The 70,347-nt window shown below is 40.1% G+C and overlaps 7 protein-coding genes across 14 annotated transcripts; 2 read left to right on the top strand and 5 right to left on the bottom strand.

Moving 5' to 3' along the window:
• The first annotated feature begins 3,350 nt into the window (after positions 1–3,350).
• Positions 3,351–4,997, top strand: LOC135594883 (probable WRKY transcription factor 49). Its single transcript, XM_065085392.1, has 3 exons — positions 3,351–3,648; positions 3,738–3,881; positions 4,432–4,997. The coding sequence occupies exons 1-3, from the start codon at positions 3,380–3,382 to the stop codon at positions 4,952–4,954; spliced, it is 936 nt and encodes a 311-aa protein (XP_064941464.1). The 5' UTR covers positions 3,351–3,379; the 3' UTR covers positions 4,955–4,997.
• Positions 4,998–15,659: 10,662 nt separating this feature from the next.
• Positions 15,660–17,646, top strand: LOC135582466 (phosphate metabolism protein 8-like). Of its 2 annotated transcripts, none has more exons than XM_065085867.1 (8): positions 15,660–15,816; positions 16,004–16,070; positions 16,171–16,236; positions 16,357–16,454; positions 16,546–16,671; positions 16,767–17,042; positions 17,128–17,193; positions 17,291–17,646. In XM_065085867.1, exons 2-8 carry the CDS (start codon positions 16,010–16,012, stop codon positions 17,444–17,446), a joined length of 849 nt encoding a protein of 282 aa, XP_064941939.1. In that variant the 5' UTR covers positions 15,660–15,816; positions 16,004–16,009; the 3' UTR covers positions 17,447–17,646. The 2 variants fall into 2 exon arrangements, with proteins under 2 accessions (XP_064941939.1, XP_064941940.1); XM_065085868.1 differs by having other exon boundaries at positions 15,705–15,911.
• A 4,081-nt stretch (positions 17,647–21,727) lies between these two features.
• LOC135586721 (kinetochore protein SPC25 homolog) lies at positions 21,728–27,993 on the bottom strand. Its single transcript, XM_065085869.1, has 8 exons — positions 27,754–27,993; positions 26,853–26,918; positions 25,207–25,353; positions 24,445–24,558; positions 24,287–24,376; positions 24,067–24,189; positions 22,810–23,039; positions 21,728–21,888 (listed from the first exon to the last, which is right to left on the bottom strand). Exons 1-8 carry the CDS (start codon positions 27,920–27,922, stop codon positions 21,871–21,873), a joined length of 957 nt encoding a protein of 318 aa, XP_064941941.1. The 5' UTR covers positions 27,923–27,993; the 3' UTR covers positions 21,728–21,870.
• A 988-nt stretch (positions 27,994–28,981) lies between these two features.
• On the bottom strand, positions 28,982–32,124 carry LOC103999662 (receptor-like cytoplasmic kinase 176). Of its 3 annotated transcripts, none has more exons than XM_009421472.3 (6): positions 31,735–32,124; positions 30,904–31,229; positions 30,679–30,814; positions 30,449–30,576; positions 30,229–30,352; positions 28,982–29,577 (listed from the first exon to the last, which is right to left on the bottom strand). In XM_009421472.3, exons 1-6 carry the CDS (start codon positions 31,796–31,798, stop codon positions 29,129–29,131), a joined length of 1,227 nt encoding a protein of 408 aa, XP_009419747.2. In that variant the 5' UTR covers positions 31,799–32,124; the 3' UTR covers positions 28,982–29,128. The 3 variants fall into 3 exon arrangements, with proteins under 3 accessions (XP_009419747.2, XP_018675145.2, XP_009419746.2); XM_018819600.2 differs by having other exon boundaries at positions 30,434–30,576; XM_009421471.3 differs by having other exon boundaries at positions 30,434–30,576; positions 30,904–31,226; positions 31,735–32,062.
• A 4,595-nt stretch (positions 32,125–36,719) lies between these two features.
• LOC135582529 (glucan endo-1,3-beta-glucosidase-like) lies at positions 36,720–39,228 on the bottom strand. The gene is made up of 3 exons (XM_009421474.3): positions 38,077–39,228; positions 36,980–37,247; positions 36,720–36,896 (listed from the first exon to the last, which is right to left on the bottom strand). The coding sequence occupies exons 1-3, from the start codon at positions 39,169–39,171 to the stop codon at positions 36,871–36,873; spliced, it is 1,389 nt and encodes a 462-aa protein (XP_009419749.2). The 5' UTR covers positions 39,172–39,228; the 3' UTR covers positions 36,720–36,870.
• A 6,640-nt stretch (positions 39,229–45,868) lies between these two features.
• LOC135582545 (heat shock cognate 70 kDa protein 2-like) lies at positions 45,869–49,994 on the bottom strand. 5 transcript variants are annotated; one of them, XR_010480315.1, is made up of 3 exons: positions 49,681–49,994; positions 46,476–48,267; positions 45,869–46,344 (listed from the first exon to the last, which is right to left on the bottom strand). XR_010480315.1 is itself a non-coding variant. In XM_065085872.1 (3 exons), the coding sequence occupies exons 1-2, from the start codon at positions 49,892–49,894 to the stop codon at positions 46,535–46,537; spliced, it is 1,947 nt and encodes a 648-aa protein (XP_064941944.1). In that variant the 5' UTR covers positions 49,895–49,994; the 3' UTR covers positions 45,869–46,344; positions 46,494–46,534. The 5 variants fall into 5 exon arrangements, 3 of the variants coding, with proteins under 3 accessions (XP_064941944.1, XP_064941943.1, XP_064941942.1); XR_010480314.1 differs by having other exon boundaries at positions 45,869–46,349; XM_065085872.1 differs by having other exon boundaries at positions 46,494–48,267.
• Positions 49,995–50,538: 544 nt separating this feature from the next.
• LOC135594884 (cysteine-rich repeat secretory protein 55-like) lies at positions 50,539–51,436 on the bottom strand. Its single transcript, XM_065085393.1, has one exon. It carries the CDS (start codon positions 51,417–51,419, stop codon positions 50,649–50,651), a length of 771 nt encoding a protein of 256 aa, XP_064941465.1. The 5' UTR covers positions 51,420–51,436; the 3' UTR covers positions 50,539–50,648.
• Between the last annotated feature and the right edge of the window lie 18,911 nt (positions 51,437–70,347).

A 70,347-nucleotide genomic window follows, 5' to 3' on the forward strand; every position in this document is an offset into this window, starting at 1 on the left:
CATATTTCAAGAAGCAAGAGTTGCCTTCTTGAACATCTCTAATTTGCGAGCTTGCATGATATAGAAGTTGCTATATCAAAAGAAGCAAAAGTGCTATCTTGTATGTTGTAAACCTTGTATATCTAAAACTTGATAGCTTGAATGTTTTAAGCATGATGTAACACTTGCTAAATTTTCTAGCTTCAAAACTGCATGATGATAAAACCTAATATTATGTTTTTTCTGCAATAAGTTGAATTAATACTACAAACATAAGAATAGTTGTACTTCTCTTTTTTGTTGATAACAAAGGGGGAGAAGTATGTTGATGACATGACATGTTATGCATAAGTTTATGATGACATGTTGCTTGGATTTTTGAATCCAAGAGTTTCTATCAATATGGCATATTGATAGGGGGAGTGTGTTTAAACTCCGGGAGTTAAGGTTAACTCCGTCATCAAGTGGTTGTCATCATCAAAAAGGGGGAGATTGTTGAATCTCGTATTTTGATAATGAAACCACTTGATATATGTTTATGATTTAATCTACGTTTTGAGTAATGCAGAATGCTTCGATCAGGATGAGACAATTAAAGCAGGAAAAATCATGTTGTGCCGGAGGAATATGTCAGAAGATTGGACGTCGGGCCGGTGGATCGGTTGACGTATCGACAGAAGGCTTCCGGCCATGGACTCGGGCATCGGGCCAAGAAAAGCGGGTATTGTGCCAAGGATATCGGAGTTGCGGAGTCAACTGGCCAATTAGGCAATAGGCCGCAAGAGAGGACGATGCGCCGAATAATAGGACGAAGCGTCGAGGGACCAATGACATGTCGGACAACTTGGTTAATTGCATAGGATTAATTATCTCGATCGAAGTTTTGTTTTACATGTACAGGATTAACTAGGATGGAAGTAAGACATACAGCAGGAGTTGCGCCGGAGTCAAGACTATGATCACGATGGGAGTTCGAGAGTTCGACGGAAGTCCGAACGGTCGTCGGAGGTTCTGCAGGAACAAATCCGAGAAGTCTAGGAGCTTGCCAAAAAAGCTCGTCGGAACTCGCCAAGTGGATCATTGCAAGTCCAGGAGTTTGCCGGAAGTCTGCCGGAGCATCGCTGAAGGTTTGTCGGATGTTCGCCGAAAGAAGCGATTGACGCATCGAAGTAAGTTGTAGTAAATGTCTTAAGAAATGTCGTAGTTAGTATATAGATTAAGTTAAGAATGGGAGGTGATCCCATTAACTTAATCTGGGGACAATTGGGCCCTTGATAGACCCAAATTGGGCCGAATGAATCAACCCATTTAGACCAGAATTTCTGCCAAGTGGTGGCATCGCCAAGGAGAAGGTCTCCCAGGAAAGCTGGGCGGTGCAACCGCCCCAGGCAAGCGGTGGCACCGTCTGGGCTCAGTCTCCGAGCGAGACTGGGCGGTGCAACCGCCCTTGTCAGGCGGTGGCACCACCTAGAGGCTCAGTCTCCGAGCTGTCAGGCGGTTGTACCGCCCTAGTCAGGAGGTGGTACCGCTAGGACTCCGGAAATCCGAGAAAATACATTTTTGAGCTCCAAATTCAAACTAGTTTGGGGCTTATATATACCCCACCCTTTCCTGCATGAAAGGGCACCAAAAGCTTGATCTTACTCTGTGATTTTAGAGCTCAAAAGTGTTGAAAAATCTTGGGGGCAACATCACATGCGCAGCGGAAGAACAAGAAAATAAAATCCCCGATTCCCAAAGAGATGTTCGTCGTCATGCGAAGATTGGTGCGCCAAATCTGCGAAACTGAAAACTGCGTATAGAACAGATTGTGTTATCTAGGGAGATCGTATATCCTTATTTTCTTGCAGATCCTTAGGAGAGGGTGAAGGAGGTCAAGCGTTCTCCTCTCTAGCGGTGATCCACACAACATGACTGGTCATTGCATGCATGAAGCGTGCACATGGAGAGGGTGAGAGGAGTGAAGCAAAGTGTAGTCCCACGACAACAGCAACAGTTACACATCGCAATCCATGGTGCCCAAAGAAACCCCAAGGCTTCTCCTCCTTCCTCACGTCGACCACTTGCCAAAGAAGTAGAGAGAGAGAGAGAGAGAGAGAGAGAGAGAGGTGACGATTCCGTTTGGCTTTTCCCAACGATATTCCCAGATCTCCCTTTCTCCTCACAACAGTGGCGACTGCGTTCTTACGTGGCTGCCAACTCGTGTCTATCGTCTCCTCGTCGAATGAAATGATCATATATCGTACCGCAGCAGAGTGCCGTCACTCCAAGTGTGCCCGGAGATTCTTGACTTCATTGCTTCAGCAACCTTGGTGCTCAACTGCAGATGGTGATTTCTTCTGCTCTTTGATTCCATACACATTGTACGCTGTCCCTGAGATGGGCTGTGGACATAACGTGAAGGCCCAGACCATGCAAATTCACACGATCCACTGAGATGTGTTTCTTGGCCTGCCGTTCCCCACGAATGAGGCAACTGACTGAGTCACTGACGCGGAGTGCGGGTCCCACCTTGCCAGGCCAATTCCCGCGGCTCGAAAACCCTGTTCCCTGCCTTGGCAGAGACGGGGGACGGGCTCACCAGGCGAAGTGGGCAAGGAGAGTGTGTCGCAGTTACAGCTCGTGTATGAGATGCCGGGAGACAAATCCAAGCCGCTTCATAGGTGTCGCGTGAAGCAACCGGACAAAACCCTAAGCAGCAACGTGATCCGTCTCCACGCCAAGGGCCCCGCCGCCCGTTGACTTGTTTCCCCTCCTCCGCCTCGAACACTCTTGTGGTCCGATATATCTCTCCTTGGTACGACCACGTTGCCGCTGACTCTGCCTCATCTCCTACCACTCCTTGGTACAACCTGGCTGCCCATGCCTGCAGGTCAACCCCCTTGTCTCCTCTCTCTCCCCCATCTCCCTAATCATTAATTTCGCTTGTTTTCTTCTTGGGACATCTCATTTCTACCTGCCTTTCCCCTCCTTCCAAAGTCAACCCACACGTAAAACAAATCTTACTCCAACTCACATGCATTGCCAGTTCCTGTGACAGGTAACATTCACGTTTCATCCACGTACAGTTTCAAGAACATATACATGGAGAGATGAGAGATTTCACATAGAGATGGCATAGAGTTGAATGATCCATCCTGGTTGACCATTGCATCTGTAAACGTCAGTCGTAGATCAGGTGGACCCTCATCAGAGTCAAATAGTAACAATGGGAAAAAAAAGAAGACAAAGGCTGCGGTAAACGGAGTGCTGGCTGTTGGAGATGGTAAATCTGTGGACTGATGATACCTTTAAAAGCCGGAGCATTGCATGATACAAGATACAAGGCCACAAGTCCTTATCTCCTCCCCCTGTCTCATTCTGTATCTCCCTCCTATCACTCCTCTTCACTTCATTTCTGATGGAGGAAGTTGCAGAAGCAGAGACCAGTTGGTTTGATGATTTCGATTACCCTCAAGTGGAGATCATGACGGAGCTGCAGGAGGATACGAGCTCCCAGTTCATCTCTTCCGAGGTTGCAGAGTCCCAGTCTGTTGCACAACAGGAATCGATCATCAACAAGCTCATCTCTGCAGCCTACTCAGGCCCAACCATCAGTGACATCGAAAGTGCACTGTCGCTCACCTTCCAGAGTGGTGACTCCAGTGGCCGGTGCAGTGCTCGACCCATGTACCTTCCCAAGCCATTTCTTCTTCGTCTTCATTCTGCTCCAGAATTATCTTGTTTCAGTGAGATGATATCTAGTCATTTTCTTGCAGTGTTTGTTCACCGGACAAGGGCCTGGGCAAGATGGAGCACAAGTATGTGTTCAGAATCAAGACCTGCGGCAATGGGCTTGATGATGATGGCTACAAATGGAGGAAATACGGGCAGAAATCTATCAAGAACAGTCCCAATCCGAGGTTTGTTGCTATGCCACCACCAATTCTTCCCTGCCATAACTCGATTCAGCTAACTTCTTCCACCTCCGTTCTAAACTAGACTTCTTCCAACCAAAATCAACGTCAATCTTCCACCAGAAGATGACAACTAAATTTGTGAGAGACAGTGACAGACACGTCCTTACCACCTACCATCGTCAAATCTGCACAAAAAACTCGAGGCATCTTTTCTCAGGTCACATCTGACAGCAGCCAACAAGAAGAAAAGCTTTCCAACCTTTAAGATGCTTCTTTTCCTTCTTCAGCACCTGAGAACTACCTCTGCAATCACCTCACCTTCCATGAATCAGGAGCCGGTGTATGAGTCTTCCTCTGTTGCCCTCCAAAGCACATTAACAACCTGCACCACCCCACCACCTTTCTTGAATTGGAATCCGCAGAATTCAAAGTGCAGCATAAGCTACACATTCACCGCTCTGCCTATCGACTGTTGTTATTACCGTCAACCTGCTCTAAGATTTAAAGATATTACTTCTGATGGTGGCCTGTGATTTGCTTGAATCGGTGGCAGGAGTTACTACAGATGCACCAACCCGAGATGCAATGCCAAGAAGCAAGTGGAAAGGTCCATGGAAGACCCAGAACTGCTCATCGTCACGTACGAGGGCCTTCACCTTCACTACACCTACTCCCATCTCCTCTTCACTCGGCCGCAGGATTACTCCGACACCGGTCTCCATGTAGCAAAGAAACTCAAATGCCAGTCCACTGCGGCGGAGCCTGCAAGACAGAGCCCACCGGCGATTCGGCAGTCGCAACCTGCGGTGGATGGGACAGTAGTAGGCCCACCTTCTGCAGGTCAATTTACTGTGGAGGATGTTCTGCAGCATGGACTACTGGACGATGTGTTGCAGAGCTCAGAAGGACTGCTGGAAGATGTTGTGCCCTTACTGGTGAGAAAGCCATGCAACTCCACCACCTCATCATATGACCCTTGTCCTTCGTCTCCGGCATCTTCTCCGTCCTACTCTTCCCTGTCATGGACCACCGGCTCGGCCTTCCTTGACCTGGATGTTCTTTCTACCATAATGTGAGTGCCAAGTTGGTAGCAGTACATGCGCAGAGGGTTTAGCATCATGTGAGCAGACAAAAAAGACAAATAAAGGAAGTGTAAGATGTGTAGTTAACCGCATCTGTTAAAGATATGTATTTGCATAGACTAATATCAGAATGCCATGCTGATGCAACTTATGCTAATAGCGGAGTTTGTCATCATATGACGAAGAACGACTCTTGCAAGAACAGTTTACAGGATGAACAAAAGGATGACATAAGAAAAGCTTCAAACGTGTGAGATGAATCCGAACTTTTGTCGTCTCTTGTGAAAGATTGTCAACTGTTTGGGTGCTGAGGGCCAAATCTACCTACCATCCGACAATCATAGATCTTGGCAATCTAGTTTAGGTGAGCACATGGAACAGGTGCATGGGTGAGAGAAACCAATGAGGAGAACAAGGGGCACATATCAGATAAATTAATCATTATGAGAACTCACATCTGTCAGATAATTTTCCAAAAAAGTGTGATAGACTTCGACAAACCCTATATTAATGAGATGATAGAGGAGAACAATAGAGATACTCGAAAACCAAATGTTTCTATTCATCATCAGTTACTTCCAATCTCTCTAATTTCTATCTCATCTCTTGTTTCCTCTTGAATATTTAATATAATCCATTATCCTTCATTTATAAAGGGTTGAAACCAGGATTTTGAGATTAACTAAAACAAGATCATGAATTAGTTTGATCTAATTCATGAAAGAGGCAACTTGAGCAACACTTGGAGTGGGCTTTGTGTAAGGTCTCAGTCAGCTTGATCCAACAAAACCTGCTCACACAGATACACACAACAATACAACTCTGTTCCCTTCCTGAATATGCCACCTCTGTTGTTCCTGTTCTGTATCTCTCCCTCGTCATGAAAGTTCAAGTTTGTTTACTGTATGAATAGGAATTGAATGGACTGCCTTTTGGGTTCCTAATGGACTATATGAATGGCTTGCTATGCCATTTGGGCTAAAGAATGCACCAGCAATAACCATCCTAAAAAAGGTCAGCAATAGCAAAGTATATTCGAAATTTGACCTAAAGTCTAGTTTCCATTAGGTTGCTATGCACCCGGATTCAATTGAATGGACTGCCTTTTGGGTTCCTGATGGACTATATGAATGGCTTGTTATGCTATTTGGGCTAAATAATGCACCAGCAATATTCCAGAGAAAGATGGATGAATGCTTCAAAGGCACAGAAGAATATATAGCAGTATACATTGATGATATCCTGGTCTTCTCTGAAAATGAAAGCGACCATGCCTGACACTTGGCCCAAATGCTAAAAATCTGCCAGGAAAATGGCCTAGTATTAAGCCCATCAAAGATGAAGATAGCAGTCAAGGAAATATAATTCCTCGGAGCAATATTAGATAGAGTTCCTTGTATGTCATTTTAAAACAGTTTCCCACTAAACCGTTTTGATATTAATGCTAAAATTGCTAGACAATAACATCTCTTGCGGTCCAAAACCTATGAGGAACCCGAGGAAGGCAACAAGGCCAGGGGTGCCGTAGTAAGACCTTTGACGCAAGCTTCCAAGGTTGAGGGAGTAAGAAGATTTAAAACTATGCAGTTTTAGCATATGTCTAAACTTTAGGAAGAAGCTATTCAAAAGTGGTATACAGATTCTCACACCTCTCATCTTGACTATTTGAATCTAGCCGAAACCACAAAACCCACTAGGAAAGAACTAGCCCACAGTATCTCTGTCATTTATGACAGAACTTGTTTATCAAGCCGAGTAAATCTGAGAAATTTTAAACTCTTGCTTGAAGAAAACCATAACCTTGAATAGAGGATTAAGAAACTTGAATCTTCTATAAAAATATTATCCTCCTTATTTTCTGAGAACAAGCCTCTCACCCAATCTGAGGTTTAAAAATTGGTCCTAGAAATATCCAAACAGCCCAAGCTTATTGAAGAGGAAGCTTTAATACCTAACTTGGGCAGACTGCTTGGCCCACTCTACGCTAAGACCAGCCCAATTGTAGAAAGAATGCTTAATGAGCAAGATTGGAAGCTCATCAGAAACATCAAAAATCTTGTTAAAAACCTCCCAGATCTGGAGGTACCTCCTGAAGGAAGTTTTATCATCCTCGAAACTGACGGATGTATGGAAGGATGGGGCGGGGTATGCAAATGGAAAAAACATGAAAATGACCCCCGAAACACTGAGAAGGTCTGTGCATATGCCAACGGAAAATTCAGTCCCATCAAGTCCACTATTGATGCAGAGATGCATGCGGTCATGAAGACCCTAGAATCCTTAAAAATATATTTTCTGGATAAAAGGGAGATCATTATCAGGACAGACTGTCAAGTAATTATCAGCTTCTTCAACAAGTCTGCCCAAAACAAACCTTCCAGGGTACGGTGGATGGCTTTCGTAGACTATATAACAGGGAGCGGCGTAGAGATAAAATTCGAGCACATCGAAGGAGCAAGTAATATCCTCGCCGATTCTTTATCCAGACTAATAAATATTTTAGTTTCAGGATGGCCAAACGAGCAAGTGTTTTTACTACTGGAAGCCACTCAGGAAGTTCAAATAAACCCGAACCCGAAGGCAACGACATGTCTTAACCGACTATTGAAGACCCTGTCCAACAGTACCAACAGAAACTGGATGAGCTCAGATCAGGGATGCAGAGAGGAACCCCTCTCAGCCAGATCCAGGCCACCGAAGGAGAGCTCAGAGCCATTCAGAAGGAGGCCGCCCGACAAGCCTGTAAAGCACTACGCTGCCTCCACGACATTCACTCAGCAAAAGCAAGAGAGTACCAAAGGAGGAGTGGGGGAAGGGATAATTGGTACAGAGACTGGCTGCCAACTATCCTCCAACAACAACAACAATTGGAAAGGGCGCTAGCACTCACCGAAGATTCCGCCCAAAGGATAAATAGTTTCTGCCTTTGAGAAAAGGCGAGTACCTCTCTTTGCACTGAGCCTCGGGGAGCTGTGCATAGATTGGAACCTAGTGTCGGCGCCTTTTTGTGCCCCTGGTTTTAATAAAAACCACCGGCGCCTGCAGTTTTGCGCCCATGGTTTTAAGTAGAGGCAAAATAGAAAACTAGGAAAAGGATGTCGATGGGGGCCAATGACCACCCGATCCTCTTTCTGTTTCTCTATATAAGCCTTAGACCAGCTCATTGCAGAACAGACGAAAGACATCCGAAGTTCTACTTTGAGTTCTACTTTGAGTCCCAAGTGCAAGATCAGAGTCTGTAAGTTTCTTTCTAGTTCTTATTACCTATCTCTGAAATTGTGTTTGGAAGCACGCTACGCTTCTTGTTATATATAATGCTCATATAATGGTATCAGAGCCTTGATATTTATGTTAAATTGCTAGCATACGAAACCTTGGTTGTCTTGAGTACCTTGGTTGTCTTGAGTACCCTTCATATGCCGGCCTTTGGCTTGTGAATATAGAATCCACAAGCCAAAGGCCGGCATATAAAGTGTACTCAAGACAACCAAGGTTTAAGGCAAAGGATTTTTCAGAAACCTGGAACCTCCCTTGAGCTTTTCAGCAGCAAGGAGCAATATTCATAATCCCATCCCAATTAGGGATGTTTGATGAAGTTTACATGAGGTGGGAATCAATAACAAAGAATTTGGTCTCATTACAAGGATTTACAGATCCCTTAGCAAAGATGGAGTTCATTGAAAATCTGCTTGGGGAAGCAGAAAAATTAGCATGGATCCAGTGGCGAATGGCCTATCCGGAAGAATACCAACTGCTGATGGCCAACGCAGATGGAACCGGAGGAACACAAAATATCCTCTCACAGCTAAGGACAATCTTCATATTAGAAGACCCATTCCAGGGTTCAACAACGGTGCAAGAAGAAGCCTACAGGGACCTTGAAAGGTTATCCTGCACGAACCTCAAGTATATTATTCAATTCTTAAACGATTACATGAGGCTTGCATCCAAGACAGGAAGGCTATTCATAGGCCCAGAACTCTCCGAAAAGCTATGGTCCAAAATGCCTGGAGAGCCAGGAAAATGGCCTGGTATTAAGCCCATCAAAGATGAAGATAGCAGTCAAGGAAATAGAATTCCTCGGAGCAATATTAGGGAATTCAAAAATCAAACTACAACCCCATATCATTAAGAAAATCACTAAGTATCAAGAGGAAGATCTCACTACCAAAAAGGGGCTCAGGTCCTGGTTAGGGATACTCAACTACGCCCGAAACTATATACCTAACTTGGGCAAACTGCTTGGCCCACTCTACGCTAATACTAGCCCAACTGGAGAAAGAAGGCTTAATGAGCAAGATTGGAAGCTCATCAGAAACATCAAAAATCTTGTTAAAAACCTCCCAGATCTGGAGGTACCTCCTTAAGGAAGTTTTATCATCCTCGAAACTGACGGATGTATGGAAGGATGGGGCGGGGTATGCAAATAGAAAAAACATGAAAATGACCCCCGAAACACTAAGAAGGTCTGTGCATATACCAGCGGAAAATTCAGTCCCATCAAGTCCACTATTGATGCAGAGATGCATGCAGTCATGAAGACCCTAGAATCCTTAAAAATATATTTTCTGGATAAAAGGGAGATCATTATCAGGACAGACTGTCAAGCAATTATCAGCTTCTTCAACAAGTCTGCCCAGAACAAACCTTCCAGGGTACGGTGGATGGCTTTCGTAGACTATATAACAGGGAGCGGCGTAGAGATAAAATTCGAGCACATCAAAGGAGCAAGTAATATCCTCGTCGATTCTTTATCCAGACTAATAAATATTTTAGTTTCAGGATGGCCAAACGAGCAAGTGATTTTACTACTAGAAGCCACTCAGGAAGTTCAAATAAACCCGAACCCGAAGGCAACGGCATGTCTCAACCGACTATTGAAGACCCTGTCCAATAGTACCAACAGAAACTGAATGAGCTCAGATCAGGGATGCAGAGAGGAACCCCTCTCAGCCAGATCCAGGCCACCGAAGGAGAGCTCAGAGCCATTCAAAAGGAGGCCGCCCGACAAGCCTGTAAAGCACTACGCTGCCTCCACGACATTCACTCAGCAAAAGCAAGAGAGTACCAAAGGAGGAGTGGGGGAAGGGATAATTGGTACAGAGACTGACTGCCAACTATCCTCCAACAACAACAACAGCTGGAAAGGGCGCTAGCACTCACCGAAGATTCCGCCCAAAGGATAAATAGTTTCTGCCTTTGAGAAAAGGCGAGTACCTCTCTTTGCACTGAGCCTCGGGGAGCCGTGCATAGATTGGAACCTAGTGTCGGTGCCTTTTTGCGCCCCTGGTTTTAATAAAAACCATCGGCGCCTGGTTTTAAGTAGAGGCAAAATAGAAAACTAGGAAAAGGATGTCGATGGGGGCCAATGACCACCCGATCCTCTTTATGTTTCTCTATATAAGCCTTAGACCAGCTCATTGCAGAATGATAAATCCTTTAATGCTCTTCTGAATGCAGCATCCTTGCATTCCACTTCCAGGTATTTGTAGGAGAAGAGTATCCTTGGGATTACTCCTATAGTGTTTCCCCTGTATTTTGCTTCAAACGCCTCCTTGATTCTTTTATAGCTTCTGATCTGATCTTCTATAAGAGGAGTTGATGTGGATACTTCCTGGGTTTGCGTTCTGGAGGTCATCTTTTTGCTTCTTGAAGGATTTTTATAGGATCCTTGAAAACCAGAATTTTGCCTTTTGTTTCCTTAGGCCTTTCAGAGGGGCCTAGGTTAAGATTCGCTAATTTGGTGATCAGATCGTCAGGCACCACCTGAGATTGTATTGATCTTGTTTGTTGTAACTCCCGTATTGTTTGTAGTTCTGTTCGTATTCCCTTTATGTCTTTGGCTATTTGTATCAGGAGTTGTATCTGTACGTTGTGCTGCTTGATTACGGCAACTTGGTGGCTAAGAGTTCCCGGAAAGTCACTTGTTTTGAGGAATCCAAGTGATGGGGGGTCAATGGACTCAGTAGCCTTAAAAGCTTCTTTGTAGGATTCTGTGTTCCTAGAGGATATGTGATTCATCCAAAGATCTATCTTTCTATTTTGGACAAGAGGATTTTGATTCTTTGGAGTTTTTGATTAAGGTCCTGCGACAACCTTAAAGCTTCCTCTTCAATAAGCTTGGGCTGTAAGAATATTATCCTCCTTATTTTCTGAGAACAAGCTTCTCACCCAATCTGAGGTTCAAGACAACTTGGAACTGCTGATACCTGCATGAGCTTGCAAATATGAAGTAGACACCACTAATGCAGCTCTCGACTTAGATGATATGCTTGAAACCTTCATATATGTCAATTTACTTTTGTGTCGGGGAATTTAGTGATAGTGTTCCTTTATGCCATGGCACGAGTCAGTACGGCTTGGTTCAGTCTCGAATACGCAAGATCATCCACGTTGGCACTCGGGCAGTGGGGATCGTCGTCTGTTGAGGCCGGGCTCAGGCTCTGGTTTTAAGGTCCGGGAACTCCCCTTGGCTGGCCACCTCCCACTCTATCACTGGTCCCTGCACTTAGGTCGAGGTCGGAAAGGGGGCTCCCGACTTCGACCCCTCTGAAGATTTTGTTAGCATAAGTGGAAAATGAGCTCAGAACCGATCCCCTTTTGCCAACCCCACGACGGGTTTTTATCCTTCCATCAGGGGACCAATCGTACTTGTCATATTCATGATTGTCGACCTATCTGGCAGTCGGCTTACTCCTGGAGCCTATTGGGGTGTTCTCCATGCCATGGCGTTAGACGATGGTATCGTACTCGGTGCCATCCCGATCTTTACGGGATGGCGCGGTACTCGATCGACGCCGTCCCGATCTTCGCAGGACGACGTTGTACTTGGTCGATACTGTCCCGACTTTCGCAGGACGACGCTGTACTCGGGTGGCTCCATCCGCGAAGATCGAGACGGCATGGTACTTGATCGGTGTCGTCCCGACTTTCACAGGATAACGTTGTACTTGGTCGGCGTCGTCCCGACTTTCGTGGGACAACATAAAAAGTTAATATATATTCTTTTTTTTTTTTTGAAAATTCACATTTGTGAATCTTGCAACAAGTATTTTTTGACTTTTTATATAGCTCGGTAATAACAACAGATTTATATAGTCAATCTCAAATAGTTTGAGATATTACGATTTTTATTGTTGTTGTATGTTATGTGTTGCGAGTTTGATGGAGAGATTAGCTGAGGTGCTATCTCAAGTGGTCTCTTTGATTTGTGGATATTGATTTGGTATAATTGACATTATAATAGTACACTTTGATGTATGAATACATAGAAATCAGAATATATAATCTCAATTGCTTCAATTACTGATTGAGCTTTATACTATCTTGAATATTATGAGATCAACAAATATAATTATCTGTATAACTTATGCTCTCCCAGGTTATGTTGGAGAATACTCAACACTGGAGCCGACAATGACCTTGAGAAAGTGACCAAGATGATTCATACTCAAGTTGTAGTTTGTGGTTTGAGTGACTGAGGTTGGACGCTTCTCCTTATCTTAGAGAGATGAAAGTGATCAAGATGACTCATACTCGAGTTGCAGTTTGTGGTTTGAGTGGCAAAATTGGGCTCTTCTCCTTATCTTAGAGAGATGAAAGTGATCAAGATGACTCATGCTCGAGTTGCAGTTTGTGGTTTGAGTGGCAAGGTTGGGCTCATGTCCTCATCTTAAAGAGATGAAAGTGATCGAGATGACTCATACTCGAGTTGTAGTTTATGATTTGAGTGACAAGGTTGGGCTCTTCTCCTTATCCTAGAGAGAGATGATACGTTTGAATTGACCAGAGCTTATATAAAGACAGGAAGCCATTATTGGTGAGGAGATTGACAAAGAAGCACAAGCATCGGGTTGTCTTCATTCCTGAGCTGCTACTGGACGAGGACTTCCCACACCAGCAGGACTTGGTCCAGATCAAGTCAAGTAAAAATAACAAGCAATGACAGGTTCATTCATGATCTTTAAGAGGAGATTACATGGATCCTCCAAAGGATGTGGTATTGGAAGATGAAGGATCATGTGTGGGCTGGCACCATGTCTCTGATGCATGCTTTTGAAATACTTTTATCAGATTTTTCTTTGTTCATGTAGATTAAGGAAATGCACAGATCAGTGTCTTCATTAGATATAACACATTGTAATTGTACAGATCAGAGTCTCAATAATGAGTTGATGTTTGTGTTTTTTTGCTGAAGACTGGAAATCTCCCCCCACCATATGTTGTTGGGGGAGAAAGTCTTGACCTGATTATTGGAGACTTTCCTTTGTTTGAAGGTCTCTTATCCACTGTGCTCTGCCACCAATGATTGAATGATACATTTTCTTTATTCTTGTCCATATATTCTGCTAAAGAAAAAGGACAAAAGAGGAGAAAAAAGTGCAACTGCTAGAAAAAGCTTTTGATTAGTTCTTTTGTGCATTAAAACCATACTATTTTCTGCCAGTTATTTTGATGCATAATGTGAATTGTGACCGTTGATGTTCCTGTAATTTGATGACCTGCACTGCACCGGCCACTAGATCTGGAGGTGACCTACAAGGTCGGTCTTCCAGGTTTCTGGTGTGACATCTCAAGGTCTTCATGATTGCACAAGCAACAATTATGAGTTCATATCAGGACAGATTGGTCACTTTCAAATAATTGGCCTGTGAAATGCATGTTTAGATGTAAACAAATCCATCCCATGTATTTGGCAAATACTAAGCTATCATGCTTTAATGTGATGTAGTACCAGCAGTTCAAGCATTACATATAGCTTGGAATTGTATCCAAGATGCATTAAATGGCTTTTGTTCCAACTAGGAAGCTTCCAACCTTTTCCCAGACCGAATTCAATTTTTTTCACATGAATTTTGCAGAAACTAGGAAACTTGCAGAGGCAAATTATGACTTGGACAACCAAATGTCAAGGCAAATAATGTAGCCAATCTTAGTCTGTAAAACCATGAGCTTCTGCTTGTTTCATACTCCAAAAGCTTGTGGTCGCTTCTGCCGAAAACAAAAGGCCATGCATGAAGAAATCTACTTGTACACACTTGTTGTTGAATAAAGAAAAAGGCCATCGATGCAAGCAAGTCTTCATTTCATATTACTGATCTGTTCATCCTAACCTACCGGAGACAGACCGCTTTCTGAAATAGTTGCAGAAAGGTGCAGCATTCTTTAGTGTTCTCTGACCTTATCATGTGAAACGCATCACAGGAACTGCATCTTAAAAGAAATCCCTCGTTGATGAGACGCAAACAAATAATTGATGCTGTGTCTTGATCTTATCTCTACCTCTGTACTCATCATGTGACCATTTCACGTGCAACAACAACACCTTTGGATGTGGGAGCCGACTCCACTGCACTTGTTGCAGTGGCTTAAAACCAGTTTCCTCCATGTTAGAACTCCTGTGCAGCAGCAGCAGCAGCATCATTTCTCCCACTAAATCTTCGCTCTGGGACTGAATTATTTGAATGGCCCCATCTCATCGCAGCTCATTGGATAGGCATGAATTTTGAAGGAAAGAGATGCTGTCAGTGAGTACCACCGGACAATAGGCAACGGTAGGGGAGGAAGCTTTATTCCGAAGGAGTTCATCGGCCATCAACTCGGATGGCTTTTCTGTTCCCGTCACCCAATTATTGTGGCACTCGCAAGCATTACATCTTCATCTCAGGAAAACGTGGTTGTCTGTGTATCACACAAAAAAAATATCACGTGAAGAGCAGTGTGGCCACAGATGTGGTCGTCTAATCGATGTCATTATGAGTGCAGCAATTGAAGTCTGCAGGTTTCAGCTGCCTCTTCTCCTCCCCTAAGACGAATACCAAGTGACAGATCACAGAAGGTGACTGTTACCTGCAATCTCATGCATTCTTGTCATGACTGACAGCTACAAAGATGATGAGCTCTTTTACATGTCCAATCTTCCATTGGCTGCAGCAACTTCTCCTCTTTAATTCATCCTCCCACCAATTAACTATGAAATAAAACTATTATTTCATCCCCTTCGGTCTCTTTCAGAGGATCAAAATAAATAAATAAATAAAATAAATAAATGGCACTTAAATTTCCAAACATCTTTTAATTATCTTTTTTTTTTTTAATTATTTTCGGAATTAAAAAAAAAACAGTGAAGATTTTGGCCTTTTTAAAGTGGGATAAAATATCGTACTCAATAAATCAATTCTCTGAGATATTGACATTCTTTTTTATCAATATAAATAAATAGAGAGATTATTTATGGTACTAAAATTAATGCCTAGAAAATAAAATAGAAGAAAAAAAAATAAAAAAAAGCATCGCTTAATGCCTAAAAAATAGCTCACGCCACCCTCTCCCCCTTCCACACGTCTCTCTTGGAGCCACTGCAACAACGTGACCCGCACGCGAAGCTTCCCATCTCCACCGCTCAACCTCCTTCCCACGGTCCAGATTTATCCATGTAAGCAGTAGGGGGTAGTTCCGTCCGTCCGCGCCCCGGTGGGAACGCGACATCCGAGGCGTGGTCGGTATCTAGAAGCTACCACCGACCCAATCAGCGACGGACACCTGGACGGACGGGTGAAGCAGCCACGCTGTTTCCGGGTTCCCTCGGTTTAATTGTGCTTCTTATTCTTAGTAAACTCGCTATTATTGACCCCGTAAACGTCTCGTCGAGCCTCCTAATTGCGGTTTAGAGGGGCGACGCGTCGCCTTATTTAAGCCGACGCACCCCGACCTTTCTTCTTCCCCCTTCGCCCTCTGTTTCCAACGCTCTGTTTCGTAGAGGACACCAAATCTTGCTTTCTTCACCCTTCCTTCCGTTTCTCCGCCCCGTGTTCTGCCCTGCATTGTCTCTCGACGTCGTCGGCCTTCTGATTCCGGTGAGCTCCGCTTCCTTGGCCTCTGGAATACGGTCGGCCGACCCGTTCTACGAAAAAGGAGCTTGCTTTCTTTGATTTCTTCCTTCGATCTGCCGGTTGAGACGAGTCGTCAAAAAAATTTGGCTTCTTTCGGTGATCGTTTCGATCGTCGCTTACTTTGTGCTTGTGTTTTTGCTTGTTTCGATAGACCAAGATGGAATTCGATGACCACTACCGGCAGGCTCAGAGGGCTACATACGATTGCCTTCTCTTCGGTAAGTTCTCGGCTTTGGCCTTTCGCGTTGCATCCGTGGCTTCTTCGTCGGCTGCGGTGATTGCAGAATGTTGATTCCCTGTCGTCGGTTGTGCTTGCAGATCTCGATGACACTCTCTACCCATTGAGTTCTGGCATCGCAACCGAGTGCCGTAAGAACATTGGAGGTACGACGACGACGACGACGACGGTCTCCTTTGGCCTTTTTCCTTCCGCTGTGTTTTGGCCCGTTGACTTTTCCATGGTTCCATCGTTTTCCTGATACGATCGTTTCCATTGTTCTCTAGATTACATGCACGAGAAACTTGGGATCGAGGAAAGCAAGATATCGGAGCTGTGCGATGTCCTATACAAGAACTACGGCACGACAATGGCTGGTCTAAGGGTACCTCGACAAGTTGCTCATCTCTGTTCTTACCGGTGATTACTTCGGCTCCTGCACTGAAACCCATCGTTGCGTTGTTCTTGTTGCTCAGGCCGTCGGCTACGACTTCGACTATGACGATTACCACAGCTTCGTTCATGGAAGATTGCCGTACAACAAGTTGAAGCCAGACCCTGTTCTTAGGCAGCTCTTGCTGAGCCTTCCGATGCGCAAAGTCGTAAGTTTCCCGAACGATGCACAGGACAAAACCACGAACGCCGTCTCTCTCCGTCGCTTGAGGTCTCATTTCTGCCATATCAATCTGCAAAACAGGTGTTCACGAACGGCGACGAGGTCCACGCTGCTGAGGTGCTCAAGAGGCTGGGGCTGGAAGACTGCTTCGAAGGGGTCATATGCTTCGAGACTCTGAATCCACCGTCGTCTTCCTGCGGCACACAAACCCCGAGCGAAATCTTCGACATCGTCGACCACTTCTCGAAGCCTGACACTAGCGGAATCGAACTACCCAAGACGCCGGTGCTGTGCAAGCCGTCCGTGGAAGCCATGGAGCACGCGCTGAGGCTCGCAAACATCGACCCCCAAAGAAGTGTACGATGCCATCGCCCATCTTATTGACCTCCATTACGCTTCTTTAGCACCAAGGGGAGACTCACTGACGGAGCGAGCGTTGCAGGTTTTCTTCGATGACAGTGCACGGAACATTCGATCAGGAAAACGCATCGGTCTGCAGACCGTACTGGTAGGTCTCTTCGGCATGCACTGACTGGGTGGGAACCCTGCGATCGAGTTCATGTCCATGTCTGTCCCACGAGTCTCTCATCGGTGGGTGAATGCAGGTGGGGACTTCACACAGAGTGAAAGGCGCGGACCATGCTTTGGAGAGCATCCACAACATCAGGGAGGCGCTGCCGGAGCTGTGGGAGAAGGCAGAGAAATCAGGCAGCATCCGGCACTCGGGGAAGGTTGCGATGGAGACATCTGTGACTGCCTAATCGTCGGGATCGGTGGACCGGAGGGAGTGTACTGGACTTGTGGGGGCGCCGCTAGATCAGCACACAAAATGACATGGTAAGGGATTCGTTCGTAGCTGTGGGTCTGTCTTTTGTCTGGTTCATGTAATTGTTCCCACGATTGGTCCAATGTTGTAATGTGGGCATCAAGAAATAATTATCATTCACCTTTCTTTTTTGTATCTCTGCCATTGCCATTCAATTTATAACTATATTTTTTTTTTATAATATAAGAAAGAATCAGATTTATTTGTAATAAAAAAAATTAAAAATTAGAGTTTGATTAATCTATAAATATACTAAGTTTGATTAACAAGTGCAAAATTTTTAGCTTGTGATTGACTGTTGATACTTTTGATATTTTTCTTTCCACGTAGTGATTGTCGTCGATTATCTCGTAAGGTTTACGATGGTGAAATATTTATAATTCGATCTCACGTTATAAAAATTATGATTTTTTCTCGATACGAATAGATTAAAAAAAATAAAGTATTAAATTTTATTTAGGCTTTGGTGGTTTGTTTTTGACCGTTCATAATTTGATCTTACTATGTTCATTACGGTGATAATTCTGCGCCTACCAATAATAAGCTGAAAACAACATCAGATCATTCATTCAAGAAGAAGGGGAGCTTGTTATGAACAATTCAACAACAATGATCTATAATGGTGGAGTCAAAGTCTTCCTGGTTGAATCATTCTACGGGTCAACGTTTCATCGTCATGTGTTCTTTCTTTGTGGTCGTCGACTAAGTCCAGCCATTAACCTTCTTCCATCAGGGGAGTTCTCAAAGTAAACATATCACATCATGCTGTACCCCAAAAAAAGGAGACTGCTTGAAGTCTTAGTTACCTAATCGATAGATTTACCAAAGGTCATCATTCTTAATCATTATTTGAGGTCCCTTTCTACCGCCAAAGTCTCTTCCATGACATCCAGAGTTCACAGACAACAATGACATCCGAACAAGAAGAGTAATAAGTTTCAGTATGTCGGACAACGTGACGGTGGGAATAATGTAAAAGAAAGTATAGGGATGATAGAAACTATAAATTAATTTTCACAGAAACCAACACATAAAGGAGAAGGTCAACCCAAGTAGTCAACCCAGCTTGGAGTCTTCGCATGGTTGATGGGTTGTGCTGTGTCAAGGCTTTTCTGCAAGCCTCCAAATCACCAAAAAAAATGCTGACCATGGAAGTAACTTTCAATCACCTAAAGCTGTCTCCTTCACAACAGATAAATAATACATTCTTATCTCACGACAGATGAGGAGTGACATCCTATGAATGGACAAGGCTTCATTTGGAATGGCTCCTCATCTGATGTCTGACAACCACAAGGTCCCCAAATTTGCTGTTAGGTTCTCTTGCCCATGCTTCCACTATGCTAAATGGGATAACTTGCTGGTTTCACTCAGGCCATTTAATCTTTTATATGCTTGCACTATACAAAACCAGTTCTTTACCTTCTCTTTTAACATTAGCTACAGACTTTATTTGACTTTGGCACTTCTCCTTTATAGGCCTGTAGGATAAAACATTGTCAAGAACTGTAGCATCTTCATATATATACATGAGAATTCTAGTTATAATATTCTCAATTTCCATGACCAATTTCTAACTTTTGTAATCACAAGTAATAAGGAAGGGGCAGACAAGAAGGCTATATTGCAAAGGAGGAGGAATGCAAAAAAGCATGAGAGTGAAGAGAAATATCCAATCATGATGTATCATGTTGAATAAAATGTTAGAATAAAGCTTAAGGATGGGGAATTAAACCAAAACTAGCTTAGTGTAGTTTGATATTCTGCTGATGAAAAACAAGCTTCTGCTCACAATTTGAACTGATGATGAAATATTTGTTGCTGGCTTTAAATGGCATGTTTAGATGCCACAAAACTCAACTGAGACTTGTTCTAAGGTGCAATGACTACCAGGATAAATAAATACAAATATTTAGCGTGATTAAAATTAAAATTAAAATATATCTAAATCACTATAATCTCTTAATAATGATAATTTTTTTAAAAAAATAGATTTTTTAGGTGATGTCCCATATGTGGTGTCTTAATTTTTTCTAATATCCTAAATATCCTTTTCCTCTCTAAACAAAACAGTTTCTATAGATCGCTCCATAGGTATACTCGTCTAATTGAATAGATCAATTTGTCGATGCATCCCACCCATAGATAAGATATATGAGCGAACATTATTTTATAGAAATAAAAAAAAATTATAATATTAAAAAAATGGATATCAAATAAAAATAAAAAAAAAATCGTCTGAGAAAAAACAGAGACTTCTTCAGGTACTTAGCACCCTAAAAAAATAAAAATAAAAATAAAGAAAAAAAGAATTAGGAAGGAAAAGCTGAGACGAAGGTTTTTGCATTGGATGAATGGGTGCCCATACGACAGCGATTTATCGCCGACTCGACGTTAAGGGCCATACGCAGCATGCAAATTTTGGCCAATGCACATGCCATTATTACTACCTTCTCGGTGGTACGTCAACACCGGCAAATCGAAGTGCGACTGCTGCTTTCTTGCGCACGTGAGGCAGCATGCGCATTTGCTGAAACACGTTGCATGACACGCATCCGTTCATTGCTCTCAGCTACTCCATTTATTTATATAAATTAATAATAATAATAATAATAATTCAATATCTTCTTTATCTTACGTTTATGGACCATTTTGCATTTTTGTTATATTGATTGATATTATTAACACATGAAATACATTCGTCTATGGTACGTACAAAAGAAGCCACAGAGGTTTGTTGTTATAAATCTCAAGTAAACATATGTTTCAGACGAGGAGGGAATGATATAAGAATTTAAGAATTTCATATAATAATAAATAGGATATTTATTTGTTGGCTTGAACGTATGAAAGACCATTCATTACATACATAGCTTCGAGATGTCTAAGATTCATATATCTGTGATGGGGTAAAATAGACTGATCACCAGTTTTAACAACAACTAGTGGAGAGAAAGAGAAGATTTTAAAAAGAAAATTGCAGAAAACCTAATATAAGATTTATATTAATTCAACACTCCCACTCTCTTCCTAGAGAAAATTAAAATTTTTATAATATAAAAAAAACTAATACAAGAAAATAAAATTCTTTACTATATGAGAAAAGTTAATACAAGGAAGTATTCTCCTTTGAGTTAATTAAACTGGGAAGAACTCTCTCTTCTCTCTAACCCTTCTAGAGTATCTTTTGTCGCCAAAATATCAACTCATTATGCCTTTACACAAATAAATTATAATTTACTAAGGATTTTTTCTTCTCGCCTATATCTCTAATTTAAATTCTAATTCACTAGAAATTTTAAATATAATAGTTTGAACCCTAATTTATGATCCCTAAAATAGTTACTAATCTGACTCGAGAGAGTCTAATGATAGCTAAGTCAATTCGTTTTTTAGTATATCATGATTCTCGTCGCAGTCAATTTTTGATGGCATGAGTAAATGTGTGTCTCTCTCAGATAAAAGAAGAAAGCAACCCACTTTCTAGCGGACGACAAAATATAACAACAACATATCGAGGTCACTACATAAACTGTGCGTAGATGCACTCCATTTCTTTCCGTGATCCCAATCACAACATGATAAAAAAAAAAAAAAGTTCAAGCGACTTATGATTGCATAATTCCTACATCACCTTGTCACAATTATTTTGATTAAAGGGGGGAATAGTGAGTACCGCATCCACACAAAACGATTTTCCATTTGATTAAATGTTGACCGCAAAAGCGACATCCCTTGTTGCCAATAATAATTCAAAAATCTTTATAATTATCATCATCATCATCATCATTTGCGTGCAAAAGAACCACCACCGCAGAATTGGCATCATCCACCTAATCTAACCACTATATCCATCAATATCACATTTTAAGAGGAGCAAATATATGCATTGTATGATCAAATTATAGGAGCAAATATCTTGTCATGGCCACATTATCATGCAATCAAACTAATAATTTAGACAAGCTTTTTGAGCCAATAAATAAATAAACTTGTACAGATCGAAACAATCCATGCATATCCTCCTCTTTCATGTCCAATCTAACATTCTTTTCACTTGACTTTTCACCCCCCTCATATTTAGGATCACATTTTCTCACCAGATCTTTTTGTTGGATGCATAAAAAAGCTATTCAGCATACATTAAAAAAAAAAAATGGACTTCTGTTCTCTGATCATACATAAATAAACTTGCCAGTGGAACAAAAGAAAAGTATGGCAAAAAGCCATCACCAGAGATGATGTATAACCAAGACAAGTTGCTAAAGAAAGTTCATTCTTACATATTCATCTCTTTGATATGCACATCCCATTGCACATAACAAACAGATTAAATAATCTCTCTGATCAAGTACAAACTCAATTAATCCTTCTTCCCTGCAAAACACCAATCCTAGCAATTAAAAAAATATATTAACAGCAACAACATATCAGTTGTTTGGTAAAGTAACAACAGCTACATAAATAACAGAGGACATTAAATTGCACTAGTTATCAATGAGCCCTGGGAAAGGAAGACAAGGTTAAAGCAACTCTCACAAAAAGGTCCAATATTTTACTACAAACAAACTTTGTTATTTGAACATTTTATATTGCGAGTGAGTTGCACAACAGAAGTCCAAAAGGAGAGAGGGATGCATTAGCAAACTTCTGATATTGATCAAAACTAAGAAATTAAGACTAAAACAACAGCCTAAACACATGCTAAATTAAGGAGCTAACGATATAGTATCTACTTCAAATTGTATCAAAATAAAATAACTGCACCAAAGATTCTGAAAAAAAATCATTTATCTATGCATATCCAATTGTATAATTAGCTAGCAAGAAGCCAAAGCTGAAGAAACGTTCGACATACCATATTCATGCAATTTAATAAATGCTAGTTCACCACTAACACTAAGAAGTAGAATGTCTGGCATTTGTATGCCGGACACTAAAATATCTAGGATCTCTAGTAAAAATAAATAAATTCTAGGTTAGGTACATTTAAATAAGCATTCTACATATTTTCATTTTATCAAAAGAAAAGAGTTTTCAATTTTTCCTTTCGAAATTGGCAAGTCATACAAAAAGGGGAAACAAAACGTTCAAGTATCATATTCCAAGATGCATGTGTGTCCAGAACCAAAACAAAAAATTGTTAATTCTCTAGTATACAAGCTAAGCAGAGAGGCACAAGATGATTTGTTGCTAAATGCCAAGTCACTTGCTAATATGAAGAAAGAGTTTTGCCACTTAAAATCTAGTCTTTTTGCAGTTCTAGGCTGATTGTGAAACAAGTTTGCAACACATCACCAGAAAACGTGGGGAGCGACGCAAAGCTGACACAGATCTGGGTGACTGAATTGCAGGTTGGCCTGTGTTGACCTTTTTATGAGGATCATATTGATGATCATTAACTTTAACACGAAGATAATTTTGCATCACTGATGTTTCACTTTTACTATCCACAGAAGCTGGTGGTGCAGATGATACTGTAACTGAAGATGAGTCTGGATATACAGACATGGATGTAGGTAACATTCCTGTAAGGTAATCAAAAAATGTTCCATCAGATGCAATTAAGGAAGCATCAAATTCAAATGCTTACAGACAAGACAAAACTGCCGGGAAAATTCTTAGCAAAAATGTCCACAGTCAGCAGAAGCCCTACATTTGCTCAGCAACATCACAATAGAATTCTTGAAATATATATGCAAGCACAAGAAATGAGGATTGGATTGCTAAGCAATTCTGCCTACAAAGTTGTGCATAAGCATTGAACTAGAGTGCAGAGCATTGTCATCCTCCCAGATCTGCAACTGAGCATGAAGCTCGCTCTGTTCTTTGAATACGTCTAATGTCACTCAGAATCCTTTTATGAACTTCAAGGTCTGATTCTGTCTCCTAGAGTTAAAATTTGAAAACCAGATGATTATTAAAGAAGAGATTTAACATTGAATTTTTTTGGCAAACCGTTTTCAAACCTAACATGTGGATTAGCAATTAGCACACCTGTGCTCAACTTGAGCAGAACTATCACTAGATACAAAACAATTCAAGTAGAGAAGGTAAATTATATAGGAAGTAATAAGCAAAATGCATTTAAAACAACATGATAATAGCACAACCATGAACCTGAAAATTGAAAGTATATGACAGGTTTCTCCAATTAAGCATCATTAGTTTCAATCAAGGAAATGATTTGTGATTGGCACAAGCTGCCGGTTCACCTCAAAAGAATAGTCACAGTGAAGGCAAGCAAAGAACACATATTTTCCTCTATTGCATGTGAATATCAACTGACTGATGTGTGACAAAAAAATGTTAAAGATTCAGGCAATTAAATCATAGAAAAAACAAATGTTGTCAATATGATACCAGCTAAAGGAACTACAACTTGACAGATAAAAGAAGAAAAAGGAACACAGAAAATACTCGATTAGGTTAATCAGAAGCAATTTAATGTCATACTGAAAAGAATCATCTGAATCTGACTACATCAGAAATGATTTCAAATAGGAACTTGATCAGTTCAGTGGTTCTAGTTAAAATTGTCATTGCAAAATTTACCATTTGATGCAGCAACCTGGAACTTCTCTCTCATGATTCTTGCAAACTTGAATAAGCCGTTTGTTTTATTTAAGTCCATGATCAATTCAGGAATACCTTCCAATATTGTGTTGCAGTCCAGTACTGAAGATCACCAAAAGAATTCCGTGTCTAAATCAAGAAGAATGAAAATAAAATATTTGAGGATTTGAACTTATGCCAACGTGAACTTTGAACTTACAGTTGTAAGCGTCGTTATCAAGCCTTATGCTGAACGAGTATTCCTCATTTGGGTTCTTCCGATCAATTTTGTCAAAGATAAACTTGACCCCTTGATCGTACAAAACAATGGTTAGGGAGATAAACTCCTGGACAAAGATTAACAAATTTCATACTTACCTTCTCCACATTCAGCTCGGAAACCAAGAATCCTATTGTACCACTCAATGGCCTCCTCTGTTTTTTGTCTTTCAAGAATATATTGACTACTCTTTGCTTCTAAAGCTTCCAGAGCTAGAAAAAAAAAAAATTTAATCATATGTACATGACCAATTAACCAATTCCCAATCATATCAATCATAGTAACATGTCCACACCAATCTCCTTATAGTAACTACGAAAAGACGTGCACATGGATCAGAATGGTTCCATTTGAGGATATCTCAAGTTAGAGCATGAAATGAAACTGAACCAACGGAAAAGTTAAAACAGAATTATAAAGGGTGGTTCCTCGTTTGAAGGCACATTGTTTCATACATAAAGAAACTATCTAGAGGAAACATACCATTCATGAGGACAAGAAAATATTATATGTTGTGATACATGGTACATTTATTACAACATTATGTATTAAATTAACTAAGATGAATATATTGTATCAAGATTTTTGTTTCATATATTACACATTATCAGCTGGCATTTGGCTCAGTACCGTCAGGTCTTTTTTAAATACTGGTCCAAAATGAAACCATGATTTGTTCGGCTTTGCATTGCAAACTAAACTAACCAGTTACAGAGAATAAGACCAACATTGTACAAGAAATTATGGTAATAGTGAAGCAGGTTTGATAAAGCTAACAGCTTGCTTAATAGCTAAAGAATCAAGCTGTAGAAACGTTACTCTATCAACAGGAGGAATAGTGAAGCAGGTCTGCTATATACCAAGTAGTTGTTCTGATATAACTGCAGAATGTTTGTCTCTCTTTCTCCTTAGATCTAGAATTGTCTTCTTCAGCTGCTCGGTTCTAGATGCTGTGCTAGAAAGGGCTTCAGCAAGAAATGTGGACTTGGACTCTTTACCAGTCTTCACTACAAAAATAAATCACATGTCACTAACTGTATTATAGCATGTGCACACACACACACAAAGACACACCAACTTGTACTTCATAACGGGAAAGAGTTTAAATTTGCAAATCATACTAAAGGTGATCAAACATAAACTCAATATTTCTGGAGAAGCCATTGTAAAAGTTTCTAAACATTTCTTGTAAACCATCTCATTGTTCCTTGGAGTAGCAGCCTCTGGTTTAAAGACAGTATACCATGGATAAAACTCTTTTCATCCTAACACGGATATAAAGCATGATTTTGGGGAAAGAAAGTAGCAACAGTCTATAGGAGTCATTCCTGGCACATACATAACTTTGCAAACATGGGTTTAGATAAGAAACAAGAATATAGGTTTCAAATTTAATATTGATCAAGCAGAACCTTTCAAATTAAAGCTTCCACTTTAGTAAAAATATAAGAAGAAAAGTAACTATGGCAATCTCAAAAAATACGCAAATTTCAGATTGATTGGGATCTACCTTGGACTGCAAAGCTGGCAAGATAAATCAAACCTGGTAAATCAGAGTCATCCCTTCTTTAATGGGAATAAGAGCCTGGAACATGCTATAAATTTTATTTGGACATGAAACATAAACAGATTTGAATAATGCAACAGCTTCTGAAGTTTTATAAATTCCATTTTTTTCAGGTAATTTATCATTGAATAGATATCAACTTTTCACCAAGCATCTAGAGATCGGAAACCAAACAGAAACTTCAAGAAATTTTCAGGTAGTATGATACTTTCTTCTGGCACTTATGTGGTTAGAAGCAGATCTGATCTCGTAATGACAGGCTCTAATATTAAGATGGACTGGATCAACTCTGCCATACATGTAATGAGGCCCATATGTTTAAGTCCCATACATCATGTCTGCAAGGCACCACCCTAAAACTTTTTCAAGGGTGATTAGTTCAGTTAAATAGTTTTTTTCATACCATAGCCCTAACGATTTAAGCTCTTATAAGATCTATTTTGTTTCTTACATATTTTTGTGTTTGTTTTCACACATAAAAAGTCGGTTAGGTTTCAAGGTTATGGTGCTCATGTTAATTGGCCAAGTCAGGAGTTCCACCATCTCACTCGCTAACAAGCACAACAACAACAAGAATAATATGCATTATAGCTCCAACTATTTGGCGTCTGCTACATGGATCTTATCCAGCCACTATGCATATATTAAGGTAATTTACACTAACAAATAAGAAGAGACTCATAACTGTCGCAAAAATATTGGCATCATGCACATGCAGTAAGATGATTAAGGTATGTCTCCCTTGACACTCAGTGGGGAAGGATGGGATCCATGTAGCTGGTCTTAAAAAAATGGGAATAAGTTTTTCTCCACTTCTAGAAATAAAATATGAGGAATGCTGCAAAAGAAATGCATCGCATACCAATTTGATTTGAGCATATGTTTATACAATTTAAAAGAATAATAGAAGAAGAGACTTGTACGTGAGAAAGAGTATACCTGAAAGAGCTTCAACCAAATCAGCCTCCAATTCCTTGAGGCTATCTTTCAGCCTGCCAAGTTTTTCTGCACTAAACAAAAATAAATTAATAACAATTTTAAAGATGGATTACTGGGACCCATGGATGAAAGATATTATACTCTACATAGATGCTCACCCTCCATTTATCTGGAAAAAAATAGCATAAAAAAATGAAAATAAGATTAGATTGCAACTTGCAAATTATATTCTTATTGATCATAAACTAAGATGTATTTCTATTGGCAATTACTTGAAACATCTTTATGAACTTAGATAGAACAATTATCATTCTTCCCTTTTATATTCTATGCTGCTTGTCGCAAATACCAACTAGTTAGTTCACGTCACTTGTCTTTTGCCAAGCCTTTGTGCAGAGAATTTGCTGGTTTGGCTACTCCTTTTATGAATTAGTTTAGCCACATAAACCACAACAAATATAATTAATCCCTTGAAACTCATAATGTTATTCCCCCTCTCCAGGAAAAAGAGGCAAAATTAACGAGATGCAATCAACTTCATGGTCAATATGATGTATAAGGATCAATCTTCAACAACCCAACCATGACTGCGTACAAAACAGCCACATTAGCGTAACCTACTTTGAAAACCCTAATGGCAATATTCTTGGCAGAGATTACCAAAACCCTAATGATTGAAACAAATGACTGAAAGCATAATTGCTTCAATCTAAAAACTACGGTAGATCCCTTCCTCAATAGCACTGAGCCTCTCGTGGTAGACTGATCCAGGAATTCGCGAAGAAAGAAAATAGATCAGGATTTAACGAGGTAATGACGAAACGATAAACCAAATAAATCGAAAGAAAGCGTCGTCTCTCGGATGCCGATGCGAGCAGAGCGGAGGAAGGGGGGAATGGACCTCGATCAGCTAGGTTTTGCCCGGCCAAGGAGCGGACGGAGAGGAGGGAATGGCGGAAGGAACTCGCGGCGAGGTCAGCCCTCTGGCGGTGGATTTCGATCTCCCGGATGCAGGCGAGCCGCTGCTCCGCCATCCTCCCGTGGATCGACTCCTCCGTCCTCCGCTGCATCGCTTCGGCAACGAGAACGAAGCGGTTTTGGCTCCTCTCTCCCTCTTCGAGTCGGTTTGCCGTTCAAATTTCGAGTCGCGCTGCCACGTTCCAAGAGCAGCCTTTTTTGCTGGGGCAGAAGGCTGCAAACGGATCGGATCCCAGATACCCGACCCGATAAAGTATACATAATATTTTAATAATCTATAAATAATGATCTAGGTAGATTTTTAATCTCAATTAAACTAACTATAAATCTAAAAATATAATATTTTAATAATCTATAATAATGACAATTGATATGATGTCATTTGTAGTATTTTTCAATAACGTTAATATTGTTTTTAATATATCAATAAAATATTATAAATGTTATTGAAAAGTACTATAAACGATCCAAATGAAAACACTATAATGGTTGAAAACTGATTTTAAAAAATGGGGAAACAATTTACCGAAAAAACTTTTGAGGGATATTTTGAGTATTTTTAAATTATAGATATTATTTGGAGAAAACAAAAAAAGAGATACTTCTTGAGTAATAGAGTATTTTTTAGGAAATAATCCAAAAGAAATTATTGGTCATATTAATTAATTAAAGAAAGAATGTATATGATAATGAATATATTCAATTGAACTTAAGCATCTTAGCCAATAATTCATACTATAAAATAATATTGGGCATAGGAAGGGGTTCGAGTATGAAAGGACTATACTTCACACAAAGACATATTATAATGTGAAACTATCATTAAAAAAAGGTTTCACATGTACGGGATTGATTTTACTTTGCAATCATCATTAACTTAACTGTTACATCAAGCCTTAAGCGAGAGACGATTATAAAGAGTTGATATGTCTATTGTCGTTAACTCAGATTATATATTTTGAATCAATAGTTGAGTCCAACATATTAATATATCAGTTATTTTGTTATATGAGAACATGATAATGAAGCATGCTGGTTTTCTCAGCATGGCAATGCAATTAGAAACAATGAAGGGATTAATATGCTGAAGAACACAACATTTGACCTTTGGAAGAAGAGCATGAAGGTGATCCCAACTCCCTAAGGTCAACTTTATAGCCTCGAAGGAGAGAATGATGCATTTTATTCCAATCCCCCATTTTGACACTGAAAACATGAGAGCAATAACAAGAATCTATGCACAACAACATATGAAACAGATACATAGCTTGCTACTCCTCCTTGATAGCTACACTTGACTAGTCTAGAGAAGGGGAAGCTAAGGGTCTTGGATGAGCAACCTTTCCATCTCCAACTCTCTGTGAACTTCTCCGAAGAGGCAAACGTGGATGGCCGTTGGCTGACTTTGGATCAGTCGTCTGAGGGTTATTGCTGATGTCTTTAGCGTCCTGAAGCTGTTCTAATGCAGTCACCACTTGATCCATGGGTGGCCTTTGCTTTGCTTGCATGGACAGGCACTGGAGTGCGAGAGCAGCCGCTTTCTGGGCTCCTGCCGGTGAGTACTGCCCTTGCAATCTGGAATCTAAGATGCGGATGGTCTTTCGCTTGCTTGTGAGATAAAGCTTTGCCCACTCCACTAGATTGTGCTCTGTGACAGGGCGTTTCTTGTCAATGGCACGCTGCCCGGTCAACATCTCAAGAAGAACGACACCAAAACTATAAACATCACTCTTGCAAGTCAAATGACCTGTGAAAATTAGGATATGAATGAATGAGTCAGCAAGTATCAAGGCTTAGTAGGCTTAGTTTACATGCTACCAACTTACACAATGCAGATGGAAATCTTTCACAAAAATGATAAAAACATCCATGTAACGAAAACTCAAACATCATTTGATAGTTCAAGTTTCAATCTACCATTTGACTTTGTCGATAAATTAGAAAAAAATCCCGAGGTTCTAATTTCATATTTAATCTCAAGTCCAGTCATCGGTTGGCAGCTTCTATTTAATCATTAACTTATGTGGAATTTGAAAGATTGCTCTTTGCAAAAGAGATAACCCCAAAGAATTGAATTCTTAAATGTAAAAGGCATTCATAATTAGAAATATTTAGCCCATTAATGTGGGATAGGAATGGCAAAGTAGCAGCGATGACAGCAAATGAAGCAATTCCTGACTAATCAACTACACAAGATAACTATCCGAGGAAGTAGACAAAGAGAATACAATTAATTAGCTTCATTGATCCTACAATCATTGAAAAATAAACAAAGTGATGGAAATTAGTCCGACAAGAATGCTAAGCAGATGAGGGAGATATGTAAATATTTTCAACAGACAGATGATAAGCAAAAAGTATTCCATGCCACGGGAGAAAGATTATTCAGCCAAATTACCTGTTGCAAGGTACTCGGGAGCAGCATATCCATATGTGCCCATGACCCTTGTAGAGACATGGCTTTTATCGTCAGAGGGACCATCCTTTGCCAATCCAAAATCCGAAAGCTTTGCGTTATAGTTCTGCATATAGGGCCAGAAGATTAATTCTCAAATCGAATGCATGTCCATCGGAAAGAAACAGAAGGCAAAATGATTATATACTGAATCAAGAAGCACATTGGAAGCTTTAAAATCACGATAAATGACTTTCGCCTTGTCGCTATGAAGAAAAGCGAGTCCTTTAGCAGCTCCGAGCGCAATCTTCATTCGGAGATTCCAAGAGAGTGCCTGATAGTATGAACTCCCTGCATCACCATCAAAATAGACAATCTTCATTAGGCATGAAGAATGCATCTAGTATAATGAATATCAAATGCAGGGTGTGTAGACCACCACAGATAACTTACTCCTGAAGAGATGATTCTCCAAGCTTCCGCGAGGCATAAACTCATACACAAGAAGCCTTTGTTCATCCTCCAGGCAGTATCCGATAAGCTTCACGAGGTTAGGATGAGACAGCTGGCTCAGGTAATTGACCTCTGTCTACAAGATTTAAAGAAGTTGCTCTTAAGCTATAGAATATTCAAAAAGTAAAAGCATCAAAGTCAAACCTTCCAGGAATTGATACTCACCAGCCACTCCCGATGACCCTGGAAGCCGTCCTGGTTGAGTTTCTTCACGGCGATAACTAATCCGGTCCCAGGCTTGACTGCTGCAAATGTGTGCTCATCAATCCATCCCTTGAACACTGAACCAAAGCCTCCCTCTCCCAACACACTGTCTGGCCGGAAGTTTCTGGTGGCAATTCTGAGTTCATTGAAGATGAAGCTCTTCAGATTGGACGACGACAAGATCTCACCCTCGCTCCGTGGGGTTAGAGGCATGAAGGAGGCAGACATCCTGCTGCTAGAACCACTTGACACATTTCCCTTCCTCTTGCCATGTTTAGAGTTCCCTACTAGCAATCCAAACACAATGATATGTAAGATTCACAAGAAATTCCATATCACATTCACAATCAGCCAATGAATTTAATCGAGTAATATGATTGCCGAGTTTGGCATTGACTTTGGCAACAGCACGATTGGAAAATCTGTCAAACCCGCAAATTTGATTCATGAAAGCATAGAACTGAACCCAACTTCACACCGTGAGAAGCAAACAACTTCAGTCTAAAATTGGAAGAGAAACGTTGCTTCTCTAACCTACCAAAATCTATCATCAAATAATCCTTGATTCACTAGATTGGCTCAGCGTCGAACAAAGAACCCTAACTTTCCACTTAATCCACTCAGAACTCATCGTATCCAGCTTAAAGCGGCCCCGTAGAGCTCACCGTTAACAACTCAAAGAATCCAAATCCTATTGAAAGCGCTCTAAAGTCCAAAACTTTCCACTCCCACACTTGTTCTGGAGCTCTGGTCGAACTAAAAAGTTTGCTAAAAAGATGAAATTTCCAGTACCTGAAGCGAAGACAACATGGGAATGGCTCTCCGCCTTGACCTTCGCACCCCAGCAATTACCCATAGAAGAATTCCCGAACCGAGACGACAGGGATCGGCTTCCTCTCCCTCTCGCTCCTCAAATTAGCAATCCAGGAAGTAGAATTTACTGAGGCCAAATCAGCGAGGGAGTAACCACCGGGTCCGCCGATGAAACACCCTTTTCTTCTCTCTTGTATCAAAAACAACAGGAATCAGATGCCCCCTCCGATCCAGCTCGCCGGAACTCCAGATGGAAGAACATATCGACAGCGAAAAGGAGCGAGCTTGGATCGAATGGCCAGGGAAGGGGACGTCATAAAAGGACGTCATAAAAGGCCAGGGAAGGGGAACGTGAAAGGTGGCTCTTTTATTACTCTTTTCTTGAAGACCTTCGTTACCGTTGACTTCGAGGCAGCGACGAAACAGGTCAGTAAACTGACAGAGGGCCGTGGGACGCAACTAGCAATCAGTCAAACAATACAAATTATTGTTATTATATTATTATTTATATTATTATAATTATGAGGCACTTCTGATTTTATTTCTATATTTTATGTGGTCAAAGTTGGGATTTGAGTGTAAAAGATTTTGGATGAATTTATGAAAAAACACTTTTAACTTTGGATTTTTTCCTCGGTAAAATATCTTTAAGTTAGAAAATTTCTCATATAATACTTTTATTTTTTAAAATAATTATTTCAACTATGTGGACGGTTGTCCTCCACCATATTTACTATACTCATATCTTTGCTTGATTGATCGTCTCTTTTGTTATGCGCATGGTCGCTTTATGCTTGACACCCTGTTTGTTGATCCTCGTCATGATCAATCATGACCCTCGTGTAAAAAAAGAGAGGTCGACTATGACCATTGTACAATCATCATGTCAACGATGATATAAAAAAAAAGAGATCGACTATGACCATTGTACAACCATCATGTCAAAAAAAGAGAGATCCTTCTGTCTTCTACTTTGCATGAGAGCTACAATCAACTATGATAACTTTCAATGAGTAGGCAAGAGTCGATGAATCGAGTGACTAGACGTGACTAAGACTAAGAGTCGAAAAAGAATTTTTTAATATTACGAAAGCAAAATGATCTTTTTATGCGATCAACAACTCTCTAAAAGTGTTTTTTCTAAGAATTCATCCAAATATTTTTATAAAATAAAATAATAATTATTCTAAATGACTCAGTTATAAGAAATCAATATAAATGGATGAGGAATAATAATTTCTCATGGAGCTGATCTAATGGTGCAATATAAATGTGTGTAGGACAATGACATTTCCTTCCGGGCCATTTCCACATCTTGAAGCAATAGTAATATAATCAGTGATACGACCTACTCGTCGACAAATTAATTATAGTTTATGTAGTTGTTTTAACGGTGATAATATATATTTTCGTATTATTGGAGTGCATCGGTGAGTAGCCATAAAAGCTTATTTGTGTGGGAACTACCGAATTCATTTATCAATACCAATCCATATTCCACCAAGCAGAATTTAGCATGCAACTAAATTCTGGTGATCTAAGGAAACTATACGATCAATATATCGGATAGATTTGGACTCTACAACACATGGAGCACAACCATATGGATCCTTCAGCTGCACAGAAGAATATTCCTTAAAATATTGGAACGATGCTTATGACATGAAGGAGTTATCAAGAAGGAATCAGCTTAAAGAACCATCTATTTTCTTGAAAATTTGATTCTCAAGATGCAATGATGTTCAACAAGTAATTCAACTCCGGTCCGGTGGTCAGACAGACAGAAAGAGGAATATTACCGGCAGCAGTGGCTTTGCCTAAAGCTGTGTCGCCTTAAATGAATCCATTAATCAGGCCCACCTTGTGAGAATGACCTGAAGATTGCATGATGTGAAGGTAATTAAGGCTAGCATAATTAAGAGCAGCTTCCCACTTACCAGATGACCACGTCCTGATTGATCATTGCATCCACCATGTTGTCTGCATTGGCAGTCCTGATCATGCAGCAACAGAGCACTGAAGACAAAGATTTGAGCTTTATCCGATGCCGAATTGACATGAATATATCATTTTTATCATCTTTCAGCAGAAAGATGCCCGAGTCCTTTGTGATGAATCATTTATGTCGAGACAAAGTGGGTACCTGAGAACGATGAAGACTTCCGGAGGTTGAATGCATGAATAATAGAAATGGTGGGCAGGTGCCTGCAGATAACCACCCGAGGGAGGTTGGACTTTCTTCAGAGGCCGAGCTCTGTCCACACGACAGAGAGAACCCTTCCCTTCATGTTACTGCAGCAGTTCGGCGGCCGACGCAAGCAGCCACGGTTGACTCCCTTGGCTCGCCGTCTGCCGACATAAATTTTCTTGGAATTTGTCGTCATCGGAACACCATGCACCGCCCCTTTCAAACGACGTGGTGTTGAGATAAGGTGGGGCGATATCCCGATCTCGAGGTCTTCCTGTCAAAGCCAAAGAGCTCGAATCTTAGCAAGGTTTCAATGAAGGGGAGGAGACGATATCCAATTACGATTCATGTTTAGACATGCAGACTTGTTTGTGAGCCTCCCACAAACTGGTTTACAAGGAAAACAGGAAATGAAGTCTCTGTCAAGGTCACTGCAAATATAGGTCGAATTTAGTGTAAATCGAACCATCATAGAACAAACAATGAGAAGAGAGACATCTAAATTATGAATTGCATCCGCATTATACAATCCAGAGAAACAAACTCACTTTCATGCTTCCAGATAGTGACAATGATGGCCGAGAATATAATAAAAGGCAATACAAATGATGATAAAGATTTACCTCCACATATGCCCTGTTTGATTCTGCAACTTCAGCACTCGCATTTATCTGAACTCACTTCCTTAATTCAGAGTGGACTTGAGAATCAATGGAGCTAATTACATAAAGGAATGCTGTCTGGCATAAGCACTGTGTCATCTTAATAATGTGTCGGCATGCCCCTGTACTACTTTGTCAATGCCAAACACAATCAGTGCCACCAGGTAGGGGCTGAAATACCAACTATGAGCATTATACATGCCAATTTCATGTCTAGAAAAAGGAGCAGTGTACTTGTATGAAGACTAGATGTGACAATTACACAAAGCATATAGCTTCAATAAAGATATAATGCATGCTTTTCTTGCCATACGTTATGGACTATGGTGATCAGCATATTTTCTTTATAAGAACCTGGAGTTGACAATCAACGCCGAGCTGAGCAACACCAACATGATCATCTTGGTATGGTGATCTCAAGTTGACGAAGCTTAAGCCATCTCATTCCTGTGACAAGTATACACAAGTATGGAAGAACAAACTGATACTGTTCAGGATCAATATGCAATGTCCAGCATAATCACCTAGCAACAAATCTGGGTATTCAAATAACCAAAAGAATTATCCAACACCAAATTAAAAGGTCTTATATATATATATGATATTTTTCCGAATCAACTTGATAAATAGCATGCCAAACTATTTTGGGCCACATATGGACCAGACAAATTTGATTGATGACTGTGGAATTTATGATTTGCAGTCGGCAAATGCTAATAGAACACCATACATCAACATGATCTCCAAGGAAAACACATCGATTAAGATGATTACATGCTCTGCAACTATTCATTTTCCAAGACATGCATCTCTATCATTGATTTCCATCTACGGAAACTTTACAGGTGACATAGAGTCGTGTCCATGAACTTACCTCCTGAGCCTGCACTGGAGCAGCAACTTTTCCAGCTCCAATTGCTAGACTGGCTCATGAGCCACAAACTATATTTGTCCAGTCTAAAATCTGCTCTGTAAGTGTAAGATAGATAGAACAATTCAAAGACAGTATGACACCTGCTACAGAGGCTCCATCCTACTTTGCTATACAGAGGCTCCATCCTGTTTAGGGCTACCAAACCGAAATGAATACTACTCGGATACATAAGGTTTTCATGACCGCCGAAGTTGCAGGAGGTGATTAGTATTGGTTGATATCTATCAAAATCGTTTCTTTTTCTTCTACTCAGGAGAACATTCATTGAACTTCCCTTATTATTTTATGGCAAGGGGCTATTGGCAGAGAACCCTTCTTCTACTTCATCGATTGAAACGGATTCAGGAGTGGTAACACAATACCAAGATGAGAAAATATCAAATGAATCACATGGAATGTATTACTATTCTACAAAAATATAGTTGCAGTGGCAGCAATGCCACTGGTTCCGTCGTCGTTTCGTTTGCCCCGAATTAGACGATTAAATGGCTCGGAAGATAAATCAAAAAACGAGAAACGAAATATTACGATTTAGGTCATCAAAAATACCTATAAATCACGAGGATCGGTGGGATCTGATATTTCAAGTTGGTGATCGACAACAATCATTGGGATCTGCAGAAGAAGAAGAAGAAGAAGAAGAAGAAGAAGAAGAAGAAAGGTGCACGCAATAACCGATCGACTAAGAACGTTTTAGTGGTATAAGCAATGATTACGTATTTCCAGTTGCCGCCGACGAAGACCTTCCTTCCTGGCTTATCCAAAAGCTCTTCTCTTGCGTCCGGAGATTGGATATGAGCGCTTGTATCCACGACAACCGCGAGAGGCCACCGCACCACCGAAAAAGAGGAGGAAGAGGCGATGGCAAGTCGAGGATTACGAAAATGGAAGTAGCGCTTTTGACGGATGAGCGTCCGCGATCAACTGGGCGGGACAATTAAAGCGAACAAAGACCGACCGTCCGATCTACTTGAGGCTACAACACGACGAGGACGAAAAGACGGAAACAGCTCATCGCCTTTCTCTCGGATGAAAGCCAGTGATCGATTGGGCGGTAGAATTAAAGCGCAAAGCGGCCGTCCGATTAAAGCCTGGCTCCAAAGAACAGGCAACGAACGACCGGTAGTATGTAATCGTCGTACGATCCCAAGCCCGCATTAAACCATCGACGTGTGTAATCTGTGGTGGACAACTGGTAGTATCTCAAAATCTGATGCACGAAGTAGATTACAACTGCGATGACCAGTAAACATAAATATCCCTGCAATGATGCCTGATAGCTATAGATTAAAGGTAGGAGTTGCTGGCTAGCATGTAAGCACCGTAACTTGTCACTGATACTTGCAGTTCCCACGACCTGCCACAACCAATAAAGTAAAGATCAGCACTGCCAGTTCAGACGAAGGAGAAAGAAATAGCAAAATGGGCACGAATACTTACTGGGGTCAGTGGAGGTGAGGACGCCGGTGTGGCCAAAGTCGCAGTCGAAGTCGTGGCGCCCGGCGGCTTGGTAGTAGGCGTTCATGGCGTAGGAGGCGTGGGACAACGGCGTGTTGGGGTAGAAACACGCGCCGCCGTCTTGTATGGGCCTGCAGTTCGCCCCGCCGCTGCCGCACGCATAGTCGATGTTGGCCTGCAGCGCCGCGGCGCTCGCGTCCGCCTTCGCCACGCACCACCTCCTCCCCGATCCACCAGCGGGCGCCGGCGCCTGTAAAAGCGCCACTATCGTCAATTGCACGCTTCGAATGTCCAACCATGCTACGGAAAGTAGCAGTAAAAGAAAGGTAAATTCTCAAGCAAAGCCATGAATGCTTCACGGATTGGCCTCCACTCTGACAGGTGTGAAGAACACGCCGTTTTGTAGGGGTCCAAATCCATACACTTACTCGATGGACGACAAGGCAAGTCGAAATAAAAGACGGACAGCTGACGACTTAAGAACAATGATGGCCGTCACAACGAAGATCACAGGAAACAACACAAGGAATCGTCCTATCAAAGTGTAACATCTTGAAAGCATACGGCATGTAGACGTAAATGAAAGAACAATGCCAGTCTTGAAACACACACACAAGATGTAGATGATGTTGGTCTGCCACATCCGTGGATTTCTCAGGCATTGTGGATTAGATTCAGAGCAGGAAACAAGACGTGGTTCAAGTTCAAAAGACGAGGTACAGATAAAGAGAAGGGGCAGAAGGAAACCATCGGTCACCACAAAATGGCAAGATGTTCATGCAACTCTCTCGACAGACGAGGACGAGTCGCCCACGAAAGCTTCCCACAAAGACAATTACACGTTACACGGCAAGAATGCCTACGCGTTTTTGCCTACACCACTAGTTTGTAAGGTGGCTGACATAGCCGTGCTACTTAGCATTGCCCCCACGGGGATCGATATATATATATATATATATATATATATATATATATATATATATATATATATATATATATATCGAATTTGAGTGGCAAGATCGTAAGTAAGTAGGAAACGAGGACTAACAAGGAGGGATGAAAGGCAAGAGGGGGCTCACCTGGCCGCGCATTAGGCCGACGTCGTAGACCGCCGAGAAGTCGGCGTTGAAAAGCCCGAAGTGGCGCTCCGCCGTCGGTCCCGGCTTCAGGTTCTCGTTGAACAGCGCGAAGACGTACGTCTCGAACCGCCGGTCCGGCATCATCGGCGTCCCATTGCCGGAGTTCACCAAGCGTATCAAGTTCATGTTGTAGGAGATGGCGTCCTCCACGCTCACCCCGAGCTGCCCTGGCTCCCCAGCCGACGGCCAACCCGTCTCCCCCACGGCGATCTCCACGTCGCCGTAACCAAGCCGACGCATCGCGGCGTGCACCGCGTCCAGCTGCGCCACGAACATGTTGGTGTAGTTCACCCCTGTGGCAGGGTCGAACACCCCCGAGTTGGGCCGGAACAGGGCGTAGTTGAGGGTGCGCGCCGTGTAGCCGAAGTAGGGGTAGGGGTTCACCACGAACGGGGTGCGCGTGCGGCGGTGGAAGTCGAGCATCGGGGCGAAAATGGCGCGGTCATAGCCACGGCGGAAGCGGCCGATGGAGGGCGGTTCGGAGGTGGAGAGGATGCCGAGAGAGTGGGGGGTGGAAACCCGGATCTGGTGAAAGCCGGCGGCCGAGAGGGCTGCGTAGAGCGAGCGCATAGCCGGTACGAGGTGGGCGATAAGGTTGCGATCGGCGGTGGCGAGGACCTCGTTACCGACGGCGACGAGGGAGATGTTGGTGGCGGGGTAGAAGGGAGCGACATGGGAGGCGACCCAAGCGGAGGCGGCGGGGGAAGGGGCGGACGAGCGGGAGGCGAGGGAGGCGATGTCCCCATTGGGGACGGTGATCATCAGGGAGATGCCGGTGCCAGCGAAGGCGCGGATCATGTCGGGGTTGGCGTCGAAAAGCTTGACGCGGTCGATGAAGGTACGGTCCTTGAGGAAGGCGGCGACTTGGGCCGGCGGGGGGAGGTTGTTGGCGTAGGCACCGTAGTTGACGCCGATGGAAATGGCAGCGGCGGCCGTGATGGAGGAGAAAGGGACGAGGTGGAGAACAAGGAAGAGGGCAAGGAGGAGCTTTGTGGGGCTCGCTAGAGCGGTGAGAAGGCCTCCGGCGGCGGCCATTGTTGAGGCGGTGGGATGGAAATTGGTTGTGCAGAGGAAGGCGAAGAGGGCAGCAGATATAGTAATAAATTGGGTTGCTTTTAAGTATTTTTAATGTGTGAAATGGTGGACTCATGTCGGGCTCTGTGACGTGGCGAAGACTTCGAAAAGGGATCGGAACGTGATGCTTCGGGTTGCCTTGATTGTCCACGTGGACGGCCGATGGGGGATGAGGTCCCGTCCACTACCACGGATTTAGCTAGGTTAATTATTGGGCCGGAAGGGATATATCGGCCCATCACGAATGGTGGCCTGCATCCGGGCCCAATATGTGCCTCGCAGAAATATGGTGGCTCGAGGGTTGAGCTCGAAACGCTTAAAAACCCTATTCAGCGCAAAAGATGCTCTCCAGCTTCGTCTCCCTTCGACTTCCCGTCGCTTCCTAATCCTAACCCTAGCCTCCTCCCATTCCTGCCTCTCTCAGTCCACTCCTCCCATTCGATCTCTGCCTCCCTTTCATCCTCGTCGTCTTCCCTCTGATGCTAATTTCACCTTATTTTTTCGATCTCTTTGACTCTTTTCTAGCGATTGACTGATACTGACGTGATGCAGAATAGGAGTAAAGTAGAATAGAACTTGAAAGAAAATCGATAGTACAGTTTTTTCGGATAGAAAATGTACGAACTCAATAAAATTGAAAAATAATTCACCACCCAATTCAAAATCACAAAGGGATACAGAAAGTTCACCACCCTAAGGAAATTAAATAAGGATACAGAATTGAAAACAAAAAACTCACAACTCAAGGAAGCATCCAAGAGATACAGAGTTTAAATGAGAACTCCAAAAGAGTTTCTGCAAAATATCATCAGTTTTTAAAGTTTTTTTTAAGTCCTAAACATCAAAATAAATACTAGTACATGAAACAACTCTTCATGCATAGGAAGTTTTGAAATTAAGTGTTTACAATTGCTAACCAACTCCTTTAATGCATTCTTTGGTCATGAAGAAATGTTAACAGCTACTAACCAACTCCTTTAATATATTTCTTTATCATTAAGAAAAGCACCTTGAAACAGCTTTAACTTTGTGCAGGGAATATGCTGATGAGCTATCATATTTGAGTGGGCTGAGTTGAAGATTATGAGGCATCATTGTTGGCTGAAAAAAATATCATATTATAATCAAAGTTCATATAATCAAATTGTAGTAGATTAGACACTCCCGTGTCAATCTCCCCCGGTTGAAAAAGACTTATCCTCAAGTCCTTGTTTGATTCATCAACATGATTATAAAAAGGAGTTAAATCAGTCACATTAAATGTTAGGAATACTCCGTAATCTTCAGGTAGCTCAATCTCATAAGCATTTTTGCCAATTCTCTTAAGCACCTTGAATGGACCATCAGCCTTTGGTTTTAGTTTTTCAAATTTGCTTGGTGGAAACCTCTCCTTCCTTAGATGAATCCAGACAAAATCACCTACATTAAACTCCACATGTTTTCTGTGTTTGTTGGTAGCATGCATGTATCTCTTATTTTGCTTCTCAATGGTTGCTTTCACACCCTCATGCAGCTTCTTTATCTGCTTAGCTCTTTCATCATCATCTCTACTAAATTACTTTGTTATAGAATGAGGGATTAAGTCCAAAGGACTAGTAGGATTAGTACCATAAACGACCTCAAAAGGACTCTTACCGATACTATGATGGATAGAACGATTGTAGGCAAATTCAAATTATGGAAGAATGAGATCCCACTGCTTAATATTCTTGCCAATATAGCTTCTAAGCAAAATTTTCAAGCTTCTGTACGTTACCTCAGTTTGCCCATTAGTTTGTGGATGATGCGAGCTGTTGAAATTCAAAGAAGTACCTAGCTTCCTCTAAAGAGTTCTTCAAAAATGACTAATAAATTTTGAATCTTGATCATACACCATAGTTCTTGGAATATCATATAATTTAACAATCTCCTTAAAATACAAATCAGCAATATGAGATGCATCATTCGATTTATTGCAAAGAACAAAGTGGGATATTTTTGAAAATCTGTCAACAACAATCATGATAGAATCCTTGTTTCTTTGAGTTTTTGACAGTCCCAAAATGAAATCAAGACTCACTTCCTCCCATGAAGCATTTGGCACAAACAATGGAGTATATAATCATGAATTTTTACTTATTGTTTTTGCCAAATGACACACTCGGAATTGCTTTACATGTCTTTTCATATCTCTACCAAAATGTCCACCCAAAATACTACCATGAGCTTCAGCTAGAATTACTTGTCTCAAAGAACAAGATGGAACACATAAAACATTAGCTCGAAAAAGAAAACCATCAAGGATAAAAAATTATTAAAAGAAACATGATTTACAATTCAACCATATTGAGCCGAAATCCATATCATTCTCATGGAGATCTTTAAACGTCTCAAATCCAATAACTTTGACTTCCATTACTGATAATAAAGAATGTTTTCTGCTCAATGCGTCAGCAATCACATTTTGAAAACTAGATTTGTGCTTAATTATAAATTTATAAGATTGTAAAAACTCCACCCAAGCTGCATGCCTCTTGTTTAGCTTGTGTTGGTGATTTATAAACTTTAATGCTTCATAATCTGAATATAGCACAAATGACTTGGCAAGAAGGTACTGACTCCAATGAGATACAGCTCAATATATGGCATATAACTCCTTATCATAGGTAGAATATTTCTTTCTTGTATCATTTAGCTTCTCACTAAAAAATGCAATCGGCTTTCCGTCTTGACTCAAAACAGCACCAATTCTCACATTAGATGCATCACATTCAATCTCAAACATATTGTTAAAATTTGGTAGAACTAAGATAGGAGCTTTTGTCACCTTTCTTTTTAAAAGCTCAAAAGCATCATTAGTCTCATTAGTCTATTTGAATTTATCATATTTTAAACATTCGGTGATTGGAGCGACAATAGAGCTAAAACTCTTGATGAATCTTCTGTAAAAAGAAGTTAAGCCATGGAAACTCCTTACATCATGCAATGAAGCAGGTGTTGGCCATTTGAGAATAACTTCTACCTTACTTTGATCTATCATGATTTCATCTTTTGAGACAACATACCCCAAAAATACAACACTAAAAGTAAAAAAATCACACTTATTTAGACTAGCATAAAGCTTTTGCTGCCTCAAAATAAGAAAAATCTCTTTCAAATGATTTATATGCTCTTCTTCGCTCTTACTATGTACCAATATATCATCAAAGTAAACTATAACAAATATTCCAATGCATGACTTAAGTATATGATTCATAAATCTTATGAAAGTGTTAGGAGCATTAGATAGCCCAAATGACATAACCAACCATTCATATAAGCCTTCTCTAGTTTTAAATGCTATTTTCCACTCATCTCCAGGCCTCATTCTTATTTGGTGATAGCCACTCCTTAAATCAATTTTAGAGAAAATAGAAGCACCACATAATTGATCAAGTAAATTATCTAATATTGGAATGGGAAAATGATAATCCATTGTGATTTTGTTGATAGTACAATTGTCCACACACATTCTTCAAGAACCATCTTTCTTGGGCACCAACAAGGTTAGAACCACACAAGGACTCATGCTCTCCTGAATTAACCCCATTTTCACCAATTCATCAACTTGCCTTTAAAGTTCTTCATGGTCCTTGGGACTCATTCTGTACATTGCCTTATTAGGTAGAACTATCCCCGGAATAAAATCAATATGATGTTGGATGTCTCTAAAAGATGGAATGCCATGCGGAATCTCTTTTGATATAACATCTTGAAATTCCTCTAGGATTGATTTCATGATTGTCGGTGTCTCCTTATATTGTTTGTTCTCCTCTACTACCATTAGAGCCAAAACATAACCACCCTTGTCTAATTCACATTTGGATTTATCATAAAACATAAAAGCACTAACTTCATTTTTTGGTGCACCGATTTCGGAAGATTGTAATGGAGCTAAGACAATCTTTTTTCATTCATCTTAAAAGAATAAGTATATTTATAGCCGTCATACAACACCCTTCTATCATAATGCCAAGGTCTTCCTAACAGCAAATGACAAGCATCCATAGGAGTAACGTCACACCATACTTCGTCTTTATAATATTTGCCAATAGAAAATGAAACTAAACATCTTTTAGTTACTTTGATGTCATTTCCTTTTTGCAACCAACATAATTGATACAGATATGGATGAGGGATTATATTCAACTTTAGGTTTTGCACTATCTCTAAAGATACCACATTCTCAAAACTGTCGCTGTTGATGATAACCAAGCACACATTGCCAAGAGAAGTGCATTTAGCGTGAAACACTTTTTTTCTCACCCAACTTTCATCCTCGACCACATAAGACACTTGTAAGTCACGTTGCAATATAATAGATAAACCATGATTTGCATAAGTAATCTCTTCCTCATCATTATCGTATTTCAGTTCGTCGTCAGCTTAATCTTCTCCTCCATCACTATAATCTTCAACCAAAGTTACAATCCTCCTATTTGGACAATCTGAAGAAATATGCCCAAAACCATGATATTTGAAGCATTTTCGGCTACTTGGGGTAGAAGAATTAGGTGTTTTTTTGCTGCCAGCAGATTCTTCACCTTTTTCTTGCACCTTCGATATCATCTTACTTTGGATAGTAGGCTTGTAACTTCCTCCTTTTATATAGCCTTTTTTTGAGTTGTACCGAGAACTCTTTTCAAACTTCTGTTGCTTTTCAACTTTTAATACCAGCTTGCTCACATCATTTAAAGACCAATATGACTACAGTTGAACAACTTTAGCAATCTCATACTTCAGACCTCCTAAGAATCTTGCAATGGTTGCTCTTCTGGTTCCACAAGCTCTCCTTTTAACATTAGGTTATTGAATTTTGCAATGTACTCTTCCACACTAAGATCTTTTTGTTTAAAATCATGGATTTTGAGAAAGATCTCTTGCCGATAATTGTCAAGTAAATATTTTCTCTTCAGCTCCCTTTTTATTTTTTCCCATGTCATGATCTTACTCTTCCCCTCACGTTCTCTTTGTTTTTTTATATTTTCCCACAAAAAGATGAATTCCGTCTAAGTTTTAGTGCCACAAGTTTAATCTTCTTTTGTTCTAGTGGTTCATGAAAATAAAAAAATTCTTTCTACTGTATTAAGCCAATCGATAAAGTCATCAATATTTATTTTACCTTCAAACTCTAGAATCTCTAATCTGGGGTTATATTTATTCTGCAACTCGTCTTGGACTCTATTTCTTGTCAGACATCTTCTCGACTCCCTTAGAAGAGGAGGTGTATCTTTATTAGAAGTATATTCATGGACATCATTTTCATGCTGGTTTTGTCTACTTTAAAGTTCTTCGATTATTTCATTTTTTTTTTTTGTAGACTACGCAGCAATCTTCGTAGCTGCAGCCTCAACAACTCAGCATCATCTTCATGGTCTCTACCTTCACCAACTATATCTTTTCCATTCCACCTTGCAATGATCTCTAGCCTTTAGCTCTAATACCAAACTGATACCGGCGTGATGCAGAATGAGGGTAAAGTAGAATAGAACTCGTAAGAAAATCGATAGTACAGTTTTTTCGGATGGAAAATGTATGAACTCAATAAAATCGAAAAATAGCTTACTACCCAATTCAAAATCACAAAGGGATACAGAAAGTTCACCACCCTAAGGAAATTAAACAAGGATACAGAATTGAAAATAAAAGACTCACCACTCAATGAAGCATCCAAGAGATACAGAGTTTAAGTGAGAACTCCAAGAGAGCTTCTACAAAATATCATCAGTTTCTAAAGTTCTTTCTATGTCCTAAACACCAAAATAAATACTAATGCATGAAACAACCCTTCATGCATAGGAAATTTCGAAATTAAGTATTTACAACTGTTAACCAACTCCTTTGATGCATTCCTTGATCATGAAGAAATGTTCACAGCTGCTAACCAACTTCTTTAATGCATTCTTTGTCACGAAGAAAAGTACCTTGAAACAGCTTTAATTTTATGTAGAGAATATGCTGATGAGTTGTCATATTTGAGTGGGCTGAGTTGAAGATTATGAGGCATCATTATTGGCTGAAAAAAATACCATATCATAATCAAGGTTCATATGATCAGATTGTAGTAAATTAGACACTCTCATGTCATCGACGCAATGGAGATGACAGCGACTGAAAGTTCACTACGGAGTCTCGATCCCGATAAAGTGAAGAGAATGATGTTGAGGATCCCGATAAGACGAGGACCGATGAGCAGAAGAAGCCGGAGAGGAAAGAGGAAGAGCTATTAGCTACTCTGAAAGGTAAGGGATGATAGAACAGAACACGACCCAAGCAAGGATCTTCTTATATAGTTTGGATAGATCAACGTTTCCGTAATAATATGATGCATTTAGGTGAATATAGTTTTCCCTGTTCTTGTCGTATGTTATGTTATTCGGTATACTTCAACATGAACATGACAGTCACGGTTTCCAAACATGATATCTGAATTTGATCATTCTACTTTATTTATCTATGCGGACCTCGATAGCCAACGCTTGGATGTAGACCAGTAATTTCTTTGTTGTGACCTTAGGGGAAAGATTCAAAATTTCTTCTTGCAAGAATTGGAATATTATCCTAATTAGTTTCTTGCTCTCACTTCGTTCCATCTCTTCCACCGATATTTACTTTGAAAAACTGGTTCTTTCTGAAGAACTTGAACAAAATTTTCACTTCCTTTTCAAAAAAATATGTAAGAGCTACAATATCTCAAGCATATATTCTTACAATCCTTTGGAAAATTACTTAACAAACTCACATCCACCCTTCAACTGTAGCTGCATTTTCATCTCTATACATATGTGAGTGAGATCTTCATATCTTAGTGCTTTTTAGAGTTGAGACAGATGAAACAAATAAGAGAAGAGTCCCGTGCTTATAAGGAGACATTGATCGAACACTTTGCATTTCTCACCAACTATGCAACGGTATTTTACTGCTGACCTGCTGTTGAATTTACTAAATGGCAGGTCCGAATCGGGCATTTGGTGATCTCATTGCAGCATCAGGAATCACAGAGGATATGATTGACAGTTTGATTCTCTTGAATGACGTCAGAGGTATCAATGGGTTGCCACCTCTTAGTGAAATAGAAGATAAAGTATTCCCTAGAATGCACTAGCCAAAATACGCCTGATCTGACTCAAAGAAACCCCACAAATAGAAGTTAGGTTAGAGAGAAGCCAACGTCAGAAGCAAAATGACCATAACAGCATAATATAAGTACATGCAAACAAGAAATTAAAGTGCATAGCTCATCGTACCAAGGCAAGTAGACCTACATAGGAAATCAAACCAAACCAGGAACACCAGGTGATAATACTTAGTCAACCTCTTCAATCTTTGGCCCGGCACCGCTGCCACCAGCAGCAGGAACGTCATCGTCCATTTCACCAGCCATGTCTGCGCCAGCCCCCTGGTACATCTTAGCAATGATCGGATTGCAAATGCTCTCAAGCTCCTTCATTTTGTCCTCAAACTCGTCTGCCTCTGCCAACTGGTTGCCATCGAGCCACTGAATGGCCTGTTCGATTGCATCCTCGATCTTCTTTCTATCGGCAGCAGCCAGCTTAGAAGCAATCTTGTCATCCTTGATGGTGTTTCTCATGTTGTACGCATAGTTTTCCAAAGCATTCTTGGCCTCGACCTTCTTCTTGTGCTCCTCATCCTCTGCCTTGTACTTCTCTGCTTCTTGAACCATGTTTTCAATCTCCTCCTTGCTCAGCCTACCTTTGTCGTTGGTGATGGTAATCTTATTCTTCTGCCCGGTAGTCTTGTCCTCGGCAGACACGTTCAAGATACCATTGGCATCAATGTCAAAGCAAACTGTGATCTGAGGAACACCCCTTGGAGCAGGTGGAATACCAGAGAGCTCAAATTTGCCTAGGAGATTGTTATCTCTCGTCCTAGTCCTCTCACCCTCGTAAACCTGGATCAAGACACCAGGCTGGTTATCAGAATACGTCGAGAAGACCTGCTCCTTCTTTGTAGGGATAGTGGTGTTCCTCGGGATTAAAACAGTCATTACTCCTCCAGCTGTCTCCAGACCAAGAGAGAGCGGTGTGACATCCAAAAGAAGCAGGTCCTGCACCTTCTCATTGCCCTCCCCACTGAGTATGGCAGCCTGAACAGCAGCACCATAAGCAACGGCCTCATCCGGATTAATACTTTTGCACAACTCCTTCCCATTGAAGAAGTCCTGCAAGAGTTGCTGAACCTTTGGAATTCTCGTGGACCCACCAACAAGGACAACATCGTGGACACTGCTCTTGTCCATCTTTGCATCCCTCAGGCACTTCTCGACAGGTTCCATGCACTTCCTGAACAGGTCCATGTTAAGCTCTTCAAACCTCGCTCTAGTAATGGTGGAGTAGAAATCAATGCCCTCGTACAAGGAATCAATCTCGATTGTAGTTTGAGCAGTGGAAGACAAGGTCCTCTTAGCTCTTTCGCATGCTGTCCTCAACCTCCTGAGAGCCCTAGGGTTTCCACTTATATCTTTCTTGTTCTTTCTCTTGAATTCCTGGACAAAATGGTTGACCATACGATTGTCAAAATCCTCACCGCCGAGGTGGGTGTCACCAGCGGTAGCCTTCACCTCAAAAATACCCTCTTCAATGGTCAGAAGAGAGACATCAAAAGTGCCACCACCAAGGTCAAAGATGAGGACATTCTTCTCCCCAACACTACTAGCCTTCTTGTCGAGACCATAGGCAATAGCAGCAGCTGTTGGCTCGTTGATAATCCTCATTACATTAAGACCAGCAATGACACCAGCGTCTTTGGTTGCCTGGCGCTGGGAGTCATTAAAGTAAGCAGGAACAGTAACAACGGCATTCTTTATGGTGGAACCCAGGTAGGCTTCGGCGATTTCTTTCATTTTTATCAAGACCATAGAAGAAATCTCTTCCGCAGAAAACTGTTTGTCCTCCCCCCTGTACTGAACAATTATCATGGGCTTGTCACCAGGACCAGGAACAACCTTAAAGGGCCAGAGCTTGATATCGCTTTGGACAGAAGCATCACTGTATCGCCTTCCGATAAGACGCTTTGCATCTGAAAGACATATAAAGTACACAATAATTAGTACATCCTGAAAAAAAATAGTAATAAAGCAAATATTTCATTTGATGAAAAGGCAATGGTCACAGAATGTGGCATGATCTCTACAAGTATGGCATGCAAGTAAACCAGGGGACAAGATAGACTAAGAACACAGTATTAAGTAGACCTGACTAACCGGAACTGACGGTTCAAATTCAGAAATTTTGGTAACGAAACCGAACAGCATAGGGCCTGTTTCCCATTCCAGTTTCAGTTCTGGTTCCGATGGTTGCAACTCTGATTCAAATCTCCATTTCTTTTTTTTTTTACTTTTAATTTTTAATTAAAAATAATTTAAAACAGTAATTTTTTAAAAAAAATTTGGAACCGCCAATTCCAGTCCCCTAAAGATGGGAACCAAAAACGAACAAACCGACGAACCGCCAAGCTGGTTTGGTTTTGGGTTGAACCGAACCAGGGTCATGTCTAGCATTAAGAGAGGTCTCTTGCCACTAGGTCTCAGAAAAGGATCAGAGCTACAGCCTTAGATAGCTTCTGTTTCCATGATCAGCATGCTCAGGTGACCATGCAGCAACTTCACCATTGCCTCAAGGCCTACCATCTTATTACTAATTAATCAGATCCAACAAATCACAAAGTATTTGTGGTAATTCAAAAAACATTAATTCATAGACAAAAAACAAATGTCATCTGGAATGCCAAATCCAAGTGGAGCTAGGAAAATCACTGGGCAAAATGACAAATCCTTGTATAAAAAATGACCAAATGGCAACAACTACGAAATTAAAGTCCAACACTGTTTTCATTCTTCATCCAGGTTATCACTTGATATCAAATTTTACTTGCACATCTTTTGGGATTATGCATGAGATAATTAAGTACTACACCCACTATCGCTGTGCCAATTGAGATATAAATCTAGTCAGGAACACAGAGATGCCACCATTGTAGGGTCACATATCGATAAAACAGTGAAAAGATAAGCAAAACAAATACGCATTAAATGGAAGCTGAGTTTCTAGGGCTTTGTTTTCGTCACTTATGATTTATGTTGACACAGAGCAACAGGGATAATAACATATCCATGATAAACTATGCTAAGAGCAATCGCCAGCCCTGAAGAAAATCGTAGACAAACGAAGTGCGACAACAAATATAAACAACAAACTACTCAGATCTCAGCAGATCAAACATATTCTAACAAAATTAGACACTAATAGTGACAGATCTGCATCATAATTGATTAAAATATAAGGAGCGACAGCTACTGCGCAATGCAACAAGAGATCTGCTGTACAAGAACAGATCTCCCAAGTTAAAACAGGAACTCATAAGAAAACGCAATATCTGAACGATAACAACTCTCGTAGCAAGCATCAACAATGGATCTGAAGGAGAGTTTACCGAAAACGGTGTTGGTTGGGTTCATGGCGACCTGGTTCTTGGCGGCGTCGCCGATGAGGCGCTCGGTGTCGGTGAAGGCGACATAGGAGGGGGTGGTGCGGTTACCCTGGTCGTTGGCGATGATCTCGACCCGATCGTGCTGCCACACGCCGACGCAGGAGTAGGTGGTGCCGAGATCGATCCCGATCGCCGGACCCTCGCCCTTTCCGGCCATGGAGGGTTGGAACGGAGATCGACGACGAAATCAAGGGGCGGAAGAACGTCGAAGCTGCAAGGAAAAGCTCGGATCCGCCACTACGATGTTTGAGAGGAGCGGAGAGCATAAAACGATGTGCTCGGGGAAGCTTGGGTTCTGGAATGTTCTGAACGATCTCCGCCGTCAGGCCGGCTCAATCGGACGGCTTCAGATTTGTCTGGCATTTCACTGGAATGTTCTGAACGATCTCCGCCGTCAGGCCGGCCGAATCGGACGGCTTAAAATTTGTCTGGCATTTCGCGGGGTGTCCCGGCAAAACAAGCGCGACGAGGCCACGTTGAGTGGAGCCCACCTGCCAACTGCGCAGCATGCAACCACGTACAGGGACCATCCCAGTGGTTACTGTCCGCGGGTCCCGCAACTGGGCCCGACTTGCTGACCTCATTGTTGGGCCCTGTCTGTCCTGTTTCCCACAGTTATTAAACGCTTCCTTTATGGTGCAGGTTGTCTTCCCGCTTTAACGTGCTTAACTCTTCGAGTCAATATGTGGGTGGGGTGCCTATAAATTATTTTGTTCTTATGCACTCGATTCGCTTAAATCGAAATTATGTTTTCATTAATCGGAATTGAGATGCGTATCCATAAAAAAATAGATATCGAAATTGTATAGTTAATATATGCTATATATTCATTTATTAGTTAATAGAAAAACATTGATGCGCAGGGTCACAGCTTCATAATTCACCTCAGTGCACAGCATTAATAGAGGCTCCTATGGTGACAAGATGGCCGTGAAGTAGCTGCCAACTTTGCTCATGCTGCTGCTGCCAGGGTCAACAGGGAAGAAGAAGGGATAGATCTCGTAGCGCACCATGCAACTGCTGTAGAGCACGCGGCAGCCCTTCCGGTGGACGCAGTAGTTAGCGAAGTTCTCCACGGCCGACGACAAGCACTGGGCGCACGCCAGCGTCTGGATGTCGCGGGTGCACTGCGCCAGGCCGTAGATAGTGATGTAGGGCGAGAACTTGGTCTTCACCCTCCCCAGCCCTCCGCTTCCCGGCGCCACCGCCTGTGCCCTCGCCGTCCTCATCGCCTCGCCCACCTTTTTGTCGAAGGCATCCGGATCCGTCGCGTTCTCCACGTTGTAGAGAATGATGGCGTAGCCGGAGTCGGATTGCCCGATGAAATTCTCGTCGTCGTAGCGAAGGAAGCAGTAGTCATACCAGATCCGCGCGTCGGCTTGGCTCGGACAGGCCTCCGGGAGCGCCTTTGCGGCGTCCTTGAGGCACGTCGAGCAGTCCTCCGAGCTGACATCTCCTCTGCATTGTGCAAGGCCGTAGATTGCACTGCCACCTTTGCCATTGGACGAGGTGGCAAAGCCTCCAACGGAGGCCTTCGCAACAAGATCCGACAGCACGCCGTTGATGTCCGCCTGGATATGGCCGCCATTGAAGCTCTTGTCGCAGTAATAGCCGATGGAGTCGTCAGAGGAGGAGAAAGGAAGCAAGAGGGAGAGGAGGAGCAGATGGCGAAGCAATGCCATCGTTAGATCAGAAGCTTTGTGTGTGTTTGCGTTACTGCTTTGTGGGCTATATATTTTGGTCCACTTGCAGTTTTTCTTGACCACACATTAGGACGCATTACCGGAAGTGGTGGACAGAAGTCAGACTTCGGTGGTTGTGATTTGTGCTGCATTATTGAGGATGACTTCTTGTGCAGTCTCCCGCACTTCATTTCTAGATAAGTCTCACTGTCGATATATACGATTGGCCACAGACGAATGCATTAAGCACCGATTGCAAGTGGTGGCCTCACTTGCCGACCATCCCGTCGTTAATTCGCGTAAAATCGAAATTGATTATCCGGTGTCTAATACAATATAAAAAATCTTCCTTTTCAACCTTTACAGGAGTTCAGAGCACTCTTATCTTGATAACCAGGTTGGGCACAGAGGAAGTATGTAGATTCTCTAAAGCATAGATTATATAGCTGGCAAATAAATGGGTTAGCGATGATAAAATATATGTTTTCACACACTTACCGATGATAAAATATATGTTTTCACACACTTATCGACAGACATCACGAGAAAGTGTTAGAAATTTAGCACAATATGGGCAGTTGAGAACTTCTAACAGTTGAAAATTTCAATAAAAATGTATTTGTGTTAATGCAAAACACCTGACATGATGCATAAGGTTGGTCACCCGACCAAATAGGCACTAGCTCAAACTTGATCGAAATATAATAGATCTCCTAGAGAATATTTAGGTTAGAAGCTTTCGTTGTGAAGTTTGAGTTGAAGGACTTTGCACTAGGTGGCAAAAGATATATGATACAATGGATTCACTTTTGCTTGTGGGGTGGACGCGGGGGGTGGGTTGAGGAGCCAACTCGACTTTTAATCTTTGTTATGAACACTAAGAGAGGTGATGAGGATGATATCATATCCTGAGTCTAGTGTGTTGGAGGAGGAAGCTTAGGAAGACATCATAGACCTTTTAAGGTAGATTGCTAGGATACTTTGGGAGTTCGTTTGTAAAGTCTTCGATTGCAAGTGTAGGTAAGAAATCACTTGTTGAATCTCGAATTTTAATGATGAAACCAATTGATAGTATTTATCTGATGTGCGTTTAAGTGATGCAGGATTAGCTTCGATCAGAAGAGGCAAGTCGATTAAAGTAGGAGGAATCAGACGTTGGGCCGGAGCAAACATGTCAAAGAATTAGACGTCGAGCTGGAGAATCGGTCGACGTATCAGCAGAAGGCTTCGGTCCGTGAATTCGAGCATCGGGCTAAGAAGATCAGACATTGCGCCAAGGAGATCAGAACTTGCAAGAAGACAACATGCTGATTGAGCAATATGTCGAAGGAGAGGACGATGCGTCAAAGGATCAGACGAATCGCCGGAAGAACCAATGATATGCCAGATAACATAGGATTCGCTTGTAATCGATTATATCCAGATCGAGTTAGTTTATAGTCTAATTGAGTTGATTTAGAATATAATTATACCAACTCAATTAGAGGCCAATTGGGCCAAAGTTTGGACCGTTTTAAGCCAAGTGAAAGGCCCAAACCAGTGACCCAACGAGTGGAACCATCGTGGCACAGTCTCTGAGATTATGTCAGGCAGTGGTACCACCTAGACATAGTCTTTTAGGTGGTGGTACCGCCTAGTATTAGGCTGCAGGTGGTGGTACCGCCCAGACACAGTCTTCTAGGTGGTATGACCCGTACCTAGAAATTTCGGGGATTTAAATTTTGGCTCCAAGTTTTGAAGTTATTTGGGGTCTATAAATACCTCAAGTATTCCTATATGGAGAAGCAAGAAAGTTGAGCAAAACCCTATTAGAAAGTTGAGTTCCCTCCTCCTAAAGCTTAGAGAGAGTTCTAAGGGAGCTGTGTAAGGGAAACCTTATAAAAGAGGGGTGTAAAGATTGTCTCCTAAACCTGTGAAAAAGAGAAGGTGTAAAAGGGTAGTTGATCTTTGCCTATTGAATGAAGATCATTAGTAGATGTCGGTAGCCTTGACGGAAGAGGAATTGGCGGAGTGGATATAGGTCACGACGATCGAACCACTATAAAAATTTAGTTTGCATTTATTTCTTGCTATTTACCTTTATTGCAAATGAAATTCTTACTTTTACTACACTTCTGCATACTTTTAAGTTAAGTATTTCCGAGATCGGTTTTTATTATATGAAGAAATTTCAAACCGATGTAATTTTATCCGCTGCACTAATTCACCCCCCCCCTCTTAGTGCCGACTCATTCCTAATAGTTGGTATTAGAGCCACGATTTTTCTCATTTGGTTTAACACCCAAGAGAAATGGTTCTTTTTGGCTTTCAAGAGGGTTTTTCTATTGTTCGTCCTCCTATGTTCAATAGGACGGACTACACTTATTGGAAAACTCAAATGAGAGTTTTCTTGCTTTCCTTGGATTTAAATTTATGAAATATTATCGAAAGTGGTTTTCAAAAGTCTTCTACTCTAATGAACGAATGTAATGATTTGGAGAAGAAAATATTTTCTTTAAATGCTAGAGTTATGAATGCTCTATTTTGCGCTTTAAATAAAAATAAATTCAATCGAGTTTCTACTTTTGAAATGGCTTTTGACATTTGGCACATACTCAAAATCACACACGAAGGCACTAATAGAGTCAAATACTCTAAAATAAATATTTTGATGCGTGATTTTGAATTATTTTGTATGAAACCAAGTGAGATTATTGGAGACATATACACCCGTTTTATGGATATCGTCAATAGTCTAAAAGCCTTTGGTAAAAGTTTTTTGAATTTTGAACTTGTTAGTAAAGTTTTACGATCACTTTCTAAAAATTGGGATTTGAAAATAACAACAATACAATAATAAAAGAATTTGAATAATTTTCCTCTCGAAGAACTTATCAGGTCCTTAATGACTTATGAAATGAGTTGTATGATATATGATGAATATGATAAACATGAGAACTATCTTCCAAAAAATAGGAAGGATTTTTCACTTACAACAAATGAAGACCACTCGAGTAAAAGCTTAAGTGATGATGAACTTGAACTTCTCACTATAAAATTTAAAAGATTTATTAAATAATAATTAAAAATTTAAAATGAACTTAAAAAAAAGAAGATGATACTAAAGGTGACTTGGGATGAAATGAGTGCATCAGAAGACGAGGAGCAAATTGATGAAGACGGAGTGACGAACTTCATTTTAGTGACTCTCGACGATGAGGCAAACAACTCAAACGAAACTCATTTACTTTATTTTGAAATTATTTGATACTTTTTCATGAGTTTTTTTTAAATTAGTTAGTAAATAAAAAATAAAAAAATTGTAAAAAATATATCATGCTTCTTTTTCTAGTTATTTTAAAAATGATCATGAAAATTGCATGTTTTATGATAAAGGAACAAAATGTTAGATCTAATTATAATTTTATGTACATGTAATCATGTTGATTTTCGTATTGCTTTTCGATTTTGATTGAAGATGCCTCATGTTCAAGGAAACCATGCTTGATGTTTTCATGAAAATGTTAAGAGGTTTGATATCGTGTTTAATGAGTTTATATTTTAAAATTATGCATGATGATTCTTGTGATTTATGGATTATCGATCTTTGACATAATGAAAGTTCTTTTTAGGTTGATGCATGTTTTCTTTTTGGCATAAAAAATTGGGCATGCTTATATGAAATCAATCACATGAATTGAAACAACTAAAATGAGAATGCATCATTGAAAATTTCTTTTTCTCCATCTTATCAATTTTTCACTAAGAGATTGATGAAGTTATTTATGCCATATTTTGAATCTCTTGGAAGTAATTTTGATAATATGATGATTTGAATTTGAATGAGTTTTATCCAAATCATGATCTTGATTTCTTGGAATTACCTAAGATTGTTTTAATCAAGATCTCTTCTTTTAACTCCTATGATTTTTCTTGGTATTTTATTTAAAGAGAAGATTTACTAAATGAATCATGAGAATTATTATACATGAATCGAGATCTTTTATGTGTTCTCCCATGACTCTATTTGCTATAGAAAAATCTTTATCTATATCATCGATCTTGAACTCTCGGAATCAAAACTTGATAGTTTCTTTATATGAATCAAGATCCCTCACATTTTATTCCCGAATGATTTCTTACATTTTATTAAAGAGAATATTTTGATACCATGATGATTTGAAATATTTATGATGTTGCATGTAATATTATGATTGGTTCTTGAATGAATTTCTCTCTTACTCTTCTTGTCTTCTTCTTATCTTTTTATGACAAACAAAGAAAGAAACTTGCACTATCTTAAAAAGAACCAAAAAGCTCTTAAGCAAAAATGCTAGCTTCTCATTTATCATGCAAAGTTTTTGTTTAATGTCTCATTTTTGCTAGCTTGGATAAATTGGTGTAAAACTTACTTGACATGCTTTCAAATATTTGCATTGTTGAATGGTTCTCCTTTCATTGATGGCAAAGGGAGAGAAAATAAATGATGAATATTTGGTATCATGATCAAATTGTTGATTTAATGCATGAAGTGATAAATGCAAAAATTTTAAAGTCTTAACATCTTATGCCCAAATTGATATATCACATGAATGCTTGAGTATCATGTATGATATGCCATAGTGATGATTGATTTATTTTTATCATGCATCAAGGATGAAATGTAAGGTTTTGAAATTGTGCATGTTTTAATTTAAAACTATATTGATGCACAAACATATTGAATTAAGAATGATAATTTATCTTTGTCATGATGTGAAAATTGATGTAAAGAAAAAAGAATTATAAAATTATATTCTTCCCTTCTTTTTGACAATGACAAAGGGGGAGATAAATTTGTTGGCTTGCACATTTCAAAGATAGAAAAACTTGCTAGTTTGAACATCGTAAAGAAAAGCAAACATGCTAACTTGCATATCTAGCAAAATTTACAAACTTGTAAAACTCAAAATCATTGCTAGCTTGTATGTTGTAAAATGATGTTAAATTTTGCTAGCTTGCACTTTGCAAAGGAAGCAAAAATTGTTAGTTCAAACATTACAAAAGAAGCAAAAATTACACTTCTCAAAAGAGAAGAAAAAACATTACTAACTTGCATGATAATAAAACTTGAGATTATGTTTATTATGTAATGATTTAAAATTATGTCTAAAAATTTACTAGTTGCACTTTTTTTTGTTGATGACAAAAGGGGAGAAGTTATGATGACAATCATGCATGGAATGATGTATTGAAAATTTGATTATGCATGATTTTATGATGACGTGTTGCACATATTCATGATTAAATTTGCTTTGACTTAAATTTATTTTGAATTCAAAGTTCATCTTACATATGCATATTGATAGGGGGAGTTAAGGTTAACTCCATCATTAATTGGTTGTCATCATCAAAAAGGAAGAGATTGTTGAATCTTGGATTTTGATGATGAAACCAATTAATAGTGTTTATCTGATGTGCGTTTAAGTAACGTAGGATTAGCTTTGATAAAAAAAGGTAAATCGATTAAATCAGGAGGAATCAGACGTTGGGTCAGAGCAAACATGTCAGAAGATTGGATGTCGAGCCGAAGGATCGGTCGACGTGTCGGTAGAAGGCTTCGGTCTGTGAATTCAGACATTGGGCCAAGAAGATCGGACATTGCGCCAAGGATATCAAAAGTTGTGAGAAGACAACATGTTGATTAGGTAATATGCCAAAGGAGAGGAAGATACACCGAAAGATCGAACGAAGCGTCGGAAAAACCAATGACATGCCGGACAGCATAGGATTCGCTTGTAATCGATTATGTATAGATTGAGTTAGTTTAAAGTCTAATTGAGTTGATTTAGAATATAATTAGACTAACTCAATTAGGGGTCAATTGGGCCTAAATTTGGGCTATTTTGGGCCAAGTGAAAGGCCCAAACAATGACCCAACAAGTGGAACCATCGTGACACAGTCTTTGAGACTACGTCAAGTGGTGGTACCGCCAGTCTGTCGATGGTACTGCCCAGAGACAGTCTCCGAGAGATTGTCAGGCGGTGGTATCACCTAGTGTCAGGCTGTAAGCAGTGGTACCGCCTAGTGCAGGCGGTGGTACCGCCCGTACCCCAAAATTTTAGGGATTTAAATTTTGGCTCCAAGTTTTGAAGTCATTTGGTGTCTATAAATACCCTAACTATTCATGTATGGAGATGCAAGAAAGTTGACCAAAACTCTATGATGCTAAAATTGTAAACCCTATTAGAAAGTTGAGTTCCCTCCTCATAAAGCTTAGAGAGAGTTCTAAGGGAGATGTGTAAGGGAAACCTTATAAAAGAGGGGTGTAAAGGTTGTCTCCTAAACCTGTGAAAAGGAGAAGGTGTAAAAGGGTAGTTGATCTTCGCCCATTGAAAGAAGATCGTTAGTGGATGTCGGTAACCTTGACGGAAGAGGAATCAACGGAGTGGATGTAGGTCACGACGACCGAACCACTATAAAAATTTGGTTTGTAGTTATTTCTTGATATTTAATTTTATTGTAAATGGAATTCTTACTTTCACTGTACTTCCGTATGCTTTCAAGTTAAGTATTTCCAAGATCGATTTTTATCGTATGAAAAAATTTCAAACCGACGTAATTTTATTCGTTGCACTAATTCACCCCCCCCCCCCCCCCCCCCACCCCCCTCCCCTCCCCTCCCCTCCCCTCTTAGTACCGACTCATTCCTAATATCACTGAAGTAGTTGATGGGTATTTATAGGAGGTGAAGATAATGTTCTACCTATTTGACCATCCGTTTAACTCCAAAATGCTTCGAGTAAAGTGGGACATTTGGCATCATCGGCACAGCCCAAGACACACGGCACCATCCTTGTTCTCTAGTATTAGACGAATCATCACTATGATCATGATTTAATCTTTCATGATTTATATAATGGCCACACATCAACATGCCATTTTTCTATGACTCATCTTTGTTGTAAGCGGTATGGTGTGTACACTTGTATCATGATCCGCTCAATTTCTCTCGCTCATCGATGGAGTCGCATGCTCTAAACGTGCATTGATTGGACCCTTGTGCCACCGTACAATAGGGGTATTAGTGACATATGCTAGTGCACCTAGCCCTGTGGCCTTTTATGCGCCCCAGCGCCTATTCGCATGATCCTATCACACCACTGCACCTAGCCTTATGGCCTTTCGTATGCTCCCGTGCTTGTTTGCCTAACCTTATTGCACCACAGCACCTTGTTGTGCAACCCTTTGCGTGCTCTTGCACATATTCATCTAACCCTATTATGTCATCGCACTTGGCTCTACAGCCCTTCATGTGCCCCCATGCTTATTTGCTTAACCCTATTGCACAATTGCACGTGTCATGAATGGTTGTCGCACACCCGCAACAACTTCGCTCAACGAACCGTTCGTCACTTTTGCATACTTATATAGATGCTTAACAATATATTTTGCCTTGGTTTTATATATTTTTGTTTATAAAAATATAAGCTCGAATAGGTTATAGTGCTACAATGCGACCACTCACAGAATTGGGCAAAATTACCCTAAAATGGTTTCATTTTTTTATGCCACACCCTATTTTCTGTAGACCGTAATTATATATAAAGCATCAGTCGTCTCAGCACCCTAGAACCCCCCGGGTGGCACTAGAGGGGATGAGGCTTTAGGGTAGTATCGAGTGTTAAACAATCTTCACAAGTTTGCATATTAACTTAGTAGGAACTTGCCTTCGCGCTCGACAATCGGTGAGCAGTTGTTTGCAGACTTGCAACTGTTCATTTAACTTTCTAAAATCCTCCTTCCTCTATTTTCTCTATTGTGCTAATCATGGGTGCCTTGCAAGCCAATCACGTGAGTGAGGACACGTGTGACACGATAGACACTATTTTTTGCTTATTATTATTTATTAATATTTTCTCATATTATGTTGCCTGTTGCATATACTATGATATTCATGGATATATGCAATGAGAATCGAATCATGATGATATCATGATAATAAGGTTGATTCATCTTTCATTACAAACTATAAATAATCCTAGTCATAGGTTGCTCGAGAGGGACATCGAGATAACCAAACAGACTAATATGCTAAATACCCATCTATATGATGGAGGCGGTGTAGGAAAATATAAGGGTGACATCACAAGCACATCGAAAGAACATAAAATAAAAATCTCAAAATTTCTAAAATATATTCAATGTCGTGCGAAGATTAGTGTGAAAAATCCGTGAAATTAAAAACCACATATGAGATAGTTGTGTTACCTAGGGAGATCGTATATCCTTGAATTCCTGCAGATCTGTGAGAGAGGATGAAGGAAATCAAGCGTCCTCCTCTCTGGCGGTGATCCACATGGTAGAGGATGCGAAGATGCTCCTTAAGTCGTTGCCTAAATCTCTATACTTGTCGGTTGAGGAGGAGAAGGGGAGAAGTGTCATGACCCAGATTTATAAAAAGAATAATAAATCAGTAATTTATTATTCATAATTTACATAATAAACTCCCTCTTTTTCTTTTTTTCTTTCATCTTTGAATTCAAATCCTTATCCTTACAATAGTAAATATTCTATTAATTAGAAAAAGGACTACATCTTCTTGGTATAGTCATAAGTCTCTTTCACTCAAGCTTCAGATCTATTACAAAGTAGTAGATTACTCTAAAAATAAATATAAGATAAAAACATATCAGCAACTACACATTCTGGTAGGAACCTAAAAAAAAATAAAAATAATCTTCAATATTCATAAAATAAAAATAAATATCAATAATTCAATAATAAATGATAATATATCGATTCATCATAAAACTTATGCATAAGAAAAATGATGATAATTTCTTACATAATAAACAAAATCATGCATTAGCCACATACAATATATACATAATAACAAAGGCGTACATCACCCGATGATGCACTCTCCCAATAACGGATGGAGAGGCATATTCCATGGGATGGATTCCTCCTAATAACGGATGGAGATAATCCATATCGCACTTTCAATAGCGGATGGAGTCGTATCCCTCACCCGCCTAAGTGGGGGCATGTTCCTCCCAACAACGGATGGAGGAACCGTCTAACCATCACGTCTGATAGCCCGCTAATCCCAGAAGGGAATCGTCATACTTGCCCTCGGTAGGGATACAAAAACATCTATGATTATTTATTTATACTCATCCATTCACTCATGTATGCATCAAGAAATCAATACAATTAAATATTATGAGAGACCATATTTGATGTAAATCTATTAGACTATGTTCATTGGTGGCTCCACACTGTGATAGGCCCGTAGCTCCTTTCACATGTTACACTTCCAATATGAACTACTAGTATAGTTATATCTACTACATGATAACAATCATATCAATATCATAAAATTGAGAAAAATAGAAAACTAATAATCATTTTCAAATGATATCTCCAGATAAATCCTTTAAATTCATCAAATCATAAAGGCATGAAACATCAATCTCTTAATAGTCCTCAATCAACCAAAACTCTAATTGGAATAGCTTAATTAACTTAAACCAAACTCAATTTGATTATGACTAACGAAACTAACCTCTGTTGAAAATCATATTTTGATGATGAAACCAATTGATATGTGTTTATGTTTTAATCAGCGTTTTGAGTGACGCAGGATGCTTCGATCAGAATGAGACAATTAAAGCAGGAAAAATCATGTTGGGCCGGAGGAACATGTCAGAAGATCGGACGTCGGGCCGGTGGATCGGTCGACATATCGATAGAAAGTTTCGAGCCATAGATTTGGGCTTTGAGCCAAGAAGAGCATATATTAGCCAAGGATATCAGAGTTGTGGAGTCAACTGGCCGATTGGACAATAGGCTGCAAGAGAGGAGAATGCGTCGAAGAATCGGACGAAGCATCGAGGGACCAATAACATGCCGGACAACTTGATTAATGCTTAGTATTAATTGTCTAGATCGAAGTGTGTTTTTACATGTGCAGGATTAACTATGATAGCAAGGCATGAAGCAAAATGAAGTCTCAGAGTCAAGGACGCGATTACGTTGGGAGTTCGAGAGTTCGTCGGAAGTTTGGACGTTCGTCGGAAGTTCGTCGGAAGTTCTGGAGGAACCAGCCAAGAAGTCTCAAAGCTTGCCAAAGATGCTCATCGGAACTCACCAAGAAGATCATCGTGAAGTCCAGGAGTTTGCTGAAAGTTCGCTGGAAGCTTGCTGGAAGAATAGATATAGGGACTTGTTTTGCTTAGTAAATGTCTTAGGATTTCATAGTTAGCACATAATTGGGCTTAGATTTGGGCCAACTCAATTAGGGGCTAGCTAGGCCCATGTAAGAACTGTGTTGGGCCCAATAAGAAGCCGAAACAGTGCCCCAAAAAGTCTCACCATCGTGGCACAGTCTTCGGGATTGTGTCAGGCGGTGATACCGCCAGTTTGGGCGGTTGTACCACCCCTAGTAGGGTGCCAGGTGGTGGTACTGCCACTCTGGGTAGTGGTACCACCCAGCACTACCCCCCAGGCGATGGTACCACCAGACCTGGGTGGTGGTACCACCTAGAACATTGTTAGTGTCGACTGACACTGGGCAGTGGTACCACCCAGCACAGGCGGTAGTACCGCCCGTGCCAGGGGAACCTAGGATGGGAAAGTTTTAAGTTCTAAGTTTGAATCAACTTGAAGCCTATAAATACCCCTCTTATCCCTGGATAAAGCACACAAGCACAGAGAGTTTAAAAAGAAAGAAACACTACTAAAATCTTATGTGATCTCCTCTCCCTCTTCTAAGTGTTAGACTAGTTTGAGAGAGGAGTAAGTGAGTGTTTGTAAGGGTTGTCTCCTAAACCCGGTAAAAGGAGAAGAGGGATGTATAAGATGATTGGCTTTCGCCTATTGAAGGAAGGCCTCTAGTGGACGCCGGTGATCTCGTCGAAGGAGTTCGCCGAAAGTGGATGTAGGTCACATTGACCGAACCACTCTAAAATTGCTGTGTTCTCTGGTTTGTATTTTATTCTTGCCATTTACATACTATAAACTACTTTACTTAGTCACTACGCTTTCATATGCTTCTAAGTTATTAAGCTATCGAAATTAGTTTACATCGAAATCAATTTTATCCTACGAAAATTTTTAAACCGACGATATTTTACCGCTGCACTAATTCACCCCCCCTCTTAGTGTCGACTCTTGATCTTAACAATTGGTATCAGAGCCTCGTGATTTCTCAATTGGTTTAACACCCAAGAGAAATGGCTCTTTACGGCTTCCAAAAGAGTCACTCTCTTATTCGTCCTCCCTTTTTCAATAGGACGGACTACACTTATTGGAAAACTTGAATGAGAGTTTTCTTACTTTCATTGAAGCTCGATTTATAGCACATAGTCGAATTTGGTTTTCGAAGGTCTTCTATTCCAATGAACGATTGTAATGATTTAGAGAAGGATGCTTTTTCTTTAAATGCAAAGGCTATGAATGCCCTATTTTGTACATTAGACAATAACAAGTTTAATCGAGTTTCTAATTACGAAATGACTTTCGAGATTTGGCACATATTAGAAGTCACACATGAAGGGACTAGCAAAGTTAAATATTCAAAAATTAATTTTTTAATACATGATTTCGAGCTTTTTCGAATGAAGCCGAGTGAAACCATTGTTGACATGTACACCCATTTTACGGATGCCATCAATGGTTTAAAAGCTCTTGGCAAATATTTTTCAAATTTTATACTTGTTAGTAAAGTTTTACACTCACTTTCTAAAACTTAGGATTCAAAAGTAACGGCTTTACAAGAATCAAAAGATTTGAACCATTTCCCTCTCGAATATCAGGTCATTAATGGCCTATGAAATGATGTGCAATGCACGTGAAGAACTTGAGAACCACCTTCCAAAGAACAGGAAGGATTTGAGACATAGAACATATGAAGACCACTCGAGCATAAGCTCAAGTGATGGTAAACTTGAACTTACAAAGAAATTTAAAAAGCTAATGAAACAAAAATTAAAAAACAAAAAAAACGTAACTACTTGCTTTGAACGCAAGAAGAAGAATACAAATTGAGATGAATCGAGCTCCTCTAAAGATAGGGAGAAAATCAACAAAGGCGAGGTGACAAACTACGCCTTAACCGCTTTCAACAGTGAGGTAATCGAAACCCCTTTGATTTATTTCGAAATTACATAATACTTTTCATGATGCATTTTTTTAAATTTAGTTTAGAATTAATTTTCTTGAAAATTACATGTTTAAAAATATAATAAAAATAGAAAAATTGGGATCATGCTAGTAATTTCGAAAATGATAATAAAAATTACATGCTTAATAAAATAAATAAAATAAATTTGATTAAAAATATTTTATGAAATCATGCTTGATGAAATAATGTAATGAAGATTTGATATCATGCTTAATGGTTTTATAATTTAAAATTATGTATGATGAATCTTATAATTTATGGATTATTGACTTTTACGATAATGAAAGTGGATATTTTGGTTTTGAAAAAGGATGCATGTTTTGATGAAAAAGGCATTCTCATATAAAATAGTGTAAGTCTTGGTGATTGTGTATTTAATGATGCATAATGATGTAATGAAAATATTAAATGTTTTGATACCATGATTGATGATTTTATGCATGAGATTTTAAAGTTATACATGATGATTTTTGTGATTTATTGATCTTGATGATTTTTATTATGAGATTTTATCTTTTGATTTTAAACCATGATACATTATTTTTATACGAAAAACTTGAGCCTGCTTATATGAAACAAATCACATGAATTGAAACAAGTAAAAAGAGAAAAGTATTTTTCTAGAATTTTTATTTTTCTCTATCTTATCAATTTTTCACTAAGAGATTGATAAAGTTGTTTGTGTCTTTTTGACTCTTTTGAAAGTAATGTTGAGATTTTGATGATTTTATTGATTTGAATTTTAATGAGTTTTATCTTGATTTTTTGCAATTATAATTTAAATTTTCTATTGAATGATTCAAGATTGTTTTCTATTTAAAAGGAGATTTATGGGAATGGTTCATGGTCTTTTAGTATTCATGATTTTGATAATTATGTTTTTGAAACTTTATGTAAATCAAGATTGTTAATCATGATTCTCTCGTTTTATCAAAGTGAATAATTTTCAAAATGAATCGTAAGTTTGTTTCTCTTGATATTTCGATACCCACAATTTGAGAAAATGTACCTTGATGATTGGAACATTTTATGCATAAATTAATTTTTTTTATGATTTAATACTCCTTTGTAATTATGATTTGTTTATCACATGATATGATTGAATCACTATTATAAAAGAAAAATGAAATTGTTAGCTCGCACATTGCAAAAGAGAACAAAAATATATGCTAGCTTGAATGATAAAACATGAGATTGTCTATAGTGCAAATTTATTATTCTCATGATGTGTAGATTGAAATAATGATTGGAATATTGATGTAATTATAAATGATGATTTGGTATTATGCATGCAATACTTTAACGTATGATAATGATGCATGTAATGATGAAATATTTATGATAAAATAATTGTTTTGACTTTCATGACTTAAATTTTCATCTATGCTATTTACCTTTATCATAATTTAAAAATTGATGTAAAGAGTCTTCTCTTCTTTTTGACAATGATAAAAGGGGAGCAAAACTTGCTAGAAAGTAAATTTGCCAGCTTGCACAATTCGAAAAGAGGCAAACTTGCTAGCTTGCTAATCTCAAAAAGGAAGCAAGAAGTGCTATTTTGCAAATCTCAAGAGAAGCAATGTTTGCCAAGTTACACATTTCAAAAAGAGGCAAAATAGACCATCTTGCACATCTCAAAAGATGTAAAATTTTGCTAAATTTTTTATGTGCAAAATTTGATAGCTTGCATATTATAAATTTGTATACCAAAAGTGCTATTTTACATATCTCAAGATGTAAAACATGCTAACTTGCACTTTATAATGGAAGCAAAATTGCTAGCTCAAACATTATAAAGAAAGCAAAAATTTGCTAGCTTGCAACTTGCATATTTCAAGAAGCAAGAATTTCTTTCTTGAATATATCTAATTTGCTAGCTAGCATGATGTAGAACTTGCTATCTTGAACATTATAAAGAAATGCTATCTTGCACATCGCAAAGAAAAGCAAATATGCCAATTTGCACATCTTTAAATTTGCTAGCTTGTATGTTGTAAAACTTTCATATCTAAAACTTGATAGCTTGAATGGTCTAAGCATGATGTAATACTTGCTAAATTTTTTAGCTTCAAATTGCATGATAATAAAACTTGATATTATGTTTTTCATGCAATGATTTGAATTTATATCTCAAACACATAATAGTTGGAACTTCTCCTTTTTGTTGGGGGAGAAGTATGTTGATGTCATGCATGATTTGATCATGACATGTTTGCTTGGATTTTTGAATCCAAGAGTTTCTATCAATAAGACATATTGATAGGGGAAGTTTGTTTAAACTACAGGAGTTAAGGTTAACTCCGTCGTCGATTGGTTATCATCATAAAAAAGGGAGAGATTGTTGAAAGTCGTATTTTGATGATTACACCAATTGATATGTATTTATATTTTAATCTGCATTTTGAGTGATGTAGGATGCTTCGATCAGAATGAGATAATTAAAGTAGGAAAAATCATGTTAAGCTAGAGGAACATGTCAGAAGATTGGACGTCGGGCCGGTGGATCGGTCGACGTATCGACAGAAGGCTTCGAGCCATGGATTTGGGCATCGGGCTAAGAAGAGTGGATATTACGCTAAGGATATCAGAGTTGTGGAGTCAACTCGCCGATTGGGCAATAGGCTACAAGAGAGGACGATGCGCCGAAGAATCGGACGAAGCGTCAGGGACCAATGACAAGCCGGACAACTTGATTAATGATTAATATTAATTGTCTAGATCGAATTGTGTTTTTACATGTTTAGGATTAACTACGATAGCAAGGCATGAAGCAAAATGAAGCCTCGGAGTCAAGGACATGATTACATTGGGAATTCGAGAGTTTGTCGGAAGTCCGGACATTCGTCGGAAGTTCTAAAGGAACCATCCGAGAAGTCTCGGAGCTTGCCAGAGAAGCTCATCGGAATTTGCCAAGAAGATCATTGTAAAGTCCAGGAGTTCGCCGAAAGTTCGTCGAAAGCTCACCGGAAGAATAGACATAGGGACTTGTTTTGCTTAGCAAATGTCTTAGGATTTCGTAGTTAGCACGTAATTGGGCTTGGATTTGGGCCAACCCAATTAGGGGCTAGCTAGGCCCATGTAAGAACTATGTTGGGTCCAATAAGAAACCCAAATAGTGCCGCAAGAAGTCTCACCGTCGTGGCACAGTCTTTGGGACTGTGTCAGGCGGTGATACCGCCAGTCTGGGCGGTTTTACCGCCCCTAGTAGGGTACCAGGCGGTGGTACTGCTAGTCTGGGTAGTGGTACCACCCAGCACTGCCCCCCAAGCGATGGTACCACCAAACCTGGGTGGTGGTACCACCTAGAACATTGTCAGTGTCGACCGACACTGGGCGGTGGTACCGCCCAACACAGGCGGTAGTACCCGCCCGTGCCCGGGGAACCCAGGATGGGAAAGTTTTAAGTTCTAAGTTTGAATCAACTTGAAGCCTATAAATACCCCTCTTATCCCTGGATAAAGCACACAAGCACAAAGAGTTTAAAAAGAAAGAAACACTGATAAAATCTTGTGTGATCTCCTCTCACTCTTCTAAGTGTTAGACTAGTTTGAGAGAGGAGTAAGTGAGTGCTTGTAAGGGTTGTCTCCTAAACCTGGTAAAAGGAGAAGAGGGATGTATAAGATGATTGGCCTTCGCCTATTGAAGGAAGGCCTCTAGTGGACGCCGGTGATCTCGTCGGAGGAGTTCGCCAAAAGTGGATGTAGGTCACATTGACCAAACTACTCTAAAATTATTGTGTTCTCTGGTTTGCATTTTATTCTTGTCATTTACATACTGCAAACTACTTTACTTAGTCACTACACTTTCATACGCTTCCAAGTTATTAAACTTTCGAAATCGGTTTACGTCGAAATTAGTTTTTATCATACGAAAGTTTTTAAACCGACGATATTTTATCGTTGCACTAATTCACCCCCCCTCTTAGTGCCTACTCTTGATCCTAATAATCTCAAATCTTTATAGAACAAATCTGGAATCATGGTCTAACTTAGATTTGATTGATCTTGATTAAGTTAAGTAGGTTTGAACTAGTCAAGTTAGTTTATAATCACCCTAAACCGACTTTAATCGATCAAACCTGTCTGATTTAGTTAATTAACGAGCTTAAACCAATAAAGGGAAAAGAAATTAGACTATATCGTATAATGCTAGCCTAGACTGAACCAGCCCACTTGAGTCTTGGACGGGTCTCATGCGCTGCACATGCCTGTTCTAAGTAATAGGTTGAGTTGAGGTACAACGGGCTAGATAGATGAGCAACGATGTGTCTAATTCCAATCGCATAGTTAGGTAGGCTTAACTTCATGGACTATGCTAAGCCTCACTTATAAGTTAGGCTGAGCCTTACCACTAAACTAGGCCATGCATGGCTCGCGAGTTAGCCGTACCTAGACACATGAGTTGAGGTCGTATATGACAACATGGATTGGGTCGTACCTAGCCGCATGAGCTGGCTAATGCCTGGCCACGTGGTTGGATTGTACCTTGCCTAATGGGCTGAGTCATGCCAAGTCACACGAGCTAAGTTGTCCTTAGCCACATGGGCTAGGTCGTGCATAACCACATGGGCTGAGTCGATCTGATCTGATAGATTGACCTAACTCAAGTCAGACCCTAATTAGACTCTTCTAATCAAATTAAATTTTAATATTTAAAATTATTAAAGAATGACTCAAATCCATTAAATAAAAATTTAAATTCATGATCTTAAATTTAAAACTAATTACATTATAGAATTTCACATATACTTGTAAGAACATAGATATATCTAATTAAATAAATTAAAACTATTACGCTAATTCAAAAATAAAATTTTTAATAATTAAATTAATATTAAAATTCACTTAAGCTTAAGAGATCAATATGTTAGGATCGAGTTAGCACTAAGAGGGGGGGGGGGGGGGGGGCGGTGTGTGAATTAGTATAGCGGATAAAATTATGTTAGTTCAAAAAACTTCATATGATTAAAACCTATTTTAGAAAGATGTTAACATGAAACACGTTCATAAGATTGTGCAACTTAAGTAATAGGGAAATATAACAGTTTGCAATAAATGTAAATAGCAAAGCAGAAATGTAAACTAGATTTTATAATAGTTCGGTCGTCGTGACCTACATTCACTCTTGATTCATCTTCCGTCGAGGCCACGGGCATCCACTAACGAACTTTTTTCATCGGGCGAAGATCAACTACCCTTTTACACTCTTTCTTCTTTTCACGGGTTTAAGAGACAACCCTTATAAGCCTCTCTTTCTTAGACCTCACTTCTCCCTTTAGAAAAACTTCTAAATACTAGGAAGAAATAATCCTAAATCTTAAGAGAGTTTCTCAAATTTTGAAGTATTCTTTCCCCCTTTTTTTAACTCAATTTTGTGCTCAATTCTTGCTAATCTATACAAGAATAGTTGGGGTATTTATAGACCCAAAATTATTTCAAAATTGGAGCCAAAAAAGGTCTCATCCTAGGTTTCCCAAGTCTTGGCGGTATCACCGCCTGGCACCTTGCCACTAGGCGGTACCACCGCCTGACAGTCTCTCGGAGACTGTATCTAGGTAGTACTACCGCCTGACACAGTCTCGGAGACTGTGCCACGATGGTTCCACCTGTTGGGTCACTGTTTGAGCCTTTTCACTTAGCCCAACATAGTCGAAACTTGGGCCCAATTGACCCCTAATTGAGTTGGCCCAATTCAAACTCAATTATGGTTAACTATTAATTTTAAGGCATATACTAAGCTAAAAAAGTCCGATAAGTCTAGGTTTCTTTCGGTGAACTTCCGGCGAACTTCCGATGATCTCTCGATAGTGTTCCAACGGACTCCCGGCAAGCTCCTAGACTTCACAATGATCTTCTTAGTGAGTTTTGATAAGCTTCTTTGGCAAGCTCCTGGACTTCTCGGTCAATTCCGATAGAACTTCCGATGAACGTTCGGACTTTCGACGAACTCTCGAACTCCCAACGAAATCTCGTTCTTGACTTTGGGACTTCATTTTGTTTTATGCCTTGATTGCTATCATAGTTAATCCTGCACATTTAAAACCTACTTCGATCTAGACAATTATTACAAAGCTTGAATCAAATGTTGTCCGACATGTCATTGGTTCATCGATGCTTCGTGCAATTCTTCGGCGCATCATCCTCTCTTGCGACCTATTGCCCAATCGACCAGTTGACCTCCATAACTCCGATTTCCTTAGCGCAATTTTCACTCTTCTTGGCCTGATGCCTGAACCCATGGCCCGAAGCCTTTTGCCGATATATCGACCGGCCCTCCGGCTTAACGTTCAATCTTCTGACATGTTCCACTCCGGCCCAATATAATTCTTCCTAATTTTAATGGTCTCTCCTTGATCGAAACTTCCTGCGTCACTCAAAATGTAGATCAAATCATAAACAATATCAATTGGTTTCATCATTAAAATCTGAGATTCAATAATCTCCCCCTTTTTGATGATGATAACCAATTAATTATGGAGTTAACTTTAACTCCCCCTATCAATATGTCATATTAATAGAATCAAGTTGAATTCAAGTCAAAGCAATCATGTTTCACATCATATGTAATACATCATACTAAAATCATGAGTATTGCATATATAATCATAATTTCAAAATATCAAAGTGCATCATATCATGCATGATTTAAATCATTATCATACCTTCTCCCCCTTTGTCATCAACAAAAATTTACAATTTAGTAAATTTTCATCATTTCGCAGGTAACGAATTGTCGAGTTTTACTTCTCTTTGAAGTATAAAGGCTGACAAGTTTTTGAA

This window comes from Musa acuminata, chromosome BXJ1-10 (genome assembly GCF_036884655.1).
Source record: "Musa acuminata AAA Group cultivar baxijiao chromosome BXJ1-10, Cavendish_Baxijiao_AAA, whole genome shotgun sequence".
Classification (NCBI taxonomy): Eukaryota; Viridiplantae; Streptophyta; class Magnoliopsida; order Zingiberales; family Musaceae; genus Musa; species Musa acuminata.

Coding starts and splice junctions, on each gene's coding strand:
- LOC135582466 (XM_065085867.1), top strand. CDS start 16,010: ATGGAATTCGATGACCACTACCGGCAGGCTCAGAGGGCTACATACGAT. Junction 16,071..16,170: donor ATACGATTGCCTTCTCTTCG/GTAAGTTCTCGG, acceptor TTGTGCTTGCAG/ATCTCGATGACACTCTCTAC. Junction 17,194..17,290: donor TCGGTCTGCAGACCGTACTG/GTAGGTCTCTTC, acceptor GGGTGAATGCAG/GTGGGGACTTCACACAGAGT.
- LOC135582545 (XM_065085872.1), bottom strand. CDS start 49,894: ATGGCCGGAAAGGGCGAGGGTCCGGCGATCGGGATCGATCTCGGCACC. Junction 48,268..49,680: donor CCCAACCAACACCGTTTTCG/GTAAACTCTCCT, acceptor TATGTCTTTCAG/ATGCAAAGCGTCTTATCGGA.
- LOC135594884 (XM_065085393.1), bottom strand. CDS start 51,419: ATGGCATTGCTTCGCCATCTGCTCCTCCTCTCCCTCTTGCTTCCTTTC.
- LOC103999662 (XM_018819600.2), bottom strand. CDS start 31,798: ATGGGTAATTGCTGGGGTGCGAAGGTCAAGGCGGAGAGCCATTCCCAT. Junction 31,230..31,734: donor CCATGTTGTCTTCGCTTCAG/GTACTGGAAATT, acceptor TTGGATTGCTAG/TAGGGAACTCTAAACATGGC. Junction 30,577..30,678: donor GGAGAATCATCTCTTCAGGA/GTAAGTTATCTG, acceptor ATGGTGATGCAG/GGAGTTCATACTATCAGGCA.
- LOC135594883 (XM_065085392.1), top strand. CDS start 3,380: ATGGAGGAAGTTGCAGAAGCAGAGACCAGTTGGTTTGATGATTTCGAT. Junction 3,649..3,737: donor CGGTGCAGTGCTCGACCCAT/GTACCTTCCCAA, acceptor ATTTTCTTGCAG/TGTTTGTTCACCGGACAAGG. Junction 3,882..4,431: donor AAGAACAGTCCCAATCCGAG/GTTTGTTGCTAT, acceptor AATCGGTGGCAG/GAGTTACTACAGATGCACCA.
- LOC135586721 (XM_065085869.1), bottom strand. CDS start 27,922: ATGCAGCGGAGGACGGAGGAGTCGATCCACGGGAGGATGGCGGAGCAG. Junction 26,919..27,753: donor GCAAAACCTAGCTGATCGAG/GTCCATTCCCCC, acceptor TGTTTAGTGCAG/AAAAACTTGGCAGGCTGAAA. Junction 24,559..25,206: donor TATATCAGAACAACTACTTG/GTATATAGCAGA, acceptor TTTTTTTTCTAG/CTCTGGAAGCTTTAGAAGCA.
- LOC135582529 (XM_009421474.3), bottom strand. CDS start 39,171: ATGGCCGCCGCCGGAGGCCTTCTCACCGCTCTAGCGAGCCCCACAAAG. Junction 37,248..38,076: donor TCGGCCTAATGCGCGGCCAG/GTGAGCCCCCTC, acceptor GCGCTTTTACAG/GCGCCGGCGCCCGCTGGTGG. Junction 36,897..36,979: donor CCTCACCTCCACTGACCCCA/GTAAGTATTCGT, acceptor TGGTTGTGGCAG/GTCGTGGGAACTGCAAGTAT.